The sequence below is a fragment of the Pleurodeles waltl genome, chromosome 2_1 (genome assembly GCF_031143425.1).
Source record: "Pleurodeles waltl isolate 20211129_DDA chromosome 2_1, aPleWal1.hap1.20221129, whole genome shotgun sequence".
NCBI lineage: Eukaryota > Metazoa > Chordata > Amphibia > Caudata > Salamandridae > Pleurodeles > Pleurodeles waltl.
This window is the reverse complement of record NC_090438.1, coordinates 738,778,736-738,850,824: the sequence shown is the minus strand read 5'-3', so window position 1 is coordinate 738,850,824 and position 72,089 is coordinate 738,778,736.

The following is a 72,089-nucleotide window of genomic DNA, read 5'->3' as shown; positions in this document are numbered from 1 at the left end:
CAAACATACACTCTAGTGCAGTGAGACTACAGACAAGTTATGGGTACACCACATCCTGTCATTAGGTGTGAGACTGTCACCCACACCATCTGCCCTGCCTCTTTAAAAAAAAATTGGTTGAAAGTCCATGGGCAGTTGGGGTAAGCCAGATGTTTTTGTTCAATTTGTTTAAACTAGCAGAAGGTTAATTACCTTAATGTTTCCCAAACTGTTTGCCAGAGGTTTTGAAATGTTCAGAAACATAATCAAAATGTTGCTGTTACTTTCTCTTCAGGAAAGATCGGGTAGATTTGGGTAGGGGTGATGGCCTTGCTGTGAAGGGCATTAACGTACTACTGAACAAGGATGTAATGTGACACCTGAATGTGGCACACCAGGAGGCAATCACAAAAGGTCCACAGTGAATAAATAGTGCTATGTTAAAAAAGAGTACATAAATGCACTGAGAACATAGTGAGGCATGGCCTCTCTTGCGTGTGTCTGTAAAACTGACGTTTGTTCTTGAATTTTTGTCCTGAATTTTGACCCTTTGTCCTGAATTTTTGTCCTGAATTTTGACCCTTTGTCCTGAATTTTTTACAGTCCTGTCCAGAATTTGCCTCAATGCCAGGTGGTCACCCTACGTCCAAGTTCCTCACTCTGCTCGTCTTTCCTTCTCACCTCCCTATCTCCACCCCCTTCTTCTCTCATCTTCTTCATCCTTTTAACGATCTTGTCACTGTCTACTTCCTTAGTCTCTCCCTTATCCCTCTTCTGGCAGAAACTCCTCCTCATCTCCTTCCTCCCTTCCCTCCTTATTTCTGGTTCATTTATCTTCCCTTTTTCTTATCCATTTTGCTCAACCTTACTTCCTTTCTCTTTCTCTCTCAACCTTATTTCCTTCTCCCATGCTGTCACCTTTTCCTGACATCCTCCCTGTTCTTTCATCCTCTCCTGTTCTTCCCTCCCTTTCCTCTCTTCTTTATTGTTCCCTTAGCTGCTATTCCCTCTAAAAAGTAAGCACGGGCTAGCTCCTGACATGCACTGTGTCTAGACAATGAAAATCAGAACAGGCAGCCTCTGACATATAATCAACTGGTGCAGGGCAGGCTGGGCCTCCTCCCACCTTTGGCCCTGTGCATTGCACTGGCAGCACCGTCCCTGATGCCTGATATTTCTTGATATTTCTCCAACCTTTTGACATCATAGGGAGGCCGCGATGGTGGCAATATTCGAGCCAGCCCTTGGCACATACAAAACTCTACATTGCTTGAAGTTCAGAGGGAACGGGAAGCAGGGTCGGACTGAAACAGAAAATAGGACGGGGCAACAAAATAAAAGTTGCCCCCATTAGTGAATTAGAAAGCTAAAAAAGAGAACCACTCTGCAAAATGAGGACAGGTTTGAACTTGTAAAGACATGCTGTCTAAGTGTTTTGCAAAGAATGGGAGACTTCATGTTACTGAGCTTGCTGCAGGTAATGTTTGTTTTAATATTAGGGTAATCAACAGTTTAAAAACTCACCCAACAGACTATAAAACAGGCCCACAAAAAGGGACCATTCACTGACCTGTTGGTCACTCCCTGATTGGGGTATAGGCCAGTTTGACACTGAACAGAGGTGGGACCCGCAAAGCACTGTTGCTTAATTAGGTCGGCTTGAGTTGTACCCAAGCACCAGTGGACATAGGCAGTGAGTGGCACGAAATCAGGAGTGAGTGTGACTGAAGACATAGGATTAGCGTAAGGGCCAGTTTAGGCCTGAGGCACATGTACAGTAATGGTGCAGCGCTGGTGTTAGCAGACATCTTTTGTATGGACTCCAAAACAACTATGATCTCGAGCTACTGCTCAGAAAATATTGTGGGGTAAAAGCACAGGGTGGTGTATGTGTTTTTACCACAACAGCCTGGAGGTGTAATCTATGATGTTGTAGAAGCACAAATGGAAGGGGTCAGATGCAAACTTCCTTTTCAAGCCCACCGATTTATTTATCGGAGAACCCCTCAAAGATACCAAAAGTGGTGAAGTTACTGAGGGTTGCAAAATGTCTAGAGAGAGAATGTGTTGGAGGACACTAAGGCCCATATTTATACTTTTTTAGCGCTTCATTTGCGTTGTTTTTTGACGCCAAATCGGTGCAAACTTACAAAATACAATTGTATTTTGTAAGTTTGCCCCGATTTTGCGTCAAAAAACGACGCAAATGCTGTGCTAAAAAAGTATAAATATGGGCCTAAACTCTTTGCATGGAAACCTCCACTCATGACTGGCAACATTCAGTTGGAAATCAAGACGATTGAGGTGAAAATGGAGGTGCTGAGGTTTTGAAAGTTGGACAGAGCGTATGGGCAGTGGCGGCTGGTGACATTTTGAAGTGGTGGGCCTACACGTTGTGGATGAGTTTTAAGTCGTGGGCCAGCAAAAGGAGGGAGCAGAACTGGCATAAGTGTGGGTTTCGGGGGGTTACCCCTGAGGAAATTTTGAATAAAAGAGGGGCCAATGGCTTACTAAAAAACTAATTTTAATATAAAAATCTGTGAAAAACAAGGTTTATGATGCAATTCTGAATGTGATGTCTTGAAATATTTGAACCATTACAGATTGCCCCATATTGTACCACATTAAGGCCCATATTTATACTTTTTTAGCGCCACATTTGCGCCGCTTTTTGACGCAAAAACGGCGCAAACTTACAAAATACAATTATAGTTTGAAAGTTTGCACCGTTTCTGCATCGAAAAAAAAATGACGCAAATGCGGCGCAAAAAAAAGTATAAATAGGGGCCTAAATATGTTCAACAGCTCTTGCCTGCCTCAACAAGTCTATCTGGGGGAGTTCAGTTTGTTGAGGGTATTTTTGGTGGGTCAGTATTGAGAACTCTGGAGCTGAGGACCTAACAGTGGTTCATAAAGGCGTTCACACAGCAGGCACACTCAATCTTTGGCCTTTCTGCAGAACACCTTGAAAATGATAATGTGCCAATTGTGTGGACAGCACATGTAGGAGGTCATATAACTGTCAAAATATTTACAGCAAGGAAGGAAAAGAGATGAGTGGGCATGTTCTGTGTGCAGGGGAAATAGAAAGGTGGAGTAGATGAAAGGAAGTATGCGCAAAAAGTAGATAATTAAATCTATTGAAGATGAAAACAATTACTTGAGAGATGTGCAGAAGCAAGATTCCAGAAATATTGACGCATGTTTAAATCACAGAGATACTGCAGAGGAAAATGGTGTTAAAAAGATAATAAGAGTGATTGAGTCCCTCTGAAGATCATTAACACTTACACAGAGCTTAGTAATTTTTAACTTAAAGTGCTACAATCGTTTTAGAGACCCCCCCCCCAGCTTTCATTCCACTAAAAGCCATTTTATTTTTCACCTGGTCTTTGGCTACCATGAATTGATAAGGAATTTGGTCATTTTTTGTTTTTAAAATTGATGTGCCAAGACACTCCTTTGGGCTTGCAAGCACGCCTGGTCCTTAGTAAGTAAACTTATAGGGGACGGGTGTAGACTGATTAGCCTTTTGGATCGCATGGAGTATCCTAGCTATGTAGTAATCGATGAACATCAATTACCAATGTGATCAATCAACTACCACTAAGAGAATCATTAAGCATGAGACAATATATCAACATTTCGTGAATAACCACAACTCAATTTATGTTTTATCAATTTTATTTCCCTATTAGTTACAATACTAAGTCATCAGGTTAGATCAAACTTTATTCAATCAACTCAGAATTAGTTTATTAATGACCACCAATAACATAATCTAATCAGAACTTGAGAAAACATTTGCTGGAATGCTTCAGCATAAGCCAACAAAGATTAATATAACAGCATTAGTAGCAGAGTTCAGCAATCAGTTCGTCAGTCATTTGTCACTGTCAATGTCACCCAAAGGACCCTTACCTAACCCAGATTAGCATTTAGCATGTGGGACTTCATGCAAAAACAATTTAGAAAAAGTGAAATTGGAAAACATCTAGCTAAGAGAAAAGCTCTAAAACAGCGCAGTTGGTACCTAGAAAGAAAGGCATAAAAGTTAATCAGACACATTGTCAGAGCTACCTATCCATGAAATGGATCAGCAACAAAGTCAGTCTTCGTCTTCAGGTCATAAATCGATCAGCAATGCATCAGGCTCCCAAGAGCATTAGCCCAATAACAGAATCTCATACCGCTTCTCTTGACGTCATCAATTCTCCCCTCGCATCTGCCGTCGCACCTGAAGTTTTAGCCCCTTGTCATGACTTTTTATTAGAGTTTTTCAGTCCATCCCCCTAATTCCTAATTGGTTAGTCAATCAGCAGATATGACTCTAACCTATAATATTAATTTTACAAATCTATGAGTTCTAATATTTCTCCATCCCCAATTAGTTGATTGGTTCGCTGTACGATGCCCTCATCATCCGGCTCATCAGGTATTGAAAATGTTGCATCTTCTTCTCCAGTCAGTGCTTCTATTGTTCGAGTCCTGGGAAAGTACATCGAGTCTGTTTTACATCAAACTTGTTACATTTCCTAGTCCCTCATCTCCTGTTCGTCAGTACATTGCAGAAAATTCTAGCTAAGCAGTTTTTATTAAACAGCAAACACTTCACGGTCAGTTCAATGCACTAGCTTCTCTGCAGCACACTAGAAATCCAGCTTCTGTATGAGGCCTGGAAAAACTAGGCCACGACTTCGGCTAAGTTAATTCTATAATATAATGCAAAACATAGGTTATACATCTCAATATGACATATTACTACATTATTCTTATACATTTTCATAATTTCACACATTTTTAGTTCTTTCAGTACAAGTTTGTATAAGTGGCGGACATACCCCGTGGGCACATTTTCAAACATGCACATTCATTTTTCTCTACAATTAACTTCATTATGAACTTTTGTAAATCACAACATATAAGCATTTATTAATAATTTCTAATTAGCATATCTGCGTCAACAGTCCTTCCTCTGATGACTAAATATGTCATCACACCTTTCTTCCCCCATCATTTCACAATTCTGTTTCAGCTGTATTTTGTCTCCTCCTCAAATCTTTCCTATACATTCTTTCCCTGTTTCGTTCTTCCCTCCTCTGATTATTTTTAGATCTTTTCAATTTTATCTTTTGACATAATTTACATGAACCCCATAATCCTAATATGCAAGCAATCACAATTAATATCCCTTGTACGATTTTTAATAATACCCCATTCCAAATTTTACTAAGACAATTTCCCACTGAAGCAAATCCTTTTCCAACTTTTTCCCAAACACCTGGTTCTTTCAATTCTTTTAAATCCTTACTTGAGTTAGTCAGATTAGTGAGTAAGTCTCTTTCCCCCCTATCAACATCTGGAATGAATGAGCAACAATGCCTAGCATTAATAATCTTACAGACTCCGCCGTCTTTCACTAAATGAATGTCTAAAGCAAGCCTACTTTGAAGCGTCATAGTTTTATCCGCAGCTAATTCAGTATCTATCAGGAGTGCTGCCCCTGTAAAATTTGTCAGCATGTTATCCACAATAGTAGACAACTTTTGTATCTTGATTGAATTCAGAATAACTCCTACTGAAGGAATCACTGCACCAAAGATATCTCCCACAATTGCAGAAGAGGTTTCCCTCCTCTGTCGCTTATGATGTAATTCAGTCAATTTCGGAAACTTCTTTAAGTCATCTTTCTGGTAAATTTTAGGGAAAACTATCCTCAAATAACATGTTCCATACCATCCTCTTGGAAGACGGTAATAAGCATTAAGTCCACAAATATAATAGATCCCAGGAATAGCAGGGTCCTGACCATTCAGCATAAACGTCCACTTACTTTGAAACAAAAACACAAGCCTACATTCACTCGTTCCCACAAATAAAGAGTCAGTGCATGATTTTGGCCTGTTTATACAAAGCTTCCCTACATGTAATGCATCTAATGCTAACTTCCCTTGCATTTTAATTGTAGTGTAAGCATAATCCTTTTTATAAGTCCTTTTCTCTAAACCTTTTTCCAATTTCTCTTTTAATGCTTTTCTCCTATCATCAGTATGCCCTATGAAGCTCTTTTCTAAAGGTGAAAGCAAGCATGTAAGGTTATTACGGTGCACATATGTGGTCCCAAATGTTACTGTTGGCTCAAAGAATCCTCTAACTCGTACAATATCATGCCCTCTAGCTACATTATTCGGATATCTAATGATAGGAACAAACGAAAACACAACATCATGATTGGAATAAAAATACTGTATATACCCTTGGTTAGAGAATCTTGTTAGTAGCAAGCTACAGCTTATTCCATATGTTAGCGGAAGACTATGGTACGTAACCCCTTCTTCTACTGACAAAGGAATTTGCGTACACACAAGACAATTCCTCACATCCATTGTCTCAACATACTCACTCAACAAGCGATAGAAAACATTATAATAAAGCTCTCCTTGTGCATTAGTATAATCATGCAAATATTTTCCATCTAGCTTAAAGCTCTCTAAAGCTGTTAGTGTAGTAGTTTCAGGAGCAGAAGTAAAAGTAGTTCTTTTCATATCAGGAACAGACATTCCCACAATCATTATTATAAACAAGATTCCACATATAACTGCCAATCCAACACTCATGTATCTACAGCGCCTAGTAATTCTATCTTGATTATTTAGCTCAGTCATGGTCTGTAAAGAATCAGAAAGCAGAAGAAACGTTTATATAACGTGCAGTAAAAATCAAAAATCTAAAATTCTTCTCTCACAGTTCAGTTTCACATCAAGGAACCCTTTTCCTTTGTCAAAATCGATTAGCAGCTTGTCACATCCGGTTTTATGTCAAATCAGGTTCTAATGTCTCTTTCAGTATATATTTTCAACAGTCTCTTTTAGGATTTTTTAGATTAGATCAACAACTCAGCTTCCTTAATCACCTTCAGGTTACATCAAAGTACTGACTCAGAACTTCTCTATCAAAACAAAAAGACATAAACTTGTGTTGCTATTCATTGGTAGTTGCATCTGCCCATTCAGGAACTGTGTAATGTCAACTTGCTATTCTCTTTCTTTTCAACCCTCGATCACCACTTAATTCTCCTTCACTCAATTCTTCTTTTCTCATACCATCCACTTCTTCCTCGATTGTTTTATTTTTGACCAGTTCCTTTTTCTTCCCTAGCTGCGATTCAGGCCAATTACCTCCTTTTCTTGTTCCTTCTGTTAATATTCCTCTCAAGATTGGACTTTTCTCCTTCTCTTTTTCTATGGTGTTTTCTCTTGATGGACCTACAACGGGCTCAGGTGGAGTCAGATCCCTTTGCCCTTGAACCGTCTCAACTTCTTCCCCCTCTTTATTTGGCACTTGCTCTGTCTGCTTTTCAGCACCGTCTGCTTCTGGGAGAACCTCTGCTGAGTTAGGATCTCTTGCTGTATCTGTCGAGATTGGTTCTTTTGCACCCTCCTGAAATTCTTCACTTGCATCTCTTACGGGAGCAATAGAGCCATCTTCCACGAGCTCTGGTTCAACTTCAGGCTCTATTGGCTCCTTTTCTGGCTCAGGTGCAACAACCTGTTTCACTGTTGTTGGTGCTTTCAACAACGCTTCTTCATGATCTGGTGGGCATACCACTCTCTTTGTATGGCTTGCGTGTATTCAGTTTGGAAGTCCTGCACACTTCACAGCTGTCGTAGTTGTTAACACCACCTGATAAGGACCTCTCCAACGTGGTTCCAAACAGGTCTTACAAACATGCTTTCTGACAACGACCTAGAAACCAGCTCTCAGGTTGTGCCCTGGATCATGAATGGGTGGCAGCGTGATGGCCTGCACCTGCTGAGAGAAAGAGAGAACCAAATCTGCCAGACCCTTGCAGTAGTCCAACACCATATCATCGGTAATGTTTACAAGTACTTTAGCTGGAACTGCTGGTAATCTCATTGCTTTGCCCATGAGGATTTCATGGGGGGAGAGCCCTGTCTTCCTGTCAGGTATATTTCTCATCGACATCCACACCAAAGGCAATGCATCTGCCATTTCAGATTCGTAACTGCACACATCTTTGCAATCCTTGATTTCAAGGAACCATTCATCTGTTCCACCAGTCCTGATGCTTAAGGGCGGTAACTACAATGCAACTTTTGCTCAATGTTTAGTGCTGCACATAAGAGGTTAATCACCTGGTTATTGAAGTGAGTTCCCCTATCTGATTTTAAAGAGATCGGAAACCTGAAACGTGGTATCAACTCTCTAAGTCACAGCTTTGCTACTGTGAGACTGTCATTTATTGTTGTAGGGTACGCTTCAATCCAGTTACTGAAAACACACACTATCACCAACACGTGCTTCAAACCTCCACACACAGGCATCTCAATGAAATCCAATTGCATTCTGCTGAATGGACCTCCTGCTCTTCCAATGTGGCTCAAATTCACCACTGTCCCCTTTCCCACATTTAGCTGCTGACAAATTATACAGCGATGACATACTGCCTCTGCTGCCTGCCTGAACTTAGGGTTAAACCAGTCAATTTTGAACAATCTAACCATGGCATCCCTCCAAATGTGTGTCTGACCGTGGTAATACCTGCCCATTTGGGACAATAAACTATTTGGCAGGACCATCTGACCCCCCTCTGAAACTCAAATTTCATCAGGTTATTGAACACATTTCAATTTAGCCCATAGACGTTTCTCTTCCTTGTCAACATTACTTTGCAATGTTTGCAAGTCTTCCAAAGTATTGATCACTTTTAAATGCAAAACATGTACATGTACTGTCTTCTTCTGATATCAGTTCCCACTTGTCTTCGAACGATATACAATTCAATGCACAAATCCTTGCGACTTGATCTGCATATCCATTTCCCAGTGAGATGTAATCTTGTGCCTTTTGATGTGCAAAGCATTTCACCACAGCAATTTCTTCAGGTAACTGTACCGCATACAACAACTCATTTATCTTGTCGCCATTTCTTACTGGTCTACCAGTAGAGGTCAGGAAACCTCTTTGCGACCACAATTGACCAAAATCATGAACAATTCCGAATCCATATTGGCTCTCAGTATAGATCGTGACTCTCAGTCTTGCAGAAACATGGCATGCTCGAGTAAGAGCTACCAATTCTGCCACTTGTGCAGAATATACACCTCGAAGCCAGGAAGCGTCTAATGTACCTGTGATCCTGCATACAGCATATCCTGCCCCTACTATCCCTGTACCATCTCTGAGACATGAGCCATCAACAAAGACAATTTGATCATTTTCTTCCAATCGAGTATCTCTGATATCAGGCCTTGGTTTTATACACAATTCAGTTACCTCAAGACAATCATGCTCAATAACTTCCTCTTTTTCAATTTCAACAGTATCACTCAGAAGTAATGTTGGCGGGTTCAACACTGTACATCTTTTCAATGTTACCTTTGGAGCACCTAGTATGCTTGTCTCATACCTTGTCAATCTTGAACCAGTCAAGTACTGTGTTTTCGTCCTTGTCAGTAAAATCTCAACAGAATGAGAACTATATTGTCAAAGGGTATCCCATCACTACTCCCTCACATTGAGAAAGGCTTTGACCAACTGCGGCAACTGCCCACAAACAGCCTCGTAAAGCTGCTGCGACCGGGTCCAAGGTAGCTGAAAATTAGGCTACTGGCCCAAAAGCACCTCCATGGACCTTGGTCAAAACAAAGAACAAGCATCACGCTCATGACAAAACAATGTGAATGGCTTTGTGTAGTCAGGCATTCCCAACGCTGGAGCTCTGCACAAACTCTCTCTTAACTCAGTGAACGCTTTCATCTGATACTCATCTAAAGTTATGGGATCTGTAACATCCTTGTGTGTCAGCTGCTGCAATGGTTTGGCAATCTTAGCAAAATTTGGAATCCACTGACGACAATAACCTACCATTCCCAGAAACATTCTGACATCTCTCTGTGAAGTCAGAGGACTTCTCTGCAGTATCATTGTAATCCTCTCTCTGGAGATTCTCCTTGACCCTTTCTCAATCTGGTGTCCCAAGTATTTCACTGACTTCTGACAGTACTGCAATTTCGAAGGTAACACTTTATGTCCAAATTTTCCCAAATGATTCAACAGGGCAATCAAGTCATACTTACACTCGTCCCTTGTCCTGGACGCAGTTAGCAAATCATCAATATACTGCACTAGAGTCGATTGGTACGGTAGTTCCAATGACTCCAAATTATTTTTCAGGATCTGATTGAACTGAGACAGTCACTCTGTATACCCTTATGGAAGCCTGCCCCAGCTGTAGACTCAATCTAGGAATTTGAAACTAAAAAGAAACTTTCTATCCTTATGAAGAGGCACAGAAAAGAAAGCTTATGACAAGTCAACCACTGTGAACCACTCAGCATCGCAAGGAATCTGAAACAGTATCACTGCTGGGTTCGGCACTACAGGACAACACTTGACCACCATGTTGTTCACTTTTCGCAAGTCCTGCACAATGCGCATTTTCCCACATGGCTTCTTTAAGCCCATTATCGGTTGATTACATGGAATGCTCAACACTTCTTTCAAAACCCCTTGTTTTAGAAAATCTCCGATTATCTGCGCCACTTTTATCAGGACATCTTATGCCATGTTATACTGTGGAAGCTGCAGAAACACTACATTCGGCTTCAAAGTAATCTTAATCGGTTCCACTCCCTTGATTAAACCCACCTCTTTAGCTGTCAGATCCCATACGTTCTTTTGTACTGTTCCCTGAAAGTCTGCATGCAATTCTTTCACAGTAAGCATCAGGAAAAACTCAATCAATGGGTACTCTTCATTAATGCTTTCAGTCTCAGTTTCAGGTGTCTGTACTTCTGCATCATTGCTATTTGTCTGAACCTCTATTCCTGCAGTCGAACAACTAATTGAACATCTGGTCTTACACAACACAGCCCTTTCCAATAGAGATACTGGACTTGAGTCACAGACTATAAACTTATACAGTCCCTGGAAGTTGCCAATCTCAACCTGTACTGGATCTGTGATCGGATTTGTCAACTGTCTGTTTGCTACTTCCACAATCTGAACTGTTCTGCCTGAAAGAGGTAAGTTCGGAATTTCTGTACTTCTTACTGTTTAGCATGTAGCTCCTGTGTCTACTAACAATGAGACTCTACGACCCATCACCTTTCCCTTTACAAAAGGTCCTCTCTGATCTACCTCTAAGGACGCTGCAAGCATACATGGCTCTTCATCTGAACTAATACTCATCCATTCATCGTGTATTTCATTCTCACTGTGTAACGGGAATTGGTGCACTGTGTCATTACTTCTATCTTGTCTCTGACCTGTGACCTGCTCAGTAAGCATCATCTCTTGCTGTTCCATGTGGGCTTGAGGTATCTGCACTTGCTGTCTAGGTACCATATGAACCTGCTGCTGTATTGGTTGTAACTGTGTCAGTTGTGCACATGGCATTTGCACCTGTTGCTTGGGTTGCAAATTCTGCACTTGGTTCTGCACATTCAGATTTAGTCCTCTCATTCTAGGGACTTTCACAGTTTGAAATGTATTGGCATCACCACCTTGCAGAACAACACCATCCTGCACCATCAATGGACACTCCCACTTCCAGTGTCCCACGTTTCCGCACAGATGACACGGTAACATCTTCTTCATCCCTTGCACATCATTTTGAACCACCACAGTACTCAAATCCGCACCACGAGTCATGTTGACTCCACGACCCCTACCTCTCATCTGAGGTTGGAACATGACAGTTCCCTGCTGCTGTGGTATCTGTTGCACTAAAGCTCCCTGCACTCCTGTCTGAGCTGCCTTAATTTTTATCACCATCGCCTTCTCCTTCAGCTTTTTCTGCTTCAACTCAATCTCATCACTACAGTATTTTGCATACTGCAGCACCTCATCAATCGGCTTCGCTTGCCAGCAAATCAAATGAGTTTTAATCATCTGCCCTATTTCAGGTCTCAATCCTTTGATGAGCCTGAACAAGAAGTGCAACGTGTCTTTTGGCTCAATTGCTTCTTTACCACTGTTCTCCTTGAATGCTTTCAATAATCTCTCATAATAGGTATGTATTGACTCTTTCACCCCCTGCACTGTCCTGTGAATACTCTGCCAGTCAATATTTTTAGGCGAGATTCTCGTCTTCAGGAACTCAATCACCTTATAGTAATGTTTTATCACTTCAGGTGATGGTGCACCTGTAACTCTATCCCTTTCTGGTTCACTCGTCGGCCAATCCACTGCTCTCTTGCACTCAACCCACAAATCCGCTGGAACCACTATGTCCAACAAGGTGTTCAGGTCTCCCCACAAAAATGTAGAAAGCTTCACAAATCTACCTGTCTGCTGATACCACTCAACCGGTTTCTCTCTCAATTTTGGATAATCATTTGTGAATTACAGAATATCACTCCTGGGCCAAGGAACATGAACAAACGGCCCTCCTGGAATTTCCATCATCTGTAAACTTTTTACTAGATCCTTTTTTTTCTGAACACCTTCAGACCTCTCTTGTGAATCTTGTTTCGGGTTTATCCTTCTTCTTTGCCCATCTTCGTTCCGGCTTTTCTAATGCTCCCCAAATCTGAGCACTCTGCCATAATTCTTGAAGGTGCGCCTTCATTCCTGCTGACCTCATATGCTCAAAATACTTTGCCTCGAAGTCTAACCTGTAGCTTCCTTTCAAATGCTTTGTTTTCTCAATTTCAATGTCATGTTTGCCTGCTAGGTCTGCCAATTTCTGATGTATCTTGCCCACTTCTCTCGTAATTCTCTGACACAAATACCTAAGCTCTTCTTCTGTAATGGATTCTAACCTATTCACTCCCATCGTCCCTTCCACTAGCTCGGTTATTTCTGTAGCCAGCTTTACACGTTCACTGCTCTTCAGCCTTGGAAGTGTTTCGAGGAGTATTCAAACTATCCAACCACTCATTCAATTGCTGTGCTGTCAATCCCTGTAATGAGATATTACTCGCATTTGGCAATGGCACCTGTTGTACCACTGCACCTGGAGTTTGCGGTGTCAAAAGCTTCAAGCTCTGACTTGCACTTGGGCCATTTACCACATCTGGAAGCACAACAAGTGGACTAAGATCCATTAATGGTCTAGATTCTATTATTCGAGTCCTGGGAAAGTATATTGAGTCTGTCTTACATCAAACTTGTTACATTTCCTAGTCCCTCATCTCCTGTTCATCGGTACATTGCAGAAAATTCTAGCTAAGCAGATTTTATTAAACAGCAAACAGTTCACGGTCAGTTCAATGCACCAGCTTCTCTGCAGCACACTAGAAATTCAATCAATCAGTGTATTTGTTGAGCACACTACCACCCATAAGGGTCTCAAGGCGCTCAGGGGGGTGCTGCTACTGCTCAAATAGCCAGGTTTTGAGACGCTTCCTGAAAGTCAACAGGTCTTCGGTCTGTCGTAGGGGCAAGGGAAGGGTGTTCCAGGTCTTGGCAGCGAGGTGGGAGAAGAATCTGCTTCCGGTAGTCGCTCTTCGGATGCAGGGGACGGTGGTGAGGGCGAGGTCGGCAGAGCGGAGTTGGCGGGACGGGGTGTAGAAGGTGAGTCATCTGTTGAAGTAGGCTGGACCGGTGTTGTGGAGCGCCTTGTGTGCGTGGGTGAGGAGCTTGAAGGTAATCCTTTTGTTGACAGGGAGCCAGTGTAGGTCTCTCAGAAGGGGATTGAAGTGGCTGTGGCGGTGGGCATCGAGGATCAGGCGTGTGGAGGCGTTTTGAATGCATTGCAGTCGTTTGAGGAGTTTGGCCAGGGCTCCTGCGTAGAGGGCGTTTCCGTAGTCAAGTTTATTGCTGACGAGGGCTTGGGTGACTGTTCTTCTTGTATCTGTGGGGATCTATCTGTAGATCTTGTGGAGCATGCAGAGGGTGTTGAAGCAGGATGAGGAGACGGCGCTGACATGCTTGGTCATGGTGAGTGTTGAGTCGAGGATGATGCCCAGGTTGCGTGCGTGGTTGGTGGGTGTTGGGGCTGCTCCCAGTGCGGTCGGCCACCAGGAGTCGTCCCAGGCTGAGGGGTTGGAGCCGAAGATGAGGACCTCTGTCTTGTCTGAGTTCAACTTCAGTTTGCTGTTCCTCATCCATTCAACGACGGCCTTCATACCTTCATGGAGGTTGGATTGGCGGTGAGGGGGTCCTTGGTGAGGGAGAGGATCAGTTGGGTGTTGTCAGAGTAGGAGATGATGTTGAGGTTGTGTAGCCAGGCGACGTGGGTGAGCGGGCCATGTAGATGTTGAAAAGTGTAGGGCTGAAGGACGAACCTTGGGGAACGCCACAGATGATCTTGGAGGCTTCGGAGCAGAAAGGGGGGAGGCGGACGCTCTGGGTTCTGCCAGAGAGGAAGGAGGTGGTCCACTCTAGAGCTTTGTCCCAGATCCCTGCGTTGTGGAGGCGTGTGCGTAGTTTGCAGTGGCAGTCGGTGTCGAAGGTGGCCAGGAGGTCCAGGAGTATGAGGGACGTGGTTTCACCGTTGTCAAGCAGGGCCCTGATGTCGTTGGTGGCGGTGATGAGAGCTGTTTCAGTACTGTGGTTGCTGCGGAACCCTGACTGGGATGGGTCCAGGATGTTGTTTTCTTCAAGGTAGTGGGTCAGTTGTCTGTTGATGATCTTCTCGATGACCTTGGCTGGGAATGGGAGCAGGGAGATGGGACTGAAGTTCTTAAGGTCTCTCGAGTCCGCCATGGGTTTCTTGAGTAGGGGTTTGATCTCAGCATGCTTCCAGCTCTCGGGGAAGGACCCTAAGCCTGACTATGCCTTCACCCCACCCCCAAGGATGCAGAAATTGTTCTTTTCTGGACTTTTGAGCTCTATGTAAGTATTTTATTATCTGTTTACAGCATATATACTACTGACACACCAGCCATCCCCATTCCTCATTAGAGGAATTAGGCCCTCATTCTGACCCTGGCGGTCTTTGACCGCCAGGGCGGAGGACCGCGGGAGCACCGCCGACAAGCCGGCGGTGCTTCAATGGGGATTCCGACCGCGGCGGTAAAGCCGCGGTCGGACCGGCACCACTGGCGGGGTCCCGCCAGTGTACCGCGGCCCCATTGAATCCTCCGCGGCGGCGCAGCTTGCTGCACCGCCGCGGGGATTCTGACCCCCCCTACCGCCATCCAGATCCCGGCGGTCGGACCGCCGAGATCCGGATGGCGGTAGGGGGGGTCGCGGGGCCCCTGGGGGCCCCTGCAGTGCCCATGCCACTGGCATGGGCATTGCAGGGGCCCCCGTAAGAGGTCCCCTAAATGTATTTCACTGTCTGCTGCGCAGACAGTGAAATACGCGACGGGTGCAACTGCACCCGTCGCACAGCTTCCACTCCGCCGGCTCGATTCCGAGCCGGCTTCATCGTGGAAGCCTCTTTCCCGCTGGGCTGGCTGGCGGTCTGAAGGAGACCGCCCGCCAGCCCAGCGGGAAAGTCAGAATTACCGCCGCGGTCTTTCGACCGCGGAACGGTAACCTGACGGCGGGACTTTGGCGGGCGGCCTCCGCCGCCCGCCAAGGTCAGAATGAGGGCCTTAGTCTGTTGTAACGAACGGTGTGTTTAAAAGTAAAACTGTACAACCAAAAGTAGTGCATTTCAATATATCACTTTCATATAAAGAGAAGTACAAAAGCAGAACTAAAGATGTCAGAGGAATCCAACATCATCAGGTATGGTCATGAACCGATGCCTGGGGTCTTTCTCATGTAGTCCTTCCCAAAACAACAAGAAGATCCAATGATGCGTGCATTTCTGTGAACACACACCTGTGCTACAATGCAGTTAGAAGGTAGTAACACCCTACCCTGAGCATTAATAACATTCATAGTTGCTGTTCTTTGGGACTTGAGGCTGGCTGTCAGCAACTTGTGTTGCACTGTAGGGTTGATCGCAACACTCTCCACTTACAGTGGCCTCAGGAGGTACAAGAGACTCAGTTTTCAGGTATCGTCACTACAGAGGTTCTTCAAAAGATCATAAGAAGCCTTTTAGCAGGGCTGCCAGTGTGCTGAACATGGGCCATGGCCATGAGCACTAACTTTATTGTAATTGCTGTTTGTCTAGAAGTGCTTCCAACAGCTGAAAGATTCTTCATCGAGACTAAATAAGTAAAGTAATTAAAGCCAATGCTGGAATATTTGTCAAGTATTCAGAAAACATGGCTCGCCTTATAACTGACAAAAGGTTATAAATGTCAAATATGTAGCTCTCAGGGTTCCACCAATCTGTCTGAAATGTGAAGGCTCCTAGACATGGCAAACCTCTGCTCCAAAGCTGGCAGCCATCGTGGCAATCAGGAGGCATTTCATGAAAGTGTCTGGAAGTGGAACCGTGAGCAGCAAAAGGTGTTCTCTGAGGTAATAAACATTCCGCTGGCAGACTTGACATCGTCGTTCTTTGACAGGAATTATAAAAACGGAGACTGGTGTAGATGCCAGTTCCTGCCATCTGTTTGGTGTTCTCTTGCAACAGTATCAGGAGTGCTGAATCCAACCGAGCAAATATACTGAGAATAATCTTGATTCTTTGGTCTTTAACTCGTGCCCCATTAGCCATTTATTCACCACTATCACAGGCTGTATACTGCTTATACTTTCTTTTTTTTAACAACAACAAAAATCTTTTATCAAGATTGTAAATGTAACGCATCGAGGAGTGTGATGCGATAATGGGCATGCCCATGTCACGAACTCACTCATTAGCTTGCGAATATGTGAGAGGGGATAAATGGTCATGAAGAAAGCAGAACAGTCCCAGGAAAGCGGAACATTCATTCCTGTCTTTATTGTATTATCTTTGCTCTTCCATGCCAGAATAGAGAAATTGATCCCTCAATTAATTGGCGTAGATATATCTGTGGATTTTTCTCTCCAAGGACCATAGGTCAGCGGCACAGGCCCATGTGTTTTCATCTTGGTTCCTCCACCACTGTCATTGAATGAGGTAGGAACTGGTGCTGCTCGTGATGAGTGACAGCATTTGTTTTGCATCATTGGTTTTCTGATCCTTAAATGACATAGGCGGTCGGCGGTCGCCGCCCGCCAAGCGATTCCCGCCGAAAGACCGCGGCGGCCATTCCGGCTTTCCCGCTGGGCTGGCGGGCGACCGCCAGAAGACCGCCGGCCGGTCCAGCGGGAAAGCCCCTTCAACAATGAAGCCGGCTCGGAATGGAGCCGGCGGAGTTGCAGGGGTGCGACGGGTGCAGTGGCACCCGTCGCGATTTTCACTGTCTGCACAGCAGACAGTGAAAATCTTTGTGGGGCCCTGTTAGGGGGCCCCTGCACTGCCCATGCCAGTGGCATGGGCAGTGCAGGGGCCCCCAGGGGCCCCACGGCACCCGTTCCCGCCATCCTGGTTCTGGCGGTGGACACCGCCAGAAACAGGCTGGCGGGCAGGCGGTCGGAATCCCCATGGCGGTGCTGCAAGCAGCGCCGCCATGGCGGATTCCCTGGGCCAGCGGGAAACCGGCGGGAAACCGGCGGGAAACCGCCGGCTCCCCTTTTCTGACCGCGGCTTTACCGCAGCGGTCAGAATCGCCCAGGAAGCACCGCCAGCCTGTTGGCGGTGCTTCCGCTGCCCTCCGCCATGGAGGTCATGGACCGCCAGGGTCAGAATGACCCCCATAGTGTGACTCCTGGATGTGTCCAAAGTCCAGTCTGCGCTCACTGCTGTCAGGAACTGGGTTCCTGCTCTGTAGTGACGGCCAGGTATCCTCTGACACCTTGGTTCACAGCGTAGTGGTTCTCGTGCTCAGGAGATGCTATGGCATGATCAAAATCAGCCTTATAGTGTTTGTGTTCCTATGTAAAAGGGACCTGGCTTGGAAGTTTTGGATGGACTGTTGCATTTGGACCAGGACCAAAGCTGATTTAATATGGTATACGAGCATGGTTGGCAAGAAAAAATGATTGATTGGATTAAGGCCCAGAGTAATTACCAGTGGCTGACATGAATTCAGGCAGTCCACCCATCACTTTTTTGTTATCCTCTGTGCAATGCCATATGTACAATGAGTATGCTCAAATGGGGTCCCAGGCTCACTGTAGTGTAGGACTCAAGCTGCACCCTACTGACGAGGTCAGCGTTGTCCTAAATTGGTCTAGGATTGCTTGTGTTTCTGTTCAGAGGAGGTCTGACCTGGCAGTTCAAGCTGGACTCTTGCTACTGGAGAAGGACTAAAGCTGATTTGCATGTGGTTGGTTCCTCTCTGAAGTGGTATGGTGGACAATAAAACAATTGACTGGATTAATTCACACAATCCACCCTTCACTTTTAGTATTACTCACTATAAAAACCAAAGCATGATCAAGGGAGGATTTATGGTTACTTTGTATGGATAAATGCCAAGAATCACTTGTTTTAGAAAGCACAAATACAAGTTGGCTATGTACTCCAACAGCTGTTGAATCAGTTTACTGAGTATCATGTTAGTCTAGATTTAGGCCTCTTACCTTAAATCCCTCCAGAGCTCAGGTTCAAATGCACAACATCAATGAGAATCTGAAGAGTGAAAATACTAAGACTTGAAATATCTTGGAAACACGAGTACTATTTAAAAGACTTTAAAAAGGGACTTTGAACTTGTTTCTCAATTAACTTTCAACTGTAATGATTAACTCATTGTTTAGGGGTTGTCCCCATCTGGCAGTAAAGGGGTTTCTACTCCCCATCGATGTATTTAAATATGTTTAGACCCTCTGAACTCATGTTTTCATTATAAAAATGGACACTATTGTACAGTATTTATGTGAATATTAAATGCTTGACACTATGTCGTGGGATAGTTTTGGGAACACTTTGCGGCACTTTAGTAACCAATCCTATACTTGTATGTTTTTTTAAAATAAATAATAATATAATGACATACAGGTTGTATTTTTCAGGGAATTGTTGAAAAATTGTTTGAAAAATAGGTATTATTGACATTAGAAAAAGATCCATATTTCTGAATGTGTAATAAGTAACATGTAAGTTCGTATTCAATTGAGAAACTTTATTTGTTTTCCTTTATGCTAATAGGTACACCATCCCTAACGGCCCCTAAAAGATGAATTCAGTTATAATGTGTCACATCAAAGAACTGTTTAAAGTTAAAGAATGTGCATTAGAAGCTGAAGATGGTGTAGGACGCACACTTCAGAGCTCCAACAACCACGCCCACACCAGTATTGATCTTATTTCAAGGAGGATCCCCCTGAAGAGCGGGCAGTGGCGATATAGGCTCCCTCACGGGTGGAGAGTGGATGGAGGTGATTGAGGCCTCGCCTGGAGTGCCTGCAGATAGCAGGCGAGCCTTGCCGCAGAGGGCATGGAGGCCACCCAAAGGGAAAACTGAGACAGATGCCTGGCCCAGCTGTGCATGGGGAATGCTCATGTGTCAGCACTGGAGGGCCCTTTGGGACCTTGTTGGGGGACAAGGAGACTGTCTGGAAATTCACATCGACAGCTGGTGGGCTGCATCGCCTGGAGATCCTGGGGCTTCCTCCTCTTCTCCTAACTGGCTGGCTTGTTGGCTTACAGGACCTGCAGTGCAGAAGCAGCAATAGGACTGCACGGACTATTGAGAGGGTTAAGGGGCCAGTATAATAAAGGGGCAGAGGGTCAACAGCATTGAGGGGTCGACAAAAGCGGACAGCTGAGCACAGCTACTGCACTGGGAGGAGCCCATTAGTGAGGTGTTGCATATATACTCGAATGGACATGGCATGGGGGTTCTGAACTGGGTGCTCCCTGGGACTGGTCAGAGGATAATATACCCAAGAGGCATTAGCTCTACAGTGGTCAAATTAAAACAGAGCAGACTGTTGGCAATTGGTAGGTCACAGCACCACCCCCAGGAGGGAGAGAATGTTGCGGTATCCCTTCCTGAATTCCATGGGGGAACGCCCTAGCAAATCAAACTGATCAACTGAGGAAGATCCTGGGGTCAATAGCAGACCTCAAAGTCTCCCTGGAGACAAAGATAGATGGTGTGGCAGTGGACTTGGGACTACTATGTTTGGACCACCAGAAGATGGCAGACAGAGTTGCTGAGGTACAGACTCGTGGGAGAGCTTACCCCTGATCTGTGAGGATTGCAGCGCAAGCTCAGAGACTTAGCTGCAATGGTAAAAAGACTGGAGAAAAGGGCACAAGACGCTGAGGGCTGCTCCCGCTGCAATAATGTTCGGATAACAGGATTTTCTGGGAGGACCGAGGGTCAGTCTGCAGATGTTTTCTTGGAGCAAAGGCTGATCACTAACATTTACCAAGGCAACCCCTCAACCCTCTTCTCTGCAGAGAGGGCACATCGGGTGCCAGGGTGCTCTCCAGCTCTTGTGGCCTTTCCAAGACCAATGGTTGCCAGCATTCTGAACTTCAGGGACCCAGTTCAGATTTTGCAGACCACCAGAGCCGAGAGCCAATTGACAGTGGAGGGCAATGTGGTCCACCTTTATCCTGACTTTACACTTCAGGTCCAGAGGCAGCAGACTTCATGTGTCGAGACCAAGGCAAAACCGAGACAGCTGGGCCTGAAGTATGCACTTCTCTACCCATTGAAGCACAGGTCACCAAAGACAACAAGGCACGCTTTTTCCTGATGCCTGTAGAGACCAGGAACTGGCTAGAATGGGAGGAACTGGATAACAGAAGGGCAGGCACATCACAGCCGGCTGGCAGCAGGAGATGGCGGAGATATAGACGGTCGCAATCGCCTGTGGGTAGCTGCTCTTAGTCATCTCAGGTATGCACAGAGAGGGCCAGAATGGTGGCAGAAATTATTACTAGGACACACAAAACTTGGTTTCACAGACCACTTGTGAGTCTGAGGTGGCTCAACAGTAGATCTGTGGCTAGCCCCATGCCTGTAGACGGGCTGCCATGTTTTGTATGTGCCACTTGCATGGCACATCATGAGAAGCATAACAGCCAGGTACATTCGCTTGGTGGATAAAGTGGGAGCTGGACTTTCTTTGGTATCAATGATATGAAGCAGGCATTGTGCTAAGGGAGCACCCACTGATAGGTATATCTGCTTTATCCTCTTTTCCCTTTTGAATGGGGTGGAAGAGCGTCACTGCTTGCTTGACTTGGTAAATGTTAATTTTCTTGTTTGAAACAGGGTTGAGGGACAGAGCTTTCCTAAGTTGGGGACAAGCATTTTATCATTATGAATAGGAAATGTGGGGTTGGTGGTGAAGAGGGAAGCTGGGTATTGATGTGATTTTTCAGCAGTACCATGCAAGCTGGGAGGGATGCAGGATGGATGGGGTGGGTTGGGGATGCCGAGGATGGATGCAGCTGTTGGGCTATGGAGGTAGAGTGGAATAAGAAAGACCTCCTCAAAGTCTTATCCTGGAATGTGAATGGGCTAGGTGATAAGATTAAAAGAGGGGTAGTTACTCAGTATAGATTTTATCTTCCTACAGCAGACCCATCTATTGGGTACAGAACGTCAATTCGTGAGGCGAAGCAGATATGTTGGGACATGCTGGATTTTCCAGGGGCCCTAGTCAAGTAGCAATATAGGCCAAGAAAAGCACCCCACCACTCTTTAGGGTAGTGAGAACGTGGCAGGACCCAGAAAGAATGCTGCAGGGTGTCCAGGGAACCAAAGGTATACAAGCCTTCACACTCAATGTCTATGCCCCACCGAGACAATGGAAGGAGGCATTGGAGAAGGTGAGCTCAATATTGTTAGAAGCAGGGAACATCGTTCCACTGGTGGAGGGGTGACTGAAATTATGAAATTGCACCAGCACTGAACAGGTCGACGTGGGGGGAAGGAGGATAGCCCCCTGACATGTAGTTGGCAAAGTTTGTCAGGGTGGTAGGAATCATAGACATTTAAAGGGCAGAAGCACCCAAATGGAGTGGCTTATTCCTATTATCCCGTGGCCCATGGGACCTTTTCTAGAATAGATTGGCTATTCCCCGCCATGGAAATCGCTATGACAATAGAAGGGTCAGAATATCTTGCAAGGGTTATCTCTGACCATTACCCTCTTCTGGTCACCATGGGAGTTGGGGGGAGAGGGAGGCAGGGAACCCCCCCAGTGGCATCTCAATGCCTGGGAGCTAGACAATCCCGAAATAGTGGCACAGATGAGGGCAGATACCACAGTTTATTTGGAAGAAAAATAGTATTTGGTGTACTCTGCTGGAGTGGTCTGGGAGGCTAATAAGACAGCTATGCAGGACAGACTACAATCCATGATAGCCCATAAGAAGCGGGCTAAAATGATGCAGATCGAGTCCCTGGAGCACCAGGTGTGTCAAGTAGAGGTGGGCCCAGAGAAGAAAACTTCTGCCTCCTAGCCTTAATGAGGGTGAATACCAGAATGCGTGGATGAAGCAGCCAGACAACATAACCTTTCATTACAGCAGAAACTTTATGATGTTGGAGACAAGGTGGGACACCTGCTGGCATGGCTGAGCCATAGAGACGAGGGGGCGAGATGGGTGGTGGAGATGACTGCTACCACTTGGGCCAAGATTACACAAGCAGTGGAAATTGTTGAAGACTTTGGGGGTCATTCTGACCCTGGCGGTCCAAGACTGCCAGGGCCACGAATGACGGAAGCACCGCCAACAGGCTGGCGGTGCTTCCAAGCCCATTCTGACCGCGGCGGTAAAGCCGCGGTCAGAAAACCGGGGCCGGCGGTTTCCCGCCGTTTTTGCCCCGGCTGGGCGAATCCGCCAGGGCAGCGCTGCCCTGGGGATTCTGACCCCCTTACCGCCAGCCTGTTTCTGGCGGTTTTCACCGCCAGGAAGAGGCTGGCGGTAAGGGGTGTCCTGGGGCCCCTGGGGCCCCTGCACTGCCCATGCCACTGGCATGGCCAGTTGAAGCTTAACAGACAGTGAAAAGCGCGACAGGTGCAACTGCACCCGTCGCATCGCTGCAACACCGCCGGCTCCATTCGGAGCCGGCTCCTGTGTTGCGGCCCCCATTCCCGCTGGGCCGGCCGGCGCTAACTTGGTTAGCGCCCGCCGGCCCAGCGGGAATGTCGGAATGAGGGAAGCGGTATTTTGGCCGCATGGTTTGGAATCAGCCCCTTTGTCTGTTATTACAGAGCGATCAATACCTCCAGGACTCAGAGAACTGAAAGGGAGATAACATGCTTCTTGGCCTCAGTGAGCCTCCTCACACAAGAGAGCGAGGAAGCTAAGTCTCTGAAGGGCGATCTCATTTTGGGAGAGATATCGGGGGCACTGGCATCCAAGCAAAGTGGAAAAATGCCAGGCCCCAATGGATTCCTGGAACAATTATTTAAGCAATTGGGGAACCTGGTGGGACCCCATCTCTTGTCCATGTACAATGACTCCTGTGAATGTGGGCTGCTCCCCCGACCTCTGACATGTTCTGATCACAGTAATCCAAAAGGAAGGCAAACCAATGGATGTTTATGGATCATATCACCCAATCTCATTATTGGACATGGAAGCCAAGCTGCTGGCTGCCATATTGGCACACATACTCAATTGGGTGATAACAACATTGATTCATAAGGATCAGACAGGCTTTATGTCTGGTCAATCAACAAGACACAATCTTCGACGACTGGATTTCTGGTTAGATGCAGTGAGGGGAATCCCCCATCCATTAGGGATTTGTACAAAGGCCTTATATGTCTGCAGTAATGAGACGTTTCAGCCTGTGCCCAAGTTTCTGAAGCAGGGCGTCCCTCCTCCTTGCCGAACCCACAGCAGCGGTGCACGTGAATGGTGCCACTTTGACCTTGTTCTCAATGGGCCGCAGGATCAGAAACTGATGCCCGCTCTCCCCCTCTTGTTCGTCCTCTGTATAGAGCCCTTGGCCAACTGGGTCAGGGATGCGAGTGAGGCAGAGCTGTGATAGATGGAGCAGATGACCCTCTATGCAGATGATGTCCTGCTGTATATCACTCTTCCTACTCTGATTCTGGCCTCCCTACTCGAGGGCGTGAAGGACTTTGGGGAATATTCTGGCCACAGGGTGAACTAGGGAAAATCAGTACTTTGCAAAATTGTAAACTGAGACCAGGTGATTGCTATTTTGGGTACAACCAAAATAACGGAGGGTTTTTGGTATTTGGGTGTACAGGTCACAATGGATCTTGACGAGTTCCGGAGGTGGAACTTGGAGGCGCCACTAGCAAACCCCTATGGGAATGTGACCTGATGGAGGAAGCTCCCACTGATGATTTTGGAAATGGCAGCTATCCTAAAGATAACCCTTCCAAAACACCTCTTTAATGTGCAGAATATCCCCATCTTGATACCAGAATCCTATTTCGTCCAAGTGGAGAGGGAGGTCCGGCGGTTTTTATTGGGTGGATGTACCCTTAGAATAGCAATGGGGACACTCTGACATTTGGTCTATAATGGTGCAATAGCACTTCCCCAATTCTGTGTGTACAATTGGCCTTCCCAGATCCAAACTATTAATGACTGGGTATGCCCCGGAGGCTGATCCTACAGTCCATTTAGAGAGATGCTCTATGGCAGACCCGTCATGGAAGCACTACTTTTATGGTGGACCTGACAGATCAGGGCTCTGGGCCCTAATGTGGGTAGTGCTGGGGGCATGAAGTGGAGTTAGGCAGCACCTGGGATGGAAGGGCCGGGTGGCCAAGACCATAGTCCTCTGGGAAGGTGGCAAGCTGCAAAAGACAGGAAACTACAGGGATTTGCCGGGTGGGATTTGATCTTCATCTCCACTCTTGGTGATGTGACTGAAGCGAGATTGGTGAAATTCTTTGAGAGACTAAGGGAGGAATATGACTAAGAAGGTATGCAGTATTATACCTAGGCAAATCTTAAATTTGCCTTGGTGGAGTAGAAAGAGGACTGGACAAATCACCCGGATGTCACCCCTCTGAAAAGCACTTGATGGGAGGCCCTTTTAATAACAGAGCAGTGCCAATCATCTACAAGGTAATTTTAAATAATATACCTGACAACCTGGGGGACCTCCATGGATGATGAGAACGGCATGTGGTTGACATGGAGGATGTGGACTGGGAAACAGCCTGGGCACAATTCCACTTAATTGAGCAAAAAGTCCCCCCTCAAGTCTATATATCCAGAGATAGACTACATAAAATGGGGAAAATCACCAGACTGTCTCCATTGCGGAGCCCATAAAGCAGTGCTTAATTTGTACTTGTTGTTTCCGGTGCTGAGCACCAGCACTTATTTTTGAGGGCCGGGGCTTATTCTTCTGCCCCAAGCATTTGCTGCGAGCAAAAGAAACATATGGAAAAGATGGAGGAAGTGAAAAATAAAAAAGCGGCACAAAGGGAGAGAGCAGAAAGCTACAGGAGTGAGCTGGAGGGGCAGCTAGTGACTTTATATGGATTGAAGAGGCCCGAGGTGGTTTCAGGATTACGCTGCCTCAGTATTCCGTGCTCGCAGATGTAATTGCAGTAGGCCCGTGTTTAGGAGAAAGGCTTTGGGCACCGGCACGTTTTTATTTACAAATTAAGCACTGCCCTAAAGGGACCTTTTTCACAGAATATGCCGGTGGCCTGACATTTGCACTTACTGGGAAAAAGTATCAAGGAAGCAGGGCAACATTTTGAGGAGGAGATCCTATTTCTGCCTCAGTTTATACTCCTAGGGACTCCAGGCAATGTAGATTTGCCCAGCCAGAATCTAATGTTCTGTTCCTTGGAACTTGTGGTGGCAAAGAGAGATATTGCAGAAGTCTGGGGGGGTACAAAAACTGCCCACCAAGGCCCTGGGGAGAGCTGGAATGGACTTGTGTATGACAGCTGAAAATGTAGTGTACACTGGCATGGGCTGCCCCTAAAAATGTATTAAGACATGGAGGGCATACTATGGTGCGAGGGTTTGGAAGTGGTCTCTGAACCAATAAGCAAGTACCTGTGGTATCAACCCAGTCACTGGTAAAATTATACAGGATACCCTTTTGCTCAGACAATGATCAATGCAACCCGGATGGTGTGGGCATATGTGCCTTTTGCATGTGCCTGTGCTCAACTTCAACCAATAACAAGCATTTTCAATGCAACGGGTCTCGCATTTGTTCGAGTTTGAGCTATTAGCGTTGTAAAGCAAAAAAAAAACGCAGTGCGATCGCGCTATGTAAAATGCAGCGCCATCGCACTGCGTGGAAAATAAACAGATAAAGTAGTCCGGACTCCAGGCTGAAAACATCGAGCCTCGTATGTTTTTGGTACTTTACCGGTGCTGTGTAGGTGGGCTAAAAACTTGAAAAGGCATGCAAAGCAAGCGGATTTTAAAAGGCAAGCCCACGAACCAATGTAAGTGACTGACTGGCATGGGCTTGGTTTGCAGCCCAAAGAGAGATTACAGAATGGACGGAGCACTTTGTGCTCGCCCATAAAAAGGACTCAAGCTTGGAACTAGAGACTGGGACGGCTGACCAACAATATGTATGTGAGGATTCGCGTTCTTAAAGTGTTAAACCTGAGAACCGCGCAATTATATTCATGCATGGAATACACCAACTTTTAGTGTAAAGTTGTATATAATGGGTAGAAATTCCTTTTAGTGGTAACCATTCTGTAAATTCATTGTTTCGTGGCCCCATCACTCAGATCTCCCCTATATATTGCTGCAAGGGAAAAGTGATGTCGATAAATAATGTAGTATGGTTTTGTGTATCCTTAGTAAAGGCTTGTACTCAAGTCCGGTCTTCCATTATTAAATCTCGTTTTCAAAAATACAGAAATCCTAGAACTTGGGATCCTCAGTCATGGCTGTAGTGTGATAACAGTATCCACTAATACTTGTTTTGGGCTCATATTGAAAACAGCTGTCTGCTAGCTAACATACCTACCTTATTATTTCTTTTAGAGTAAGACCTTGCAGTCCTCTTGCCCACATTGGAGCCCCCGTTGTTAGGTCTGGCTTGAGGCCTTTAGCTGCTTGCTAGACGTATTGTAAAACAGAGAGAGTGGGATGTGGGTTAGTCCACTCGACATAGAAAACTAATATACAGATCAACTCTCTCTTTAAACTGGTTGTTTGGTGTGCAGAGGACGCTGTCAAGCTCAATGAAAAGTCCTGTAAACAAAATTTGAACTGACCAGTCATATAACCAGAGATGCTCCAAGAGGCACACATTCACGAAAAAGAGGACCAAGCATCGAGGTCGAGAGTTACCAGGAGACAGACCCGTAAGCTTAAGAGCAACATCTGTACCTTGGCTGCCATTACATAGGAAGGGGGCTCAATCTGAAACTCATACAGACCTCCATTGAACGCTCCCCTGCTGCATAGACAGAAGGGCAGAAAACCATCAGCAATTAATCAAATGCCACTATATCAGGGAAGTAGAAAATTATTAATAGAGATGCATAACACAGTGAAATGAGCCGAGATGTGGATAAGGCATCAACCACTGCTGCAAAACTCTGCGATTACAAAAACAACATAAGTGCAAGATATGTTCAAAGATATGCACCGTGGACTCCCTGAGTATCCTTTGAATGGTTCGTAAGGCCACCCTCTGGGGCATAGCCAAGATCTATGTTTGCTGGGCTGAGAAAGATAAGGTCCGCTCCATGGCGTCTCTCTAGTTCCACATACTAGATATTGAACCATATACTTGGCCCCCGTCAGAGGTTCTCACCCACCAGCAAACACTGGCAAGAAAATCTCTCTGCCAGTCAGCTCCTTAAGAGGCGTACCAATGCTAAATCTACGAAAACTGTGACAAATCAGTGAAACTGTTGTACTGGTTAACCACTAGAGACATGACTTCCTCTATTGTCACAAAAATATTAGACAAACATAATCTCCCTGTGCGGACTTCTGTCGACATAACCACACTCTTTGTCGGACACTTCGATCTCCTGTATACATGCAAAGAATGCCCAACCTGCAAAACATGACACCCCATCCTTGAGGATATACCCCTAGCTACACTTGCCCCAGCCAAACGCATGTCCCTGGACAGTCCATTCACAGAGGGGGACAACGGTGAAGCAAGGGATTAAAATCAGGCAAGACATAAGAATCCAATGGATTCCTCACAGAATACTACTGCAAATATGCCTTGGTAGTACTCATACCCTCACCTGCTCAGCCTTTACACAGAAGTAGTGGGCAGAGGTTACTTACCTGCTGAAATGGGTATATGCACCATTGTAGTTATCCCTAAACTGGGCCCACCACTGTGCTGCCTATTGGCCCATCTCCCCGATTAATGCAGACATACAAATACTTGTCATTCTTATAGCCAATAGACTCTGGCTAGTCTTCCACAAATTGATCTACCCAGACCAATGCAGATTCATACTGGGATGCAGCACATGCCACAGCATCTGCCAAGGACATGTAGCAATGGCCTGCATGAAGGAGCTTGATGATCCACTAGCCCTACTTCACCTCAGTTTGGAAAAGCCTCTAACACAGTGAACTGGTTTTTCTTGTTAAAGGTTTTGAAGAAAATGGCACAGTGACCCAGGATCTGTAAATACATAGGTGCTGCTGTACTCAAGACAAAAGGACATTCACACTAGTCAATGGAGTATTATTGGGGTCATTCCCCATCCGCATGTGCACCCAGCAGGAATGCCCAAATTTGCCACTACTCCTCATCATTGTTATTCAACCACTTCTCAAGCAAGTACGTTGCAATGCCCGGGTGTGGGGATGGTGCTGGGCAGAAGGCACAAAAGACCTAATTTCCCTTTACACAGACAACATTCTGCTATTCCTCTCACACCCTTGGACCACCGGCCCAAGATGTATGAAAATCCTAGCGCTCTTTGCAATGGCCTCGGGGCTATGGGTCAACCTCAATAAATTGCTGCTTGTCTCACACCAGGGAGGGGCCAAAGAAACATCCTGGCCCACCCCTATCCTTGTGCAAGACGGAGCCTTCAAATACCTAGGGGAATAATTTTCCAGAGACCTGGATGAAACTTGAGACCTTAACCTAGCCTCTCTAATGAACCATGTGGACCTCCAGCATTGGGACTCACTCCCCCTGCAATTGTAAAGCAGAGTTGTGCTTTTTAAAATGATGGCCTTCCCCCTTTATCTTTATGTGTTCCAAAACCATTGTTTGCCCATTCTGCACAGCTGGATGCGGATTTTGGGGGCAATGACTCATTCCTTTTTGTGGTCCAGAGATCACCCACAACAAACTTAGTAAGCCAACCTACGATGGAGTGACGGGTTTGAGGGCATCCTTCTTTGCTAGACAGCTGCACACCTATTAGTTGTGAAAGAATGGATGATGTGTGGGTGGGATGACCTGCCTGTAGGACCGAACTCTCGCTTCTGAATTTGGACTGGCTGATGGGGATCTTTTATGATGGCCTTCTCTCACATAATCTTCTGGAGGTCACTAAAGTGGTCTGTCAACATTGACGGGGAGCTGCAAAGGATTTGGGATGGACGAAGACCCTGACACAACAAACTCCGCTGTGGAGGGATAGGTGACCTAAGTACACAGCACAATTTCAAGGCTTTGTCAAGTGTGAAAAGATTGTCATCATGGTTCTGCGGGATGTCTGTGGAGGTATGCATGATTAATTATTTTCATGAGCTACAAATACAATTCTACCTATCCAAAATACAGTTCCTTAAATCTCTCCAAATGTGAGAGGCCCTACAAACCTATTAGTCCCAGCTAAAAGACCTCCCCAAATACAGCCCAGTAGCTGCAAAGCTCCTGATGGGTATATTGGGCCAGGGTGGGGGGATCGTTTGCCAAATGTATTGCACCCTGGTGGCAAATGCCCCGGACACCTTCCCAGACCTAGAACAGAAATGGGAAGCTTGGATTGGGCCAATGGAGGAGGCTAATTGGACCCTGGCACATGTGGCGATCTCCTTAAGGCTTAGGCTTATACATCTCAACTACCTGCACCCCTCGGCGACTTTAGCAGTGGGGCATTTGCCCGACCTAGGATGTCTCTACTGCCTCTGCTACAGTGCAGACTTTTATCATGTGGTCTGCCAATGCCCACCAGTTGCTACCTATTGATGCCATATCATTATTACCCTGGCCCGGGTCCTGGGATTCCCTATTAATCTCACACCAAAACAAGTGTTAATGGGGATTCTCAATGAGTAGGGGGACTGCTGCAGTGACCGCTTCCTATTTGGGGTGGCAATGGTGGTGACTAAATGAGACATTGCCCACCAATGGATATCTGCAGTTCCACCAATTCTCTCTGAGTGGCACACAAGGATTTACTGGTATAACAAGGAGACTTGGTAAATGTGTAAAGACCTCTATATGCATACTGTGTGGTGCTCACCCTTATGTGCTACCATTTGTTTTGCTTATACATTCAATAAAACTCAATAAAATTGTTTATAAAAAAAGAAAATGTTGTTCTGTTCACCATGGCATGATGGACAAGACAGCATAGTTTCCTTCTGCTGATACTGTCCCTTCCATATCAGCTGGAGCAATTTCAGTTAAGAAAAATCTGTTGACATGGTGGGTAAGTCTAAATATGGTGGATCAGCTGACCAGCCACTGCTAGGTCAGCGGAAATTGAATCTCTGCTGTCTGAGCCACTTGTGGATGGTCTGCCAAGTACTTCACTAAAAAGTAAAGAGTAGCAAATAGAGCGTAAATACTGAGAATAAATTGTAGGTGGTGCCGGGAATCCGCATGAGAAATTATTCCAAAAAAAGAGTTTAGAGGAGAGCAGAAGAATGACACTTTTTGCAGCTAATATTCTCCTGGCTATTGTATGGACAAGGTATGGTGGGCTGGGCGGGGAGGTGTGAAATATTTGAGTCCCTGTGCGAAAAAACGTATGGGGAACAATGCTAAGGGGCAATGCAAATTTAGAAGTATTGAACACAAGAAATAAAGGACATCACAACTGGAATGCTGACATTTAGGTACAAATGTCTGCTTGCAGAGGGTGTTAAACCCAAATGTGTTGATTTTTATGAACAGCGCCCTTTAACGATGCACACGTGAGTCTATTTAAGGTAATCATATTGAATAATGCTAAAATTCCACGCTCCCAGGGAAGTCTCCGCGGCTGAAGGCATTTCTTCTATATCTCTTCTGCTAACAGATGTTCCAACCAAGTTTCTGATAATGCTGACAAAACAATTAAGTTTCTCAGGGGACGTTATACGCCAACCAATCTATCTTCTTAGGGGGTGATTCTGCCTGCCTTGATTTTGGGAATGCAGGTATGGCAGACTAATTTGACTAATTAGATTGGACAGAGAAAGAAAACAGCAGAGCAGGTCCTGCCTTTTTTTCCAAGAGCAATGGAGATGAAGAGCACCATCAAATTCTGTACTTTCCCAAAGGTGCGGCAGATATACTGGTTACACATGCAAGCACCTGTTGTCACATTATGAAAATGCATACATCAGATCAAACATTAGGTACGTGGTTCAGTCATGAGTATTCACACATTTACCAGCTTCCTAGGTCATTGGTTTGAGGAATCTAACTATTGGTCACCTAAGCATGAGGAAGGCTGGCTGAGAATTAGAAGCTGGATTAAACATCAGGAGACTAGATGGAGGTTACCAAAGCTGAAACAGAAGGCAAGATTCAGGAATCTGACCCATAGGGAACCGAGGGAGGCTGAAGGAGGAAGAAAACAATAAAGTGAGAGAGTGCTGCTGTCAGTGAGGAAATTCTGAAGTAGTCGCACAAAACGCAGGAGTTGCAATACACAGCAAATCATAAGGCAGCATCCTACATTCCCATCTCCAGCCTACAGTCCCCTCTGCCTACTGTAATCTAGAAGGCCTGCTCTCTATCCCAGAAAGCAAGCAGAAAAGCTGGCCAAAGCCTTAACTGCCAAAAACCAGTCTTCCAGAACCAGAGCTGCTGGTAAGTAGTTAGGTTTCATACATAATGAGTCCAAGATGCTAATGAAAAACTGGTGCTTTATTTACAAACATTATTGTCCCGCTTGACACACCCACCCAATGAGAAGAGCGTCATTGAAGGTAGACAGCTAAGAGATCAAACATAAAAAGCCATACACTTAGTCGACATAGCATGGTGGGAAGAAAGAAGAGATGCAAGTGAAGGCATTTGATTAAGTGGATTTAGTCTTCATGGGAGAGATACTTCAAGAGGCTGGATTTAATTTAAAAACTGAGCTAGGACTTAGCAGGATGACATGCTTATTGGGCCTGAATAAGGTGAACAGAGGTTAATGACTCCAATTCCCATATTTAGAGACAGTAGGCACGGGTATCCTCTTTGCCCACACATTTTTACCTTAGACCTTGAACCGCTAGCACAGAAGGTCAGGGTAAGCAAATACATAAAGGATATCTCACTGGGGGATAGGAGTTTAAACTTGCAGTGTTTGCTGATAACATACTGATTACAGGAACCAAACCAGAGAGATCTCCGCTGGAGTTTCTGAGGAAACTGAAGGAGCAGTTTTGGATTTTAAGATTAACCTTTCTAAATTGGAGGCACTTAAATTTACTCTGAGCTCACCTGGCATGCATGGGCGGCCTCAATCCACCCTCTTTTAATGGACAAAGTCAGTTCTTAGCTACTTGGGGATTACACTTGCCCCTTTGCTACAGGAGGCTGGGACAAGTAATAGCGCAACATTGTTACAAATGTTCAGGACCAACATAGTGAATTTGAAACATCTGTGCTTTGAGTAAGGAGAATAGCAGCATTTGAATTACTATCCTGCTTAATATCCTTTACATGTTCCAGGTGTTTATAGTATGTACAATTAAAGAAGGCTTATTCGGGCAACATATAGCTGGCTAAGCAGGCCAGGATAGAGAATGTCTAAATTATACTATGACAAGAGATGGAGGGATTAGGGTACTGAATCTGTGGTGTTCACCTATAGCATGGAAGAGAAGGGATAGAGATTAGGCATGGAGCATGATCAACCACACACTTCGGGGACACCCATTTTATGAAAGTACACTGGCTACCAAGGCCATAGCGAAATACTAAGGCCCGTATTTATACTTTTTTTGCGCCGCATTTGCGTCGTTTTTTGACGCAAAAACGGCGCAAACTTGCAAAATGCCATTGTATTTTGTAGGTTTGCGCCGTTTTGCGTCAAAAAGCGGCGCAAATGCGGCGCTAAAAAAAGTATAAATACGGGCCTAAGAGATATATGCACTGACCAGGGCTACAGGCAAAGTATGGAATTGATCAGGAACTGTCTTACGTTAACATCTTCCCTTCTTCCTTTATGCCATTATGGGAGAACCTTGTGCCAGTATTGGAACAGCCTGGAAGGAGCGAGGTAGCTAAAGGTACATGATATGTTTGAGGGGAAAACAGTTACGTCCTTTGAGCAGATAAAACAAGAGTTTAGCATTCAGTTAGGAAATTGTTTTGCTATTGACAAATCAGACAAGGTTTCTCTGATAAACGAGGAAGCTATGAGAACGCTCATTAAAAAAAAAAAACAGCTTTTATTAGGCAGCAGACACAGGCAATGCTGTTTGTTTATTTGCAAGACATTAATTGAGCTGACATATCTCAGACCTGAGGGACAAACAGAATATATGGTTGCAAAGGTCATATTTGAGCCATTGCGGCCACAAAATGGCTTTTATTAAATGTACAATACCTAAATTGAGATTTGGTAAAAGAATGCTTCACTTAAAAGCATTTATAGGCATGGTGTTTTGCTGAACCAGCATGCCACCATGCATGTAACTCTAACTGGTCCTAGTGGGTCTGAATTTATAACCTACCTCATGCATGAGTGTCATGGGACCTTCTGGGCCCTGCTTGGTTCTTCATTTTAGTTTTATATTTTGCATATTTTAGGCTGACATCGTTATTAGCAAAGTTATTTTACATGTTTTATGCTTTCACAATATTATTCTGAGAATACGCTGTACATGCTGCTTGTTTTCAGTAAGCCTTTCTCACCATGCAATCTGTACATTCTGTTCAAGGCTAGGAGCATAGAACATGATATCCTAGTGCTTGCATTGCCCACTTAGAGATAGCTCCTGTATCGTAGAAATGTAATCGCATCAGAGCTGCACTTCTAACAGTGTGGTTTTGATTATATAAACGGTGCACTGCTCTACGCTGGCCAGAGGAGTCTGGCTGGGTCTGTCCTAGAACGAATCCTATGTTTGGTATGCAGTTCTTCTGACGGTGCCCCTTTATCTTGCAGAGAAGGATTGCCAACTCCACTGTAGACTGGCTCCCTGGCCCAGCTATCCAGGCATGGGGGTTCAGGCTATCCTTCAAGATCTGGCAGAGGGTACACCCGCTAGGCTCTCAGAGTGTAGGTAGCGATAAGTAAGAATGTATAGAAATAAGATTACCATGGTTAGATTGTTTATTTTGTTCCCCATATGTGTAATGCTAGTTGCAGTGCTTTGTTTCATCTGCCTGATAACCACAGCTAATTCTCTCTAATCATGAATATGATTATTTCAATAAATGTTTGAAAACCTTTATTCATATCTTTCTTTTGTTTACCCAGGGCATGCATAAGTAACAAACAAAAGAACAAAAGGGTCAGATCTGTTTCTACAAATTCCTTGGGAATCAGAGTGGTCATTCTCAAGGTTGCCAAAATCATGTTACCCTGGGAGGGTTAGGGGTTCAGGTGAGCAAATATGAAGTAGCTCGGAATTGGGCCGACTTTTCCTGATGGTGTAGAGGGACTCAGTCCCGGCATCCTGAAGTTCTGTCCTACTACATAGTCCTACTTCATGTGGGAAATGTACAACATGATAATGAGGTAGGTCAAGTTGCGACCTACTACGATTCTGTATTTTAGGAAAACAACCTATTAATATATAGGTTAGTTCACAAATTACCAAATGCATTCAGTAGAAGTTGGTGTGCAAACTGTACCCACTTCTAACAAATGCATTTGAGTAGATTCCTAATAGGAAATTGCTGTGTTGTTTTAAACAATTTATTATTTCTTATTTGAAATCTTTGTACATCTGGCCCCTAGTCACATCAGCATTCCAGAGCGTCAGGAAAAAGTGGAGGGTGTACATTTATTAAGAAATGATGCAAGGTTGCATATTATTATAGTGGCTATGGATGTGGATGTTTGCTGATTGTTATTAAAATTAAATTCAATGTGAGTATGCTGTAAACAAATGTCAAGTAAAATGATTGAAAACTAAAAGAGGTAATCTCTCTATCCCTCCATTTAGCCAAAATGTAGTGCAGCCACTTATGAAAGCAACAAAGTAGCCACACTAAGGAGTTTACTGAATAGCACCTCCATCAAATTCTCACATTCTGCCTGAAAATATCCAGGCAAATATACAGGACCTCATACCAAGTTCCTTCTATATCAAAGGGCTTTACCTTTCTGAGTCTATGGGGAATAACATTGATACATAATGGCCCAGGCATATATTGGTCTGAAAAATAAATTATGCTAACTTAACATATACAACTGGGGTCCTGTACTGTGTAGATAGCAAGCTGTCCCTGTGCACCATGACACACCTTTAAACAGGTGCACAGAGACGGACAGTGTGCCCTGTTACTGGTAATGGTCTGCCCCCAGGTGTGAATTTGCACCCGCCCTGGAGGCAGAGCTTTAGTGAAAGGTGTGGTGGCTCTTATATAGTGCAGACATTACCTGCCTGCACTTCAAAAGGGGGTCTGAGATACCCCTGCAGGTGTGTGGAGTGAGTGACTGCACAAGTCTGCAGGAGGGCTGGGGGACTCCATCAGGCCGCTTTTCTCCCTGTAGAGGGCTGTATTGGCTGTGCGCCACCTCTTTGTGACACACAGTCAGTGCGCCTCCTGAGGGCCTTTTTTTGTGCACCTCCACTGTATTGTGGATGCGGGCACAGAGGTAAAATATTTCTCTCATTTGCATAGGCCAAGCCCCCATGCAAGTGAGGGAATGAACACTTGAGATGGCACCAGCTGTATTACATAAGGGGCCCATAAGCATCTGTGGCCACTTCTGAAATACTAAAGTGCCCCAGAGGTGAAGGAAACTGGCACATTTGCACTCCTCGGTATAGCCCCTGGAATTTATGCAGTTCAGGACAATTTTAGAAGCACATTGGTGCATATGGTTTCAGTGATAAGCTTTGCAAAATATGTACATCCCTTTTTCAAAATTTGTTCAAAAGGGTCTTGATTGTGAGGGTCAACGAAAACAATATCACTGAGTCCCTAATTCACAAAGGGTTGAACCACAACTTTGCCAGTCAGGCCCAATGACACTCCTGTGGTTCAAAGTGACGCAAAGCATTGCGGAGATTTACAAACTATTCTAAAATTCTATTGGGCTTCTTTATGGGCTGCTTGTACCACCAGAGCTTCACATTTTCTGTCACTCCAGTGGTGCAGACCTCTCAACCATGTCTGGCTTTGACGTGCATCATAGATATGGAGTAAGACAAAGCAGTGCAACTCACTGCATTGCCTTTCTCTGCGCGAGGGAGGCGTTCCATGGACGTTGTGGTGAATTTTCCCACACAACACCCATGGATTTTGATGCTGCCACTGATTTATTTAATCATGTAAACCTGGGAAAGAGCCAAGACTCTACAACTCCCTAGCGGAGCCTTAATAAGGAAAAATATTTGTATTTCTCCTTGCATTTTGCAGCACACATTAAAAGAGGAAAATGGCTCTCAGGATTGTTTTTGTGCAGGAAGCTGCCCATCCCAGCACAAAACAATCCTGTGTGTGAGAGACACCCTTCTCCATGGGGCGAGGGTGCCTGCATTGGAGCTATGGAGCTAATCGTGTGCCAGTGCAGGGGAAAAGGACAGGAATGCACTGTATTGCATAAATACAGTGCATTCCTGCCCTTTCATATTGACGTAGGGCAGCACAGCAAGAAACCTTGCAGTGCTACCCCACGCCGTTTCCTCATGAATAACCCCTTATCTTTGTAGCACAAATTAAATCAGTGTCCAGGCAACCTTTAGTAAATCCAGGCCTACATGTTCACCTGTGGTGCAAAGACAAGACAAAATGACCTCATTCTTCTCACAACTGCCTTCATCAATGACATGACCTTTTGACAAGCAGGCAGACACATGCATAACTGAAGTCAGCAACAGGGGGCCTAATCTGAATAGACAAACTGCTGCCAGCCATTATGCCATCAAATGGTCGCTCAGTGGCGCCCATCTGCAACAGACCTAGGCCCATATTTATACTTTTTGACACAAATCAGCGCCGGCGCTGGTTTGTGTCAAAAAATTTACCGCCGGCTAATGCTATTCCTACGTGCCATTCGGGCACCTTATTTAAGGATTGACGTCAGGCGGCGCTGCGGGCTGGTCAGAGTAAAAAAAATTACTCAAACCAGGCAGCGCCAGCGTAGGGGAAAATGGGGGTTGTGCGTCAAAAAATGTTGCAAGTCAGGTTTGAGTAAAAAATCATGGCTCAAACTGGACTTGTGCCATTTTTTGACGCACAACCCCCATTGAAATGACTCCTGTCTTAGCAAAGACAGGAGTCATGCCCCCTTGCCCAATGGCCATGCCCAGGGGACTTATGTCCCCTGGGCATGGCCATTGGCACAGTGGCATGTAGGGGGGCCCAAATTAGGCCCCCCATGCCACTTTAAAAAAAAAAATACTTACCTCAACTTACCTGGGCTGGGTCCCCCATCCATGGGTGTCCTCCTGGGATGGGCGAGGGTGGCAGGGGGTGTCCCTGGGGGCAGGGAAGGGCACCTCTGGACCGTTTCCATGGTCTGAGACCATGGTAGTGAGCCCACAGGTCCCTTAATGCCTGCCCTCACCCAGGCGTTAAAAAACGGCGCACATCAGCTGTGCACCTTTTTTTAAGGCCCGCCCCCTCCTGTGCGTCAAAATGACGCAGGAGTATAAATAAGGCGCACAGGCCTTAAAGTCATTTTTTGGACGGGAACACCTACCTTGCATGTCATTGATACAAGGCGGTTTCCTGCATCCCAAAAATTACGCACACAGAGGTTTTTTGACGTGCGTGGGGTCAGGTGCCATAGTTTAAATATGATGCAAGGTTTGCGCCGAATGTACATCAAAATTTTTGACGCACATTCGGTGCAAACAGAGTATAAATATGCCCCCTAAATCTGTGCCCTAAACCCTAGTTTATGAACTTAGGGCCAGATGTAGCAAACGTTTGCGACTCGCAAACGGGCAGAATCGCAATTTGCGACAGTGCAAAATCGGAAATGGGATGCAAAAAGCCCATCTCCGACTCGCAAAAAGCAATGGGACCCGTTTGCGAGTCGCATCCGGTGCGACCCCATTTTGCGACCCGCAAATAGCAAGTCGCAATTTGCGAGTCGCAAACCTTATGCAATTGCAACTCGCAAATTGCGACTAGTCGCAAAAAGCCCAGTTTGCATGTCCCATTTACCACTAACTCAGAGCAGGTGGTAACCATTACCAAAGTATAAAAGGGGACCCAGAAGCCATCTGGGTTACTCAAGATGGCGGAGATATACCTGATAGCAGTGAGGAGGAGAGTCTACGCAGCCCAGCAGTGGAGGAGGAGGGGCCACAGACAGGAGAAGATATATAGAACCAGGCAGACTCTTTTTCAGCAAACTGAAGAGATCTATGACAAATACCGCCTTAGCAGCGCAGCCATCCTAGAATTAATTGATTTACTGAAACCACAGCTAGAACACCAGACTCTGCGTGGCTGCGCCATTCCTACGCATGTGCAAGTACTATGCTCACTGCACCTCTTGGCCTCAGGGAGCTATCAGGGGGTCATTGCTGTGGCAGGTGGGGTATCCCAAAGTGCAGTGTCAAGGTTCCTCAGGGCCTTCCTAGATGCCTTAGTCACGCACATGTCTCACTTCATATACTTACCAAGAAATCAACAGCACCAAGCTGGACTTTAACCGCATTGCCCACTTTCCCCATGTCATAGGGTGTGTAGATGGAACACACATTCAAATATGCCCCCCTGCTAATCTGGAACACATTTTCCGCAACAGAAAGTGTACCCACTCACTCAACATACAGGTCGTTTGTGATGCCCATTATGTCATCACGGACATCGTAGCTAAGTTTCCAGGCAGTACCCATGACTCATACATTTTTAGGCATAGTGGGATACATCAACGCCTGGAACGTGGGGAATTCGGAGACGGTTACCTCCTAGGTAGAGCCACAGACACTTGCAGACATACACACAGGTCACTGTGCACGACAATCTGGACTTCCTAACAGTGTACTTTTTGTGCCCAACAGGTGACAGTGCATATGCTCTTAGGCCTTGGATCATGACTCCGTTTTTGACACCCAGAACTGAATCTGAGAGGCAATACAACAGTGCGCATAAGAGGACCAGGAACCTGATAGAGCGCACCTTCGGACTCCTGAAGGCAAGATTCAGATGCCTCCACCGCAGTGGAGGTGCACTCCAATACGCCCCCATTACCGCATTCAAAATTGTGGTCGCATGCGCCATCCTCCACAACATAGCCACCCGACGTGGGCTACCTCTCACCCCTGCAGACCCAGATCCTGATGATGAAGAGCAAGAACAACCACATCGCCATCATGGGGATAGGAGTCTAGCTAATCAAGGCAGACTGAGACGGGAACACATTGCAACACAATATTTTGGACGGTACGTGTCAACTCCCACCATACTCACCTATTAACCAAAAACTCCATTTGTTAAGTGGAACAAAAATAACTGTTTTATTACTGTAATTGAGAAACTATATACAAGTTGAAATTGTCCATGGGCAGGGAAATGCCAACCAGTCATGTGGCACATTAACACCATGTGCCACATTTATTGGTCCTGGGTGTAATCTATGTTCTCCTGCCCCTCCTGCCAGCCTGGCTGGTCCCTGCTGCGTCCGTGGTGCTGTGCCTACCACTCCTCAGCACCCTGCTGTCAGTGGCAGATACACTGCTCACTGTTGAGCCCTCCTCACTGTCTTGGGGTGTTTCCCCGGTGGCCCTTGACATTTCCCGTGTCTCCATAAGTTCAATTATGTGGGTGAGACGTCCCAGGCCCCTGGCAACATCCCCAGCAAAATGGCCCATCTCTATTTGCAGGCCAACTGTCCTCCTCGACAGGCCTGTTGTATTAATGGCTAGCCTGCCGATCGATGTGGCCATCCTGTCCAGTCGTTGCATTGTCTGGCGATCTCTGCGCCGCCCAGCCTCTGCCTGGCACAGCAGTCCGCCCGCCAGTTCCCTAATGGCAAGGGCAATGTCCCCAGTGTTCTGGCACATCATGTCCATGCGTCTGTTGAGGTGCTGCATGCTTGCATGGTTGTGTCTAACAAAGCGGTGCAGCACACCACTAATCCTGCCCAATAATCGGTTCTGCAGGCGCTGACCCTGCAGCAGATGTGCCTCACTGCTGGTTGGAGGAAGTATCCCGGATCCAGATGGTCTTGCCCTGCGACGCCTGCGCAGCGGTGGCTGCCCTGTGCTCCCACCTGTATCCTCCCTGCCTGTTGCTGGGGCAGCTTCTGGCGTGATTGTTGCAGCAGGAGTTACTAATGCAGGAATGCTGCTGACTGTGCAGGTGGGGTGCTGGCCGGTCCTGGGGTGTCCTCCTGGGCCTGGGTGGTTGGGGTGTTGGGGGTGTCTTGCTGGAGACCTGTGGGACATGGGGAACACACTGTCAGTGTCTAGTATCTATTGCACAATTCCTAATAAACATTTGCCTATGAACTGCCTATTTGACTACATTTCCCATAATGCATCATTCTGGCTTTTTCTACCCTGTAATGGAGCTATCTTGGTTGTGCATGCACCTGTGTACATGGTGGGTGGGGTATGACATTGATAGGGGTACAGGCTTATCACATGGTACTCACCGGTTGATGTACTGGGCTCTGAGGTGTCCAGGTCCCCAAATCCACACACTGCCTCCTGCTCCAATGTTTCCTCCACCCTTTCTTCCAGGGGTGTGGGTGGTGGCACAGATGATGGTCCCCCTCCAGTGCCTCTCATCTCTCGGAGCCTTTCTGCCACCCTCTCCTTGGTCCGGGAGCGGAGGTCATACCACCTCTTCTTTATGTCCTCAATTGTCCTGTGGCTCACACCCAGGGAATTAATTTGTTCTTGAATGTCCTGCCAGAGTTTCTTTTTGGTGGCCTCAGGAACAGTGAGGGCTGCTCTCCCAAAAAGCTCATCATGGTGCTGACAGCATTCCTCTGTCAGCACCTCCAGCTCCCTCTCAGAAAATTTGAGTTTTCTTCTTCGTGGGGTTCCCTCCATGGCTGCTGCTGCTTGTTCAGTGTGAAGACTGGCAGTTATAAAAGGGTGTGGTCCAGCCTCCTCCCAGGTGTATTTGTTAACTTCCTGGCTGTGATGTCATCATCATGTGCCAGGAAGTGTTTACAGAGTGTTCTGGTGTGCTTTCTGGAGTGTTCTGCTGCACCTGTAAGCAATTTTGAAGGTAGTCGCAATTTGCGACACCTACTCGCTAATTGCGAGTTCGTTTTTTGCACACTCGCAAACAGCGACCTCGCAATCTGCGGACTCGCACACAGCGTTGCGAGTCCGGCTGCGAGTCGCAAAATCGGATCGTTTTTTTTTCTGCCATTCCAAATTGCGACTCGCATTTTGCGAGTCGCATCAACTCGCAAAATGCGAGTCGCAATTTTTATTTTTGCTACATCTGGCCCTTAGTTCGGGTTATGGAATACTTTTGAAGTTGTTAGACTTTGTCAGATTCCACCCAGCAAATACAAAATAAATTTTTCCCACAAAACAGAGTATATTTGTTCATGACATGGAGAACTAGGCTTCCAATGACTAAGAAACATGTTTGCACGAATTGTGGTTAGTAGCAACCAGCTAGAGTTTACAGAAAATACAGTGGAAAGAATATTATGTAGTACCCAATGATGTTGAATTCTGTAATTCATTTACAGACACAGTAAATGCATTAGCGTTAAAAAGTTTGCATTCCTTAGCACAAAGGAGGATTATACTGTGCAACCTTTGTCGGAGCCTCTGTGTATTTTTTGGTCAATAGTTAAAGCACCTTGTAGCCCGGCGTAGGTGACTGCAACCTCAGAAGAGCAGAGAGGCTGACACAGGGAAAGCTAATTGTCTTTTTACTGCAGATTCATCGGATTTCCTTGGAGGGCCATAATGGTGTCAAGTATTGATTTGGAGCTTGGCAAATTAATCTGGATCGTCTGGATGGCCTTCTCACGTGCAGGTGTGAAAACTTTTTTTAACATGACTTTTATTCTTGTTTCAGTAGATGATAAATGGCTTCTAGAAGAGAGGGAAAATAAGTGACAGTCATAACACCCCCTCTGAGAGCAGATTCCTTAACACAGCCTGCACCTCTGTCAGAAAATGAATAGACGAAATTGCTAGCGCCACAGTTTTTGTGATTTAAATCACTTGGGATGAGAGTTGTAGATCTTTTTAACCACGTATTTTTGCTTGCTGCAGAGCGTTCAGACTAAGGTTTAGCAAAGATATACGCACGCAAACACTTTTGAAGAAGGCCTGAAACATTAGAGCTTTTAAAAGCTCGCATCGCAAAAAACAGAAAATGATTTTTGCGCGGTGGCAAAGCCAATACACCTAGATTGGTGGGTTTCAGTTTTTTTATTACTCTGATTTATGTTGTTAGCAAAGAAGTGTAATGGTTTGTAGTCTAGTCTTCTCTAGCTAAGGCATTGAGCCCCTAAGGAGAAGTAATTTTTTTCCTGAGGAAACAGCCAATTAGAGCGCTGGTTTTGTTGCCGCTTTTTGTTAATTGGCTAAAAACGTTTCCAGTCCAAAGTTGGCTGGGCGACATGATTGGAGGTGTATGGAACACCAGGTAGGAGCACGTCTCATGGCACTGACATAGGGACTGTGGCGGACACAAAAGAATTATCCTTCCCAGGTTTTGCAATAGGGATGATGCAGTGGGGTTGTATGACTTCACAAGGCATGCCATTACCATACTTGCCTTTACCAAGCAGTCTTTACCACGCATGCCATTACAATGCATGGTAAGAATATTTAAGGTAAATAAAATGTGTGTGTGAAAAAGAGGGATCCCAGATGAATTTAGAAAAATAGAGATTTCTTTAATAAATGAAACAGGACCAAAACAACAAAAATCCAGTCAGTAAAAGTGGATTTATTCAGTTTTAAAGATTTTAGTAAAAATAGCACCAAAAGGCATAAAGCTCCAACTGTAGATATATGTGTGCGCCAGACCGGGACAAAGTCACAAGTTCAGGCTGACCTCGACGGAACTTGAGCAGGCTACAGGGACCCAGTTAGGTCCGCTGAACAGAGTACGTTAACTTCTAGTTTGTGGAGCACTGAGAGGATCCACGTCAAAGATGCATCACGCAGCCAAAGCAAGGCATCAGTTTCGTGGTGCAGTGAGGCTGTCATGCGAGGTCCTGCGTTGTTGTTCAGGATCCCGTTGATGAGGACTTGCAATGCAAATCCTGGTATCTGGCATGCGTCGTGCAGTTGGGGCGATGTGTCAGTTCTGAGGAGCTGCAGGGCTGTGATGCGTAGTCTGGCATCGTCATTGAGGATGCAACGGTCTTCACTGACGATGCATCATACAGCTGATGCAGCGATGGGCTGCGATGTTGGTCCTTGCGACAGGTTCAATCCGTGCAACATCAGCAATGCATCAGTTCTGCTCGGGGTTGCACTGCACAGCAGAGGAGATGCTTCTGTTCCGCTGGATTCACAGAGGCTGGCAGAGCACCTCAAGCCCACTTCCAAGGGTCCAGGACTGAGGTGACACCATTTGGTAAGGAAGACTCACAGATGGAGGAGTCTTGGTGCAGGTGGAAGGTTTCTGGAAGCCTGTAGTGTCCGTGAGGCTGCATACCAGGAGGCAAGCTAACCAGCCCTTGGAGTCGCTCTGGGTCATGGACTCAAAAGAGGCAGGTCAAGTCCTTTTCACCCAGGCAGGAGGGCAGCAGGCCAGCACAGCAGAAAGAACAGATGATGGACGGATGGCGGAACAAATCAAACTTTAACCCACAGTCACAGATCTTGATTTAATCAATCGTTTTTGTTTTTTTCTTTCCCCCATGCCACCCCAGTTTGAACCCAGCCACATGCAAATCAGTCTTGAACTGCCCCTCATGTGAACTGACCAGCCCAAACCGCCAAGCCAGGTCCTTTCTGGACCAGAATCAAGATTCCTGGGGCATGTTTTGGTATCACCCCTCATCAACCAGACTAACCAGAATCTAGTGGCACAGTGAGCCTTGACCCATATCTGGGCATACCCTTCCAGCTTAGGGCAATAAAAGCAAAAAGAACAGATGAAGGATGGAATTGAGGACAACTCAAACATTCACCCCCAGTCACAGATCTGGGGTTAATCTGGGGTTAATCCATTGTTTTTTTTCTTCCCATACCACCAACAGTTTGGGCCTGCCATGTGCAAATCACTGTTGACCATGCTCCTGTTAGTGCGTCAGTCCTTAATAAGTAAACTTACAAGGAGACGCGTATAGGTCAATGAACCTTTTGATTTGTATAGGGTGTTCTTGCCATAGTTTCAGCACAGAATCAATAATCAACACACAATAATCAATAACCATTAGTCAAATCAACAATCAATGGAGTCAGTAATTTTCACACACCATGACTCTTTAGCCATGAATAACGACACCTTTAGGTATAAGTTTAGTAAGTTTATTTCCCTTTCGTTAACAATACTAAGGTGGTCATTACAACCCTGGTGGACGGCGTTAAAGCTGCGGTAATACGGCAAACAGTGCGGCGGATAAAAAAAGGGAATTATGACCCAGGCAGAAACCGCCAACCAAGACAGCCACTTTAACATACCGCCCGCCACGGCAATACAGACAAGCAGCGTGGCGGTCACCGCCAACAGACAGGCGGAAGACAATGTACCGCCCATAGTATTACAACCCGCCAATCCGCCACCTTTTCCGGGGCAGATTCTCCGTGGATAAAAACACAGGGGAAACAGCTTTTGCAATGGGAAAACGCTCACCTGAACACATCCCACGAGGAACGAGAACTCCATGGACCCGGAACTCCAAATACTCCCTGCCCTTGTCTTTCTGCTCCTCTACGACGACCATCTACGTAGGCGCCGAAGACAACGGTGAGTACTACACCTACGACATGGGGGAGGGGGAAGGCAAAAGTTAGGGGGACACCCACCAAACATCCCCACACCCACCCTTGCATATTACAACATACACACCAATGCATCCACAAAAATCACAGTAACAACCCACAATCCCCCCAGAAGAATGAAAAGACAAAGCAAAATCTGTTCAAACATTGTAATGTTGCTATATACATGTCTTTCAAAAATATACAGATATATACGAAATTCAGTCAGAAATATATACATTACGAGAAGTAGTGCAGATATGTACATAACAATGTCCGTGCACCAACAGTCCAAAAATGCATGGGCGAGGCCCACAAAAGATACCTGACCACAATCGGAGAGAACACTGCCGGGGCATCAGATAGAAATACTACAGGCACCTCAGGGGGAAGGGAAGGGGGGGCACCTCAGCCGGATGATTGTAAAGCCAGATCCACGACGGGGCTCCATGCCCATTGATGTATCCTGGGGAGTGCAAAGCCACAGTCTCTCAAGTCTCTACAGTGGGTGGTTTGCCCACTGCTTTATCCTGGGGAGTGCAAAGCCACAGTCTCTCAAGTCTCTATAGTGGGTGAGTTGCCCACTGTACCATCCTGGGGAGTGCAAAGCCACAATCTCTCAAGTCTCTACAGTGGGTGAGTTGCCCACTGTACCATCCTGGGGAGTGCAAAGCCACAGTCTCTCAAGTCTCTACAGTGGGTGGGTTGCCCACTGTTCAATCCTGGGGAGTGCAAAGCCACAGTCTCTCAAGTGGATAACATTCTCCACTGGTTCTGGAGGGGGACTGGTGCCCAGACTGGATGAGTCTCCCCGTGAAAGTTCCTGTCCTGTCACTGTCCCAGCTGCACATGGGATAAGGATGCCTGATGTTAGCGGTCTATTCATTCCTACCCGGTGCTTGCCCTGTTCAGCGGTGCTTTGCCATGGCGGTCTTTGCCCTGTTCAGCAGTGCTTTGCCATGGCAGTCTTTGCCCTGTTCAGCGGTGCTTTGCCATGGCGGTCTCTGGACTGTTCAGCGGTGCTTTGCCATGGCGGTTCTGGACTGTTCAGCGGTGCTTTGCCATGGCGGTCTTTGCCCTGTTCAGCGGTGCTTTGCCATGGCGGTCTTTGCCCTGTTCAGCGGTGCTTTGCCATGGCGGTCTTTGCCCTGTTCAGCGGTGCTTTGCCATGGCGGTCTCTGGACTGTTCAGCGGTGCTTTGCGGTTCTGGTACGGACATTGGTGTGTGGCATGACGTTCCCTACACTGGGCATTGGTGTGTGGCATGACGTTCCATCATAGCCCACCTGGGCTGTGGCAGCCGGGGCCTTCCTGGGCACTGACTCTGGCAGTGGCAGTGGTCTCCTGACCAGTGACGATACTTGGGCCCTCCTGGGCTGTGACGGTGGCGGTGGTCTCCTGACCAGTGACGATACTTGGGCCCTCCTGGGCTGTGACGGTGGCGGTGGTCTCCTGACCAGTGACGATACTTGGGCCCTCCTGGGCTGTGACTCTGGCGGTGGTCTCCTGACAAGTGACGATACTTGGGCCCTCCTGGGCTGTGACAGTGGCGGTGGTCTCCTGACCAGTGACGATACTTGGGCCCTCCTGGGCTGTGACGTGGCGGTGGTCTCCTGACCAGTGACGATACTTGGGTCCTCCTGGGCTGTGACTCTGGCGGTGGTCTCCTGACCAGTGACGATACTTGGGCCCTCCTGGGCTGTGACTCTGGCGGTGGTCTCCTGACCAGTGACGATACTTGGGCCCTGCTGGGCACTGACTCTGGCAGTGGTCTCCTGACCAGTGACGATACTTGGGCCCTCCTGGGCACTGACTCTGGCGGTGGAGGGGGTCTCCTGACCAGTGACGACGGTGCTGGCGGTTGTGTCTCAACCGCCGGGAATGATGCCGCACTTCTCCGCCGTGACACTCACAACAGGCTGGGCAGACTTCCTCTGGCCCTTCCCCACCTTTGGTGGAGTCACAGCTGACTCTCCAATCCCCTTGGAACCCATGTCAGTTTTTTTCCCACCAAGAGTCTTCACATGGTCCTGTCGTCCACTTTCCAATTTCAGAGCCTTTACAGGGGGTGGGCTGCCAGTGCCTTGGCTCCGGGTCATACTGCCGGCCCTGGTGGCCGGTGCACTCCACAAACCTTAAACATGCACCACTGGTATTGGAGGCTTTTTGGCTGAGGCGCTACAACGGGACTGATGAATTGGAGGGGGGGGTGGGGGCAAAAAGGTCAACTTTACAGAGGGACAGTTTCTGACGTACACTGGGATGGGTAGCTGGAGGGGGTCAGGGAGTGGAGGAAGAGGAGGTGGTTGTAGGAGGTGTCACTTTAGGTGTTTTGGGTGCAGGTGCAGGTACTGGAGGCTGTCGTGAGGTGGATGGATGTTGGGTGTGTGGGTGCCCGCGTTTGTGTACTTTGGGAGGGGGCGTCACAGACACACTGGGAGAGGACACAGGGGACGTGTAAATGGCAGTGGAGGTGGTGAGTGCAGGTGAGCGGCTTGGGGTGCTGGGTCTCCTTGTGCGATTCATGGTTCCTGTAGATGTGGTGCATGCAGGTGTGTGTGTAGACGAGACTGGGAGGGAGGAGGGAGAAGAGGAGAAGGGGGACACAGTGGAGGAAGTGGATGTTGCTGTGTCTGTATGTGGGTGAGGCTTGCGTGAGTGCCTGTGGGTTGTGTGGTGCCTAAGTTTGCTTGAGCTACTTGTGTGTGCTGACTTGTGTGCATGCTGGTCTGTAGGTGTGCTTGGGATGGGCTGGGGTACAGGAGATTGGGTCTGGATGGAGGAGGTTGGAGGGGGGAGGCTGGACACAGGGACAATGGCTGCCATCAGTGCTGAGGCCAGAGACTGCAGGGTTCGCTGAAGGACAGCCTGACCAGAATGAATGCCCTCCAGGAATGCATTACCGTGTTGCAACTCCCTTTCTACACCCTGGATGGCATTCACAATGGTAGACTGCCCAACAGTGAGTGACCTGAGGAGGTCAATGGCCTCCTCACTGAGGGCAGCAGGGGTGACTGGGGCAGGGCCTGAGGTGCCTGGGGCGAAGGTGATGCCCACCCTCCTGGGTGAGCGGGCATGGGGCGAACGCTGAGGGGCTGCTGGGAGGGCGGTGCTGGTAGGGGAGGTGGCGGCTGTACCTGTAGAAGTGGGGCGCACAGATGGTGCCGCCACCACAAGGGAGCCCCCATCAGCGAACGAGTCCGTGTCGCTGCTTGGTGACACGGTGGCCGACGTGAAGCTCCCCTCGCCCTCCGTCCCACTGGTGCATTCTGAGTCCGTGGTGAGGCCCTCCATGGCCATGTTGGATGCAGCTCCCTCGTGCTCCGGTGCCTCTGTACCTCCGCCTGATGATGCTGATGTACAAAAGGACAGGGAGAGCAGAAAAAGGGGGGGGGAGACAGAAGAAAGACAGGTTGAGTGCATGGCATACCGCTACCGTTGGCGGACAATACAGACACAGCAGCCCCCTGCATTACGCCATGCTCCTGCCCTCTGCATATGCAATTTCTGGGATCTGGCCTACATGGCAATGGTGGACATCTGCACACATGGATGCCACAGGGGCAACTATACCTGTACTTGGCACTCTGCTGAGGTGGGGTAGAGTGCCACATGGCCTGCATTACGGAGGGGCCTAGCCTACGTAACTCGCCCTGGCCTAGGTACACCCACAGCTCACCTCCCCCACCCAGACACCTCCACTGCACGCAAAGTCAGCAGAATGAGAGTGTACTCACCCCCATGTGTCTGCTGTGATGCCCTCAAGCGCCCATCCAACTCCGGGTAGGCCACCGCCAGGATCCGGAACATCAGGGGGGACATGGTGCGACGGGCACCCCTCCCACGTTGGGAGGCCATGCCCAGCTGAGCCTCCGCCGTCTTCTTGCTGCAGCGGCGAATGTCCTCCCATCTTTTCTGGCAGTGGGTGCCCCGTCTCTGGTGGGCCCCCAGGGTCCGGACCTCCTTGGCGATGGCACACCAGATGTCCCTCTTCTGGTGGGTGCTGACCTACATGACATGCACAAGGAAAGAGGAACAGTCATTATCCAACTGCACCGTCAATGTGCGTGGCCACCCTCCCTACCCTAGCCATGTGGCACATTCATTCACATGCATTCATGTTCCCTGAACTCTGCCCCCTTCCCTCTTCCAACCAGCCCTCTCCACCCAGGCCTAGCCCATACAACGTGATCCCTGTGTACTAACCTGTTGGTCTGGAGGACCGTAGGGTAGCGTGTACTGGGGGAGGACCCCATCCACGAGCTTCTCCAACTCCTGAGCAGTGAAGGCAGGGGCTCTTTCCCCAGACGCAGCAGCCATTGTCTCTTCCAGACCGAGGTCACAGCAGCACTTGCAGTGTAGGTCCTCTCCTGTCGAAGGTCAGGTATCTAGTGATTGAACAGATAGAAAATGGTGGTGACGTCCGCGGCGGTGACGTCCGCGGCAGTGCGCATCATCACCACCGGCGCACCTGTTCATTGGCTCCTGGGATCCATAGGGTCCTATGTCAACCAATGCAGCATTGCGCCACGGTCTACGACCGCCTACCGCGACGGTGTGCAACGCCAGCGCAGTTACCCCACAATCCGATTGTCCCAGTTTAGAGGTCAGGCAGCCGCCATTTCAGGGGCCACATGGCTTAATTTACCGCTGCGTCACACATAGCTAGGCCTACACTCAACACACATACAGGAAGGGTTTTGTGAGTGGTGTAGTCTTGTGTGTAACTGTGGGTACATACCTGAAGGAATAATGACTGATTCGTCGCTGTTGTCCTTCGTAGGCACTGTCAGCTGGGACATGTGAGAAGATGGCGGAATCCTCCAGTGTACCGACCGCTGGTGGACCTGTTGACAATGGAAGAGCGACATGTCATCGTCACCTACCGGTTTGACCGTGCCACAATCCAGGAACTATGTACCCAGTTCGAGCCTGACCTGATGTCACCAATCCGCCATCCCATAGGATTCCCCCCGACGTGCATGTGCTGTCAGTGCTCCATTTCCTTGCTAGTGGGTCTTTTCAGACAACAGTGGCCAAGGCATCAGGGATGTCCCAGCCTATGTTTTCCAACGTGTTGTCCAGAGTGTTGTCTGCCCTGCTGAAACACGTAAGGAGATACATCATTTTCCCTGAGGTGGATAATTTGCCTACAGTTAAAGGTGACTTTTATGCCCTTGGACAAATCCCCAATATCATAGGTGCCATTGATGGGACTCATGTAGCTCTGGTCCCCCCCCACAGGAGTGAACAGGTGTACAGGAACAGGAAGAGTTATCATTCTATGAATGTTCAGATGGTCTGTTTGGCAGACCAGTACATCTCGCAAGTAAATGCTATGTTCCCTGGCTCAGTGCATGACGCCTACATCCTGCGGAATAGCAGCATCCCTGATATGTAGGGTCAACTCCAGAGGCACTGTGTATAGCTATTGGGGGACTCTGGTTACACCAACCTTTCCTGGCTATTGACCCCAGTGAGGAATCCCAGGACCAGGGCAGAGGAACGCTACAATGAGGCCCATGGGCGGACTAGGAGGGTGATCAAACGCACCTTCGGCCTCCTGAAGGCCAGGTTCAGGTACCTCCATATGACAGGTGGTTCCCTATTCTACTCACCGAAGAAGGTGTGCGAGATCATCATCACCTGCTCGATGCTTCATAATTTGGCTTTGCGACGCCAGGTGCCTTTTCTGCAGGAGGATGATCCAGATGACGGTGTTGTAGCAGCTGTGGAGCCTGTGGAGCCTGTGGACAGTGATGAGGAGGAAGCAGGGTCTCCTGCAACTTGTCCAGGACCGTCGCCATCGTCTCCTGGGAGTGGTGGTATGCTCCCATGATGGAGGATAGGGCCTCATGGAGAGTGGGTTCCCTTGACCTGTCCGCCCCCTGTCGCACAGCAGCCCTCCCAGTTTCCCTGTGTTCCTGTGCCTCCGTCCCCTGGACCGTGTGCCCACTACCACTGCCCCCAGGTCCCTGTTGTTGTTGGGGTGGTGGGTAATCCTGGGTTCCCTGTAGTGGTGGACACACCGCTGGTTGACGTGTCCTGGGTACGGAGGTTTGGGCCCGCTGGGTGGGTGCTGTGCTGGTGTTACCAGAGGGTGGAAGGTCAGTGAGGGGCTGTGCCTGTGCAAGGGGAACCGACTGTCCCGAGGCCCACGATGGTCCGGCCTGGTCATCAGGATCCAGTAGGGCAGAGCTGCTTTCGTCACTGTGGGCCTCTTCTGGGGGTGGAGTGGTGTTGTCTGGACCCTCTGGTGTGGTGACGGTCCTTCGGGTTCCTGCAGGGGCATAAGAGCATGATTATTGCATGTGTGTGTGTAATGGTGTGCAATGGGTGGGTGACCGTGCACCCCAGTGCTAGCATTCCTGTGTGGGAGCTTGTGTGATGGTGGTTTAGGGGGTTGTATAGGTATGTGCAGTGGGCATGCTTTAGTGCTGGGTGTCCATGCATAGTTGTGTCATGCAGGGCTTGGTGTTGGTATCTGTGGTTTGTGTTATGAGTACATTAGTGAGGAGTTGTAGTGATAGGGGAGGGGGTGAGGGTGGGGGTGTGTGAGAGCATGCAGGTAGGGTGGGGGATATGATAGTTAAGATTTGACTTACCAGTGTCCCATCCTCCACCGACTCCTCCGAGGCCCTCTGGATGCATGATGGTCAAGACTTGCTCCTCCCATGTTGTTAGTTGTGGGGGAGGAGGTGGGGGTCCTCCGCCAGTCCACTGAACCGCGATGTTGTGCCTGGAGACCGTTGAACGCACCTTCCCCCGTAGGTCGTTCCACCTCTTCCTGATGTCCTCCCTATTTCTTGGGTGCTGTCCCACGACGTTGACCCTGTCCACGATTCTTCGCCATAGCTCCATCTTCCTGGCTATGGAGGTGTGCTGTACCTGTGAGCCAAATAGCTGTGGCTCTACCCGGATGATTTCCTCCACCATGACCCTGAGCTCCTCCTCGGAGAAGCGGGGGTGTCTTTGGCGTGACATGGGGTGGCGTGTGTGATGTGTGGGGTGGATTGTGTGGTGATAAGTGTGGTGATATGTAGTAGCGTGTTGTGTGAGGTGCGTGGAAGTTGTGTGGGTGATGGTGTTGCGTGCCTCTGTATGGTGGTGTTGTCTTGGCTGTGCTGTCTCTCTGGCCTTCGTCTCGAAATTGTGGTCGTAGGGGTTTGTGTGTGATGTGGGTGGGTGTTTTATATTGTAATGGGTGTGTGGGAGTGGTGTGTGTATGTGTATCAGGTGTGTGTATTTGTAATTGTCCAATGTGGTGGTGTTTTGGAGATGTGTGTGTATTTTGAGCGCGGCGGTGTGTACCGCCAATGGAATACCGTGGTTGAAAGACCGCCGGGTGGATTTGTGGGTCGTAATAGCATGGGCGTGTTTCTTTTGGCGTGGAGGTGGAGGTGGAGGTTTTGTTTTAGCCATTTTACCACTGACCTTTGGTGTGGCGGAGTTGTGTGGGTGTCTGAATTTCGGCGGATTCCGAGATGTGTGTCATAATAGCTGTGGCGTACTATCGCCGCCGCGGCGGTGTATTGGCGGTCTTCTGCACGGCGGTAAGCGGCTTTTACCGCCAATGTTGTAATGACCCCCTAAGTCATGAATCTTAATCATCAACTCAAATCAAACCAATTTTAATAATGCTGTTAATCGGCAAGTCGCAGAAGACACGATCTAATCAAATATTGAATCAAAAGAGATTCTAAGGCATCAACACAAGACATTAGTAAAACCCACTTCAGCAAAACCATGATATCCATCAAGTTCAGCAAAATGGTCCATCAATCATTTGTCTCTGTAATTCGTCAGTCGTCATGTAAGTAACCTCAACTAACACAGATTAGCATCAGCATGTTGGGCTTCATGCAAAACAATTTAGAACACAAATTTTGGAAAAACGTCCACCTAAGAAAGTATTTAGACAGCGCAGTTGGTACCTAGAAAGAAAAGGCATAAAAATGTAATTCAGTCATTGTCATATCTACCTATCCACGGTATGGTTCAGCAAACAGAATCAGTCTTCGTCCTCAGATCATCAATCGATCAGCAAAACATCAAGCTCTCAGTCAGAGAGTATGAGCCCAATGACAGAATCTCTAATCTTTTCTTTTCCAAATATTGCATCTCATAACGGGGTGAGATCTGCTCTCTTTTCCCCTGTCACAATGTTTTATCAAAGCTCCCCAAACTATCCCCCAATTTCTGATTGGTCAATTAATCGTACGTTATTACTCTGCCCAATAATGTCCATTTACCAAATCTATGAATTCTAATATTTCACAGTTCACATGTCGTTGATTGGTCCGCTTTACGATGTTCTCTTGATTCCGGCTCTTCAGGTATCAATTTTGTTGCATCTTCTTCTCGAGTCAGTGTCTTCATTGTTCGCGTCCTGGGATAGAACATCTTGTTACTTTGCGAGATGTCTCATCTCCTGTCCGTCGGTTCCCATGGAAAGCTTCTGCTAAGCATTTTATTAAAACAATGAGCATTTCACAGTTAGTTCATCCTGTCAGCATTTTTCACTAAACGCTATGAAATACAGCTTCTGCATGAGGCCTGGCCAAACTAGGCCAAGACACTCGCTAAGTTAAGGCCTACAATTAACAAGCTAAAGCATAATTCATATCCTTTAGTATTGCATATTACTGCATTAATCTAATACATTTTCAATATTTCTCATGTGTTAATCATTCATTTAGTACATTTCGTGAATGTGGCCATTCTCTGAGGTCACAGTTCAAACGTGCACATTATTTTTCTACGTTATATTATTTACACCAAATTCATAATTCAAAAATACATAGACATCCATTTCCCCATAAGAACAGTCCATCCAAACTGCCAGAACAGGTCCTTCTTGAACTGGAATCAAGCATCCTGGGACCAGTTTCAGGGTATCACCCCCTCATCAACCAGGCTTGCTTGAATCCAGTGGCACAGTGAGCACAGGACCCACGTCTGGGCATAGCCTTCCCACTCAGGGTGACAAAAGCTGATCCTATGCTTAAGAACTTTGCTAGATAAACAGACATCAGAGGTGAGCAAATCTAGAGTGTCGCTGGTGTTGCAGGGTGCTCCTTACTGGAGCTGCTCTCAACCTAAACCTAGAAACTACCCAGAGTTCTTTTTTTGCACAATTTATGTATCAATGTAACCCTGAAAAGGCTTTGTTTTGACTTATACTGGGTCTCCCTTGTGTCTGGATAAAGCTCAACCCCTCTGAAGAGCTATAATGATAAAGAAACACGTGTCAGGAATTGCTTTTATTCATTCCCGGTTGGCTCGGATGGTACTTTACCATTCCAAAGCTGTAATACTGTGCCTGGAGTGGTAGATGGCTTTTGTCATTTTGCAGCTCGGCGAGGATGGCACTGGTCAATCATAAGCTTAAAGATTTTGCTGTACAAATGGCAAAAGATTTTGGGCCTTATTATGACTTCGGCGGACAGAAAAGCCCGTCCACCAAAGTCCTGAAGGGATGCTTTCCGCCAGTGCAGCAGCCTTCCCGCTGGACCCAGTGCGAGTTTCCCGCTGGGTCAGCAGTGGGTGGAAACACAGTTTCCACCCACTGGCCCAGTGGTGAAAGGCCTACAACATTAGAGGATTAGGACCGCCAGCACACCACACCATTGTGTTGATGAAAAGTGGCAGTGCTGGTGATCCGACTGCGGCGCTACCGCCGCAGTCATGATGTGGTAGTCGGAAAGCCACACTGGCAGTAGTCCAACCATCACCGTGACCCTCGTTGTCATTGGACCGCCAGGATCATAATGAGGGCCTTTGTCACTATCTAGTTTGGCGTGGATAGCTCTGTGTTGATCCTATGCTTAAAAGCTTTGCTACATAAACAGGCATTTGAGGTGAGCAAATCTAGAGTGTCACTGGTGTTGCAGGGTGCTCCTTACTGGAGCTGATCTCCACCTAAACTTGGGAACTACCCAGTAACTTTAATTGATAGGAGCCACCGACCCAGCAGGGCAACCTCAGCAAAGAGGGAACAGAGCATCCTGTGAGCAATCATTAGAAGAAGAAAGCACCGAAGCCCAAATTCTCGAAATTCCAAGCATAGAACAGGCAGCATGCTCACATTCTGATGCGTTTCAGCTTTCCACATAAGCCTTGATAAAAGGTGAGCAGATTTATAATGTCAATTAACCATGTGCTTTTGAGTCCGGGCTGCCATGTGACTCTATAATATAAAGTCATACAATTAACAGAATGGAGTGTGAAAATATGCTTCTCTGGGCGTTGCTCAATAGCATCAAATACTGCAGTCACATTATATTTGTCTTCAAAAGTGTATTTCTCAAAAATTACTTCACAATAAAATGACCACATGAATTGAAAAGTAAGCCTGGTGAGCAACTTTGAAATCTTGAAATCCATACTCATCCATATGTGTAATGCTGCCACAGTTAATTAAATGTCTCTTGGGACATCAGAAGTCCAGGATCAATGAGAGACGGTAGAATGCCCCTCTCGTATCACTTGCTCAACTCCACAATCAAAAATAATAGGGTAAATCCTATTGCTTGCATGAGGCCGAGTGGGTCATGCTCCTTAAATTATATCCAACACAGCAACCTCCATCGATGGGAGCCACCGACTCTGCAGGGCGGCCTCAGCAAATGGGAACAGAGCATCACATGAACAATCATTACAAGGAGAAAGTGGCAAAGCCCAAATTCTGGAAGTTCCAAGGGGCATATTTACAAGAAAATGGTGCATCATAGATGATGTGCTGCTTTCCTTGTGCCCCCATACTGACACCTAAGCACACCATGGAAGTGCCATATCTGATGCTAGTGCAGCAAACCACAGAGAGGCCCATTGAATATAATGGGAGCGTCATTTTAATGCCTGCTTTGATCAGGTGTTAAAAATGATGGAAAAAATGGTGCAGTGAAATGTTGTAAATTTCACTGCTCCATTTTTTTAGGGCCTTCCTCTGCCATACCACCCCCCTTGCATACATTATGCCTGATGCAGGCATAATGTGGCACAAGGGGGTCACAAAGGGGTGCAATGCAAGCATTGTGCCACTTTGTAAATATGACTCTGCTGAAAAGCCATTGTAGCGCCACCTTAGCAGCAAAACAATGACCATATGGCAGTGCTAAGGTGGTGTAAGGGGCTTGTAAATATGCCCCTAAGCGTTTTATTCCACAATAAAACTGGCAGCTTGCTCAATATCTAATGTGTTTCGCATTTTCCACATAAGCCTTGATCACAGGTGAGCAGATTTATAATTTCAATTAACCACATGCTTTGAAGTCAAGGCTACCATGTGACTCTATAATATAAGTCATACAATTACCAGAATGCACTTGGTGTGTGAACATATGCTTCTGTTGGCTGCAGTGCAATATTGTAACAATGCTCTATAGTGTCAAATCATTGCAGTTACATTACATTTTTGTCTTCAAAAGTGCGTTTCTCAAAAGTTACTTCAGAATAAGATGACCTCATGAATTGAAAGGCAATCCTGGTGAGTAACTTTGAAATCTTGAAATCCATACTCATTCATATGCTTAATGCCATCACAGTTAATGAAATGTCTCTTGGGATGTCAGAAGTCCAGGATCGACAAGAGGAGGTTGAATGCCCCTATTGTATCCCTTGCTCACCTCCACACTCAAAAATATTGAGGTAAATCCTATTGTTGCATGGGGCGAGTGGGTCATGCTCCCAAAATGATATCCAACACAGCAACCTCAGTTGATGGAAGACACCGACCCTCCAGGGGCCTCAGCAAACAGGAATTGAGCATCCCATGAACAATCTTTAAAAGAAGAAAGCGCCGGAGCGCAAATTATGGAAATTACAAGAGTTTTATTCTACAATGGAACTATCAGCATGCTCACTATTTGACATGTTCTTGTGCTTTTGAATTCGGGATGCCATGTGACTCTATATTATAATGTTTAATATTGTGGAATAAAACACTAGGAGTTTCCAGAATTTGGGCTTTGGCACCTTTTTCTTGTAATGATATATATATATGTATGTATATGTATTTATATATCACACAACCACTGTTACTCCTCGTAACAATAATCTCCTCGGAACAATAATGAGCTACTCTCATGAGTTGGGATATTGATCTCTTTTATTTAGGAAGTGATAGGGTGTTGCCAACTCCCTATCATTTCCTGAATAAAAGAGATCAGTATCCCGAGTCGTTAGTGCGGCTCATTGCTGTTACGAGGATTAACAGTGGTTGTCTAATTGGAATGGCTACACCACCAACGTGAAAGAGCATTGCAACTATCCAGCAGGTTATATATATAAACATATATAAATGTATTTATATGTGTGTTTGTGTGTAGTATATATTTATATATATGAATATGAGGAAAAGCATAATAGCGTATATTATGTTGCTAATAACTTTGGCCCCATTTGATGAGTCTCCAAGACACTTTAAGAAAATGTACTACTTTTTAACTAGTGTGCGCATGGAAGGTTTTGGGGTGATCTGCCAAGCAAGGGCTCAGAACAAAGGATGGCCCCAAAACACAAAATCCCCATGCATGTACCATAGATTAGTTTAGACAGGGATACATCAAGAACTGCCAAACAGAAATACACCCAATTTGTCCGGAAGCTAGATCTTGGTATGCAGATTGTAATTTGTGTGGTTTGGTATAAATCCGTTCAGTAGTTTTTGAGACATTAAAGTTAAAAAATATAGATATCTGTATGGTTGGGTCCGCGAGAGGCTAAAGAGATTCTTGCAGGTGCGATAATTTAAAAATGGATTATTCTTATGAGCCCATGTAGATTTTTTTTTGCCTTGGGCCTGTTTGTTCCCCTAAGAGTCAGACTCCCACAGGAGCAAGCACTCTGATTTGCTGCCAGTAACATCCGAAAAATGTCGCTGGCAGCTATTACAGGACTTGGGGACTTAGTCCGCTGTCCTGAACTTGTAAAAAAAAACAAAAAAATATTAGGGGACAGTGTTGGGACCCCCCAGAGGCCAAAAACTAAAAAAATAAGCAAAAATTGCAACAATCCCATGGGACTCCTGATATATATATAAACATATATATATATATATATATATATATATATATATATATATATATACATACATACATATATATATATAGGTGTGTGTATATATATATATATATATATATTACCTAGTGTCGGTCGTCAGTAGGTAGTTATAGTTAGGACCTACTTTCTATAGAAGAAGCATTTTTTGTTTTGCTAATAACTTTGGCACCCTTTGATGAATCTTCACCAAATTTTCAAAATGTATACTTTGCTAAGTTCAGTTTCTGCCTTAAACGTTTCGGGGTGATCTGTCAAGCGGGGGCTGAGAAAAAGGGGGATCCCAAAACGCCTTTTCCCCATTCATTTTTCAATAGGACCTTTAGACATACCTACAGCCTGAACCACTGAATGGAATTACACCAAATTTGGTACGGAGGTAGATTCTGTTGCATAGATCATGCTTTTTGGTGTAAATCCGTTCAGTAGTTTTGGAGTCATGTAAGGCCAAAAAATATAGATATATAAGGATCCGGATCTTCTGCAGATCCACCACTGATCTATCCGCAGATCGACGCGCCACAAGAAGAATCTGATTGGCTGGCTGCAACCTGACAGAAAAGTTGAGGCTGCCATTTTGTTTGTCACATCGTCTCAGAGTGGGAAAAGAAGAGAGAAAAAACACATAAGGGGTCAGGATACAGGTATCCTGACCCCATAGGATACTTAGAGGGGTCCTTAGGGATTACTCGTGGGCACAAATTGCCCAATTCTTTTTTTTTGTCCGATTCACAGATCTGGGGATCCACGGATGGATCCATGAATCTTTCATCTGCCCTCTCCCTCCTTTTCTTGCCCCTCGTGCTTTCACCTGCCCTTCCCTCTGTTGCTTGCCCCTTGCTGCTTTCATCTGTCCCCCAATGTTCACTTCAAATTGGTGAACCAAGGAGACTGCCTTGCCTATTCCACAGCAAAGTAAAGAAAGTGCATTTAATCGCCCCACCCATCCTTGCATCTAACATTCACCTGCACATCCCCATGCCTGAATTAATATGCTGTTAAATCACCAACAGAATATAAAGTTATTACTTTACTCTGGTTTAAATTGTCAAGTTAATTTATGCCCCTTCAATGGAACAGGGACCATGTGGAGAGTCATATTGTTCTTGGATATGGCACCTTGTGCTGGTCTATGCTAGTGGCGGACACCTTTATTTATTTGATTATTCAGAGGGCTGGACCCAGCCACAGTAACCCCAGAGGCACTGCAATCATTTCACATAGGTGAAACCTATTTCCTTTGCCAGTGCTTGTTTCATTTACTCCTAAACTTCCTTTACACTACATACCCCTAAATCCTAAAATTACCCATACCTCCTTTTATCACCAGTCACCCCCTAAAACCCAAATTTAATATATTTTTATTTTATGTTTGGGGGAACACCCCCATTTTGACTCACTCCTAACCTTCCTTTTACAACTGCACATCCCTAAATCCTAAAAATACCCATACCTTCCTTAAACTCTACCTACCCCTAGAACTAAAATGTATTATTTAATTTATTTTTTAAACTTACTCCTAACATTCCTTTACCGCTACTCACCTCTAAATCTTAAAATTAACCACATTTACCACTAATCAACCCTGAAAACCTTAAAATTGATTTTACCTCCTTTTACTACTACCCGCCCCTGAACCATAAATTTACCCTCACCTTCCTTTACCATCACCCTATACCCTAAATTTACCCATACGTCTATTTATCATTACTCACCCCTAAACTCTAAATATGCACAGACCTCCCTTTACTACTACCCAATCCTAACCCTAAAATTATCCATACCTCCCTTTACCTTTGCCCCCCAAACCCTATAATTATCTTTATCTTCCTTTACCACTGTCCACCCCTACACTCTAAAATTACCCAAACCTCCGTCTACCACTAACCACACTAAAAACACCATAACTTCCCTTTACCACTACCTACCCTTAAACGCTAAATTTAACCAGCCTTACAGTTATATATACTCTTATCTTAAATACACTTACCATGTGTGGTAAGGGCTGCATGTTAAAGCCTAAAGGCATCATTGAAAATACGTTTTCCTACACTGTAGGTAATATCTCCACCCACTCCCTCCCCCATCGCCCCCAGATTTTGAAGTGGAAACAACAGTGGCTAATTGAACATGTCTTGCTGCTATACTACACACAACAGCTCTCTTTGAAGAGCTGTGACCCAAGAATTAGTTATTTGTGTCATTGAGATGTTGAGCTTCTCCTAAAATCATACCAGACAAGCCTGCAGAGTAAGGCAAGACAGGAGAAGCCACTTTATACAAATGTTACTCCTGGCTCAGCTGACTTGAGAAAAAGAAAGGTTTTAGGAGTAGCTCTACATCTTATTGGCTGCAATTTAATAATTAGTAACAATCAAAGAAGTCTTGTAGTGCCCAGAAAGTTTCCTTTTGCATGTCTTGGCATGGAGCTATTCCTGAGGTTTAATATGTAAAAAATATTACTTTCACCGAATGGCACTCAATTGAAGGATATAATCATATGTACTGAATAGACACACTGCAAATTGTTGAGAAGTATTGGTTTTATAATTTTAAAGTCTGTCATTTTTTTTCTTATTGTGACATTCGATGTCTGGGTTATACTTTTCACTGACTCACCTCGTGCTTTGACTCTGAGGGTAGGCAGACCCCGGGCTTGGCTCTTCCTGAATATGGAACCCTTAAATAAAAATTATGCAACAACGTTACATTCCACCACAACATGAAGATTTTCTGAATGATTCAACTAGGGTAAGCAATAAACGAAAGCAAATCATTATTTTTCTATGGATGTACAACCTTTTGTACCTAATTCGCCAAAAAGTTGCTCATGTTACATGTACCGTGATTTATTATTTCTTCGAAACAGTGGTTTGGATATTGGTTTGCATCCTCACAATAGATCTAGCAGGATTTCATAGCTTGATCACTAATATGTTGTGGGGCTGGCGTGGCATGGCCCACTCCAACTCACCGAACTAATAGGTGGCATTCTCATCCACCACTCCCCATGATAGCATGCAGTGGTTGTAACCCCTGGCGTAAGGGTTTTTGTTAATAATGGAGGCCGGGGACTTAAACCCGGGTAGTTATCACCACATTGCAGAGTCTGAATCATTTGTACCTACCAGGCACTGACCAAGCTATTATAGCGATGCATGGAGCAGCCTACCTGTGACTCCGGTAGTTGCTGAACACGTTGTAGCAACTGGCGATGAGGATGGGATCAACCCTGTATGCTACCCTTGCAGTTCAATGGTCCCCACTCTGTGCTGCAATCGGCGCCCTCCACGATTCATCGCCAGACGGCCTCCCACTCGTTGCTGGTGAATGCATCTTACGGGGTCCATTTCTCCCCCTGACACCGCCGCCAGCACTCTCCTTGCCCGCTGGCCCAGCGTTGATCTGGTGACAACGTGGACTGCAGAGGAGAAGCTCCAGCCCACCCTTTGTGCCGCACTCTGACTCATGTGGTGCCCCAGCCACTCAGGACCGAACGAAGCTCCAGCCCCCTCTGTGCCGCATGCTGACTCACTCAGGACCCCTACCGCTCAGGACCAGATGAACATGCGGCCCCCGAGCCAATGAGGGCCAGCCAGCTACTGATTTGTCTTCATTTTGCCAGCTTTCCCACCTGGCGGCATCAAACACTCTAATCTGGGAGACTCGTCTGGCCCCATTTTATATGCCAGAAAGCACCTGTTTTCCTGCAAGCAGGCAAATTGGCCCCCTATGTGCACCAGCTACATTGTAGAGGACTGTGTTGATCCTGCACTCAACGGCAACACAAACTGACTTGCCTGCGACCAGGGTTCTAAGGACTTATCTCTGCATGCTGCTCAACACCCACTTGCAGCTGTACACCTCACCTACGTGTCGGGTAAGAACTGGGACTTGTGATTGCACCGAGAGGTGGGTAGTGAAATGTGCCCAGTGCTGGCCACTCGTTTTGCTTTCTCCTAGCTTCTTTTCATCTCCCATCGTGCTGCAATGCACGAAATTATGCATCCGCTATGGTCCTTGAATGACACCCCTGTCTAACCCCTGCTAACCTCGCAGCATCGACTGCATGCATTATGACCTGTATACCCACTGTTCAGCCTTTCGTGTGTGAGGGGCCTCCATCACCTCAAGCGGCCAAATGGAAGGAGTGGGTAGATCACTTAGAAACGTACTTTTCTGCAGTGGCTTTAGAAAATGACCAAAGACATCCCATGTTCCTTCACCTAGGTGGGGCTGCAATACACAGCATTGCCAATCAGTGATGGAGGCGGGCCACATTTCTCCTACACCACATTATCCTACACCACATTAAAGAATGCCCTAACGGCCCATTTTGAACCTCTCGCCAACCCGGACTACAAGCAATTCCTGCTGAGGCAAGCGAGGCAACAGTCGGAGGAGTCCGTGAATGCCTTCTATGCTCAGCTCAGGGAGCTGGCCAGCACTTGCACCCTGCCAAATGTTCAGGATGAAATCTGAGCACAATTCATTCAAGGGTGTTTGTCCACAAAATTGAGGGAAAACATACTCCAAGTGCCAGGGATGTCCATGGTGAACATACAAACTCTTGGCCGCTCCAAGGAACTCTCCAAGGCATACGCTGCGCACATGGAGGCAGTTCTGCAATTACCTGTTTCTGGTGCGGAACGTGTCTCTGGTGCGGAGGCCAGGACCCACACCAAGGTGTCTGTCCTGCACAAAGGAAACGGAGCACATCCTGTAAAAAACTGAATCACTCCACGGGGATCAGCCGATCCACAAGTTCCAGAAAGCCACAAGGATCCTAGTCACTGAACCCCCTGGAAGTTCCGGGGACTCTGGACAAATACAAGGACATGGATGACGATGACACTGAAGGGAAAGTACACATCATACATACCATGCAATCTGATGAACACCCAAGCTGCGGCATTCCCAAGTGTACTGCTGCCATCGCAAGTCACCCCCTCACTGCACTGATTGACACCGGTGCCTCAATCAATATCATGACACAAACAGTATTCCAAACCCTCCTATGTCAGCCGACACTACATCCCACTGGAATGCAAGCACACCCTTCTGGCTCCGCCACCCCATTACCAATAGCAGGTGTTTTTACAACCCACATGAAGACTGCATGACCAGAGCCAAAGCATACGTCACCAGAGAGTTTGCTGGAGTACTGCTGAGCTGCAAGACGGCTGAATGTCTCCAACTGGTCATGTTTCCATTCAGTGTGCATCTGTCAGCCATTGATGCCCTGGTAGGCGCATTTAGGAAACTGTTTGAAGGAATTGGATGTTTTAAGGATCGCATGGCTTGCCTCCATGTCAATGAATCAATCCAGCCGGTTGTTCTTCATCTTCTACGAGTGGCATTCCACATTTGTCCAAAGGTGGAGGCAGAGCTTCAAAAACTGGAAGCAGCAGACAGGTCGAGGGTCCAACCCCCTGGGTGTCACCGATAGTGGTCGGCAGGAAATCCAAACAGCCTGAGAAAGTCCGAATCTGTGTGGAAATACACCTCCCTAACATGGCAATAAGGTGTGAAAGACACCTGACACCCACTGTTGATGATCTTGTGGCAGAGGTGAGGGGATCCAAGTGCTTCTCGAAGGTAGAACCCCAAGCAGGCTACCACCAACTGATGCTAGCACTTGAGTCGAGGTCAATCACAACATTCTCTACTCTCAAAGGCTTAAGGAGATTTAAGCGTCTCAGTTTTGGGGTGACCAGAGCTGCAGAAGTATTTCAGGATACCATCTGAGGTTCCCTAGCAGATCTTCCCGGCGTCATCAACGTTAGTGATGATATTCTAGTGCACGCTCCATCACTGGAAAAACATCTTGAAAGACTAAGAGCAATGTTTTAATGCCTTATGGACAATGAACTTTGAAAGGAAATGTTTGCTTTCCTCCAGAGCGAGATCAGTTTCTTTGCGTATCGGTTCCCGGAGAGTGGAGTCATGCCTGATCCTGCAAAGGTGAGAGATATAAGATCAGCTCCAGCTCCCATTAATGTCACAGGAATTCAAAGCTTCTTGGGATGGTAACGTACTGAGGCCATTTCATCCCAAACCTTACAGCGCTCAAATCCCCCCTTCGTGAACTGACCAAAGTCAACAACGTGTGGGAGTGGGGCACACTTCAAGAAGAAGCTTTGCAAGCCACATAACAAGCACTCTCAGAACACATGCTGGCATATTTAAACACGTGTCTTGAGTCTAAACTGTCAGTCAATGCGAGCCCCGCTTGCCTTGGGGTGGTGCTGTCTCAGAGGCAGGATAATGGGCCCCTGTAAGCCTATGCCAGCTGGGTACTGACTGACACTGAACACCGATACTCCCGCATCAAGAAGGAGGCTATCGCAATCCATTGGGGGTGTCGCCATTTCCATCTGTATATCTATGGGAACCACTTCACAATCAATACTGATCACAAGCTACCCCTTCCACTGTTCACTGGTTCTTCCTCCAAACCCCCGTCAAAAATCTAAAAATGGATCCTCCAATTGCAAGAATATGACTTCTCAGTGGTCTACTGGCCAGGTACCCAGAATCCAGCTGACCATCTGTCTCGGCATGCCAGATCTGCCACTGTCAATTAGGAATCCGATGGAGATGAGGTGAAGAGTACATGAGGTTAGTGGTCGAGAGAATGCGGCCTCTACCAGTTTCCTTGTTGGAGATACTGAAAGCAAAAGAGGAGGATGAGCGTCTTGAGCTAGCCCTGTCTGCAGTGAGGTCAGGTGACTGGAACAAGCTAAAGAGGAACCTGTTGTTTCGCATCACTGAAGCTGAGCAAACTCTGCTGTCTCTACAATATACCTGGCAAGAATTGGCTGCCTCCCCAGAAAGATGTCTGCTGCAAGGACCCTGCCTAGTGATCCTCAGGCAACTCCAACAGCGAGCAGTGGACCTGGCCCACACCTCTCACCAAGGGGTCGTAAAGACAAAAGCAAGGCATCAAACTAAGGTATGGTTTCCTGGTATTGACAGTATGGTGGAGACAACTGTTAGCCGATGCTCCCTGTGCTAAGCTGCTGGTCCTGCTGAGCCACCAGCTCCCATTTCCAATACCGGCCATTTTTTCCCATCCTGGTCAATCTGCCAGTGCAAATTTCGGCAGTGTCCCTCATGGCAGACACCTGTTGGTAGTAATTGATGACTTCTCAAAATACCCTGAGGTCGAGAATGTGGACTCCCTCACTGCCCAACAGATTATTCCTTGAATGGAGAAAATCATGGCCACTCATGGCCTATTGGGGGAACTGCGAACAGACAATTTACCTCATTTCTCCAGTCAGGAGTTTGCTAAATATTTGAAGTCCCAAAGAATTTGTCACTGGAAGATCACACCCAGGTGGCCCAAGCAAATGGAGAGTCGGAACGCTTCATGAGAACAGCTAACAAAGTGCTCTGTATTGTTGTTGCTGACAGCAAAAACCTGGAGTGTGCACTATATGCTTTCTTGCGGGAATACAGGCTCACTCCCCACAACCACAAAGGGAGTGGCTCCAAGTGATCTGTGCATCAGTCGCCAACTCGTTGATATACTATCCCATTGGGACATGCCTTCTGTGATCCAAAAGAATGTGTCTGATGCCTTGAGTCGGCGGAAGAAAAAGAATGACTTGATGTTCCACAAATGCAGGGCACACCACCGTCAGTTGAGAATTGCGGACCCTGTCCTGATCAGAGAGCAGCATCCCGGGAGCAAGTTTTGTCTGTCGTTCCAATCACGTCCCTGGAAAGTCACCAGCATACAAGGGACAATAATTACCGCTACTAGGGGTGAGGAGACATTCACCCGGAACATTGTATTTTTCAAGCGCTTCCAACCATCTCTCTATGACTCAGGCAGCAATTCCTCTACATCATGGGAGAAGGGGTATGAGCTCGACATTGACAATTTAGAGGAAGTTATCCCAGTTGATGCCAATTTACCAGGAGCTCTGCAATGGGATTTTGCAGGGGCTGTGCAAAGGGGACCAATGCTGGTTTTGAGTTAACAATACACCAGCGCAGGCGACAGCCAGCCTCACACTGATACCTCCAGTCAACGCTGAGAAGCTCCCAGATATAACCTTTGGCCATGTCCAGCACTGACCCAACCCGGTTGGTAGCTACGTATATCTGTACAGGTGCATCTATTGTAATGTGACTAAATGAGTGTGTTTATTCAGTTGTAATTTTTTTGTTCTGTTTTCTCAAAAATGTTCATTGAACAGCATGCTTTTCGTTTTGTTTTTTCTTTCTTTTCTTAGGTGAGGAGGGATGTTATGTTGTGGGGCTGGCATAGCCCACTCCAACTCACCAAACTAAAAGAGGGGATTCTCATCCACCCCGCCCCATGTTAGCAGTCAGTGGCTGTAACCCCTGACATAAGGGGTTTTGTTAATAAAGGAGCCCAGGGACTTCTGCCTGGGTAGATATCACCACATCGCGGAGTCCGAGTCATTTGTACTTACCAGTGACTGACTGAGCTGGTATACCGATGCGTGGAGCAGCCTAACTGTGACTCGGGTAGCCGCTGGACACGTAACAACTACTCAGTGTTGCAGGTGGCACCTCTTATGACCCTCTTCTAACAATGAAAGCTATCTACATAAACATTTAATTCCATTGTAATCATGTATGTCATTTAGGCGTTGCCGGGGTCACTGCTGTGGCCCTTGGATTGCCTTTTGCAGCCACTGGCACTGCACTTGTGACCCTTGGCCTCAGAGGTAGCAAAATCAGTGCAGGGAACACAGGGGCAGCCCTTCCTTATGGACAAGGGTTGGGGCTCGAATTTCTTTTTTATGTCAATTTTCTATTATGCTAATAGTGAATAACAATATATTATTCACTATTAGTGTCATTAAAAATTGAGTACCCCACAAACTCATGGGCCCAAAATAGAGACATCTCCTAATCTGAACTGCAGATGTTACTTCCCCTGATTATCTATCTACAGGGCAGTGTCCTGGAAGGCGTGCTCTATTTCTTACCTGCCCGCCTGTGGACCGCCACTGGACAGCTGCCATGGGCAACTTATGCAGCACTAATCTGGTGCCCTCCTCAGCAGCCGGTCCCCTCTCCTCCACCCTCCCTGAAACTCCAATGCCAGGGACGACCCGTCCTCCTCCATGTCTGATGAACTAGATCAGGACCTGGCTGCAAATGAACTCTCCAGAATATCTATGGAAGCCAAATGTGGAACACTAAACAGTGAACAAAGGGCTTATTTAGAAGCCCCCATGCACCACTGCAGCGTCACTTTTTTGATGCTCCTGTGGTGCACAGTGCAGACCCACAGCTCTACAAGGCCACAGAAAACCACTCTCAATGGTTTTATATGGCCTTGCAGATATGGTGTAAGGCAATGAAGCGCAGGTCTCTGCATTGCCTCACACTGCATTGGGAAGGTGTGCCATGGGCATTGCTGTAGGTGTTCCCACTCAACACTCATGGTTTTTGACACTGTCCCAAATGTACAACATTGCATAAATCTAGGGCAGCACCATAAACGTACGCCTTCACAGAGCAGGCATAATGAGGGGAAATGTTTACATTTCTCCTTGTTTTTGCCTCTTTCCACATGTGCTGCATTCTGCAGCATACATAGAACGAGGAAAACGCCCCTTCCTGCACAAAAACAATAATACCAACAACACAGACACCCTTTCACCTTGGTACAAGGGTGCATACATTGGTGCTTGGCTACAATTAGTGCACTTGTCCTGTCTGAGAGGACAGGAATGGACTGTATCTTGTAGATACGCTGCATTCCGGCCCTTGTAAATTGTCATAGGGCAGCACAGCAAAATGACTTGCGTTGCTGCCCTACTCTAGTTCTTTGTAGATAGGGCCCTATTTTTTTTTTTTTGGCATGACCACCACAAATTAGTGGACAGGGTCTCAGAGGATGAAAAGACTCTCACCGCGATGCAACCCCTCTTCTTCGATCATGCAACAGCAATCCAGGACTTACGGCACCAGGTGCAACAGCTTGAGAGCCGAGCGGAGGATGAGGAAGGTCACTCCCACTGAAACAATATGCGTGGGTGGAGGTTGAGGGCCCAGATTCCATCAAATACTTAGAGGTCTGGTTTAAATAATTCACCCCAGCAGTGGCCGTCACCTCTTTCTATTCTCTGGAAAGGGCACATAGAGTACCAGTTCATCGCCCCCTCTATCACCCCCCAGGTGCACCACCATGTCCTGTACTTTGCCAAACTTCTGCATTATCGAGATCGGGACTCCATCCTTCTTGCAGCCAGACAGACAGGCCCGCATTAAGTTGAGGTCAAAACAGTGATGCTCTTCCCTGACTACACACCCACAGTGTAGCGACAACATTCCTCATTCCTGGAGGTTAAACACCACCTTTGCCAACAGGGAATTCAGTACTCATTGTTGTTCCCTGTACGACTGAAGGTCATCTTCGAGGCAAGGCCGGAGGGTCCTCCTCCCCTGACCCACTACACCTCCACCACCAGACCTGGAACAGATTATTGCCTACAGCACGAAGGCCCTGCAGGGCTTCCTCTGATTCCTCATATCTTCACATGTGAGGATGCTTCCCTGGCTTCAGCCGGTACTCAGCGGGACTCGCAGCGGCCTCCTACGTGACCCCATAGACAACAGACAACTTGGTTTGATTGCAGGTACTATTATTGGTTTTCAGTTTTTTCTCACTCATGTTGTTATATGTCCTTATCCTGATAAACACAGTATTACTCTGTCTTTCATCTCCTCATTCTTAGATCTGCAGCAGGTGACACGATGACCAACCCCCTCCTTGTTGAACTCTCACTTGAACAATTCAGGTCCGATGGACCCACTTGCAGCTCACCCTCACATGACGCCCTGACACTGCTCACAGTGCTCGAGGCCCTGTCATTCTTGTACCCCTTGCTGCCATGGGCATAACAGATAAGTATTTCAGGCACTGACCAAGCCAGCCCCCAGCTCCTTAAGGAGGATGTCCCTCTTAGTCCCCACTTTTACCTACTGCCAGTTGTGGCAGGCTCTACCAATTGTTTACCATATGTTCATTTCTCAGTTACATATTTCCCCTCTTTCTTCTCTACCTATCCACTACCCAAGGACAGTGAGCATGACATCCAGGATGCAACCCACTAGTACTTCATTACAGGGACATTACTTCTCTCCCATCACACACCCCTAACCCATTGTCACTATATTTTTGTGATGCCAGCCTCCGACATCAGACTCCTGACCCTAAATGTCTGTGGGATGCATATGGCTAGGAAGCATTATGCCTCCTACTCATGTGTAAGTGCCACTGTGCCCAAAAAGTTCTTCTTCAGGAATCTCATACTACAGCAGAAGAACTTTGCCGATTGCGTAAGCGTTGAATTATCCATGCCACCACCTACTTGGCCTATGCATGTGGTGCCTTTATCTGGGTCAGGCCGGGATCCCCTTCCAAGAACTTGGTGTTACAGTTGACAAGGAAGGCTGATATGTCATGCTGGATGGTCAGCTGATTGGACGTCCTCTGCTCATAGGTAGCATCTATGCACCCAATGTTGAACAGGGCACATTTTGGGAGTCACTCTCAGCTAAATTGCCCCCCCTTTACACATGTCTCTTGAATCCTTGTTGGAGACTACAATTGCATTCTGGATACCCTGCTAGACATTCCCCTCCTGTTACACAAGCCGCTAAATTCCGTAATTGGGCCCACCACTAGTTTTTAACTGATGCGCGGAGAACACTACACCCACACACTAGGCTCTATTTGTTCAACTTCATCCCACACAACCTTTACGTCCGCCTTCTCCGTTCTCTTTGCTCACATTCTACCTTTCTCTAGTACAGCATTCTGACTTTTTAGGTAGCCTAATCTCTGATCATGATGCCTCCATTATGGATCTACAATGGCTTCCCCCCAGTCCAGAAATACGACTGTGGGGACTTCTCCACAACACCATGGAAGACCACACCTTTTGTGTATCCCAAAAGACCCACATTAGGCGTTACTTCACTGAGAATTTCAACATGACCTCCACGAGGTCCCTAGAGTGAGATGCGTTTAAGGTTGTCACCAGGGTATTTGTATGCAGAAGATCATTGGGGTACGTCACATCCTCAAAAGGAAGATAACTGTTGCTGAAATGTTGAACAGGGCACATTTTGGGAGTCACTCTCATCAAAATTGCCCCCCCTTTACACATGTCTCCTGAATCCTTGTTGGAGACTACAATTGCATTCTGGATACCCTACTAGATATTCCCCTCCTGTAACACAAGCCGCTAAATTCCGTAATTGGGCCCACCACTAGTTTTTAACTGACGCGCGGAGAACACTACACCCACACACTAGGCTCTATTTGTTCAACTTCATCCCACACAACCTTTACGTCCGCCTTCTCCATTCTCTTTGCTCACATTCTACCTTTCTCTGGTACAGCATTCTGACTTTTTAAGTAGCCTAATCTCTGATCATGATGCCTCCATTATGGATCTACAATGGCTGCCCCCCAGTCCAGAAATACGACTGTGGGGACATCTCCACAACACCATGGAAGACCACACCTTTTGTGTATCCCAAGAGACCCACATTAGGTGTTACTTCACTGAGAATTCCAACATGACCTCCACCAGGTCCCTAGAGTGAAATGCGTTTAAGGTTGTCATCAGGGTATTTGTATGCAGAAGATCATTGGGGTACATCACATCCTCAAAAGGAAGATAACTGTTGCTGAAATGTTGAACAGGGCACATTTTGGGAGTCACTCTCATCAAAATTGCCCCCCCTTTACACATGTCTCCTGAATCCTTGTTGGAGACTACAAATGCATTCTGGATACCCTACTAGACATTCCCCTCCTGTTACACAAGCCGCTAAATTCCGTAATTGGGCCCACCACTAGTTTTTAACTGACACGCGGAGAACACTACACCCACACACTAGGCTCTATTTGTTCAACTTCATCCCACACAACCTTTACGTCCGCCTTCTCCGTTCTCTTTGCTCACATTCTACCTTTCTGTGGTACAGCATTCTGACTTTTTAGGTAGCCTAATCTCTGATCATGATGCCTCCATTATGGATCTACAATGGCTGCCCACCAGTCCAGAAATACGACTGTGGGGACATCTCCACAACACCATGGAAGACCACACCTTTTGTGTATCCCAAGAGACCCACATTAGGTGTTACTTCACTGAGAATTCCAACATGACCTCCACCAGGTCCCTAGAGTGAGATGCGTTTAAGGTTGTCACCAGAGTATTTGTATGCAGAAGATCATTGGGGTACGTCACATCCTCAAAAGGGAGATAACTGTTGCTGAAATGTTGAACAGGGCACATTTTGGGAGTCACTCTCAGCGAAATTGGCCACCCTTTACACATGTCTCCTGAATCCTTGTTGGAGACTACAATTGCATTCTGGATACCCTACTAGACATTCCCCTCCTGTTACACAAGCCGCTAAATTCCATAATTGGGCCCACCACTAGTTTTTAACTGACGCGCGGAGAACACTACACCCACACACTAGGCTCTATTTGTTCAACTTCATCCCACACAACCTTTACGGCCGCCTTCTCCGTTCTCTTTGCTCACATTCTACCTTTCTCTGGTACAGCATTCTGACTTTTTAGGTAGCCTAATCTCTGATCATGATGCCTCCATTATGGATCTACAATGGCTGCCCCCCAGTCCAGAAATACGACTGTGGGGACTTCTCCACAACACCATGGAAGACCACACGTTTTGTGTATCCCAAGAGACCCACATTAGGTGTTACTTCACTGAGAATTCCAACATGACCTCCACCAGGTCCCTAGAGTGAGATGCGTTTAAGGTTGTCACCAGGGTATTTGTATGCAGAAGATCATTGGGGTACGTCACATCCTCAAAAGGGAGATAACTGTGCTGAAACTCTGCCTGCCAAACTCAGCAGCAGAGCTAATAGGGATATGATGATTGCTCCCGCCTACTTAGCAGCAAAAACTGATTATACTGCCATGCTTGAACACCTAAGATGCTTTGACTTTGCAGCCCATGTGGCCAAAGTCCACAAGGAAGGGGACAAGGCCGGGTGCTTAGTAGCTTGGCTAGTCTTGCAGGATATGGCCGCTACTTCCTCTACCCAAGATACC